This window comes from Cryptomeria japonica, chromosome 11 (assembly GCF_030272615.1).
Source record: "Cryptomeria japonica chromosome 11, Sugi_1.0, whole genome shotgun sequence".
In the NCBI taxonomy this organism is placed as follows: domain Eukaryota; kingdom Viridiplantae; phylum Streptophyta; class Pinopsida; order Cupressales; family Cupressaceae; genus Cryptomeria; species Cryptomeria japonica.
This window is the reverse complement of record NC_081415.1, coordinates 183107794-183179882: the sequence shown is the minus strand read 5'-3', so window position 1 is coordinate 183179882 and position 72089 is coordinate 183107794. Positions and strand designations below refer to the sequence as shown.

General features: G+C 35.5%; 3 protein-coding genes across 8 annotated transcripts in view; 2 read left to right on the top strand and 1 right to left on the bottom strand.

The window, feature by feature from the left end:
• LOC131031385 (uncharacterized) overlaps positions 1–10229 on the bottom strand; it is a 17876-nt gene extending 7647 nt beyond the window's left edge. Inside the window, exons 1-6 of the mRNA XM_057962496.2 lie at positions 7497–10229; positions 6382–6540; positions 6195–6272; positions 5797–6062; positions 5009–5281; positions 1879–2240 (exon numbers count right to left, since the gene is read on the bottom strand). Of these exons, the coding sequence (XP_057818479.2) occupies positions 1879–2240; positions 5009–5281; positions 5797–6062; positions 6195–6272; positions 6382–6540; positions 7497–10011 (3653 nt within the window). The 5' untranslated portion in view covers positions 10012–10229. The remainder of the gene's footprint in view (positions 1–1878; positions 2241–5008; positions 5282–5796; positions 6063–6194; positions 6273–6381; positions 6541–7496) is intronic.
• Positions 10230–23644: 13415 nt separating this feature from the next.
• Positions 23645–27313, top strand: LOC131031379 (putative pentatricopeptide repeat-containing protein At3g23330). Its single transcript, XM_057962483.2, has 2 exons — positions 23645–23758; positions 23859–27313. The coding sequence occupies exon 2, from the start codon at positions 23890–23892 to the stop codon at positions 26734–26736; it is 2847 nt and encodes a 948-aa protein (XP_057818466.2). The 5' UTR covers positions 23645–23758; positions 23859–23889; the 3' UTR covers positions 26737–27313.
• An 8206-nt stretch (positions 27314–35519) lies between these two features.
• Positions 35520–64975, top strand: LOC131031383 (pentatricopeptide repeat-containing protein At2g13600). 6 transcript variants are annotated; one of them, XM_059214223.1, is made up of 3 exons: positions 35523–38264; positions 38535–38689; positions 64069–64975. In XM_059214223.1, exon 1 carries the CDS (start codon positions 36052–36054, stop codon positions 37951–37953), a length of 1902 nt encoding a protein of 633 aa, XP_059070206.1. In that variant the 5' UTR covers positions 35523–36051; the 3' UTR covers positions 37954–38264; positions 38535–38689; positions 64069–64975. The 6 variants fall into 6 exon arrangements, with proteins under 6 accessions (XP_057818478.2, XP_059070206.1, XP_057818476.2 ...); XM_057962493.2 differs by having other exon boundaries at positions 38535–38709; XM_057962490.2 differs by lacking the exon at positions 64069–64975 and adding an exon at positions 40038–40461.
• Positions 64976–72089: the final 7114 nt, after the last annotated feature.

Here is a 72089-nt window from a genome sequence, read left to right as displayed (position 1 = left end):
ATGCCTAACACCTCCTTACATGTCATTGCATGCCAAACACCTCCTAAACATGCAATGCGCTTATGCATGTAAACACCTTGCATTCATAGGTGCCTATAAGAGTTGGGTTCCACCTATCATAATTTGTCATAATCTTGACTCTTATAGCTATCATAGTTTGTTGTTGTCAATCTATCATAAGATTTGTCATAATCTCTTACATGATGTGACACATGCCACCAATTTAGCTACATAGTAGAGTCCACAAAGTAGGACGCGTATTTCCACAAAATTAGCTTAAATTTCATTCTAGTGATGTTCCACAAAGTAGGACGGGTATTTCCACAAAATTAGCTTGCATTTCATTCTAGTGATGTTCCATGTACTATGTCAACTCATTGAGGTGGGTCCCACAAATTGATATCATAGGATTGAAATAAAGTAATTAATAAATCAATGTAAAGACTTCCTAATCCCAACTCATACAATCCCTTTTGAGTTTGAACTTTGTAAATGGTGTAAGTGAAGAAATACCATCACCTTCACCATTTTCGTTCAACTAATTGAACTATAACCCTTCAATAAAAATGTATAATATTAATAACATTAAAACATTGATGCTAAAATACTCTGAAACTTGAATTACAGTACCCCACTTGCCCACATGTGCTAACCAAGAAAATGCATCACATAGTTGTAAAATGGACCGAGCCTGAATAGTCCTAAATTGAATAATAGAATATAAGTAAGATGGCATAAAGTATTACTACCAATTGTAATTTATGTCAATTGTGTGCGGTTTTTTCAGTCTCTATTTCCTTTAGCTATTACTTTCTTTCACAGAACTATTCAAACCACAGCCATAGGCAAAGAAGCTCATTTTTTTTTTGATTAGTGGCAAGTTTAGTCGATGTAAGAATGGAGGAGAGATGAGACTAACATACTTGTAGAGAGGAAGGTCACTCTAATTGATAATTGCAATAACTGCTTTTCTTTTATGGCCATCAATCTATAATAGTAGAATATTTAAAAAATTGTATTGCATATCAACCAACCCATCTGTAACAAACTAAAACCCATGAATGATATAATGATGATAATAATAATAATTCTTGAAGAATTACTAACTAAAATTTGCTTTTCTTTTATGGCCATCAATCTATAATAGTAGAATATTTAAAAAATTGTATTGCATATCAACCAACCCATCTGTAACAAACTAAAACCCATGAATGATATAATGATAATAATAATAATAATTCTTGAAGAATTACTAACTAAAATTTGCAAGACTATGATTATTTTATGCAAGTTTAAGTAATATCATCCAATTGAAAATTATATTTTATTTAATAAAAATATTAAAATTAAACATTATATTTTTGGTGTCTTGTATTAGAATTCTTGAAATTGCATGAATACCATAATCTATTAATTAAATAAGAGCAAATAAAATGAAGACAGAAACATATATGAAAAACATAAACAAGATCAAGACATGAAACACAAGATTTAGAATGGTTCACCATAAAGGCTACATCCACTCTTAAACAAGGCAATATCTTTATTCATAATTATCAAATTTGTTACATAAGCAATCTGCACTCATTCTTATATACAAATGTTTAACTCTTTGAATATGAAGAGATGGAGGGAAGAAGAAAGGAATAGTCATGACTCTTAGACTTCACATCCCCAACAATCTACCACTTGAGGTCTAATCCATACAACCAAAAACAATGATATCCCCTGCATTTTTATTCTTAATCTCACATTGTGAGTCATGCATTGCAACATTTTAACTTTTCACAAATTTGTTCACGAACACTTCGAATTAATCTTCTCCAAGTCAAATCAGAATTAATAAAACTTAATAACCGAATATCATGAAGAGTTTACTTTGTTCCAAATGCTTTCTCCCTCGCAAGTCCAGCCTTGCCTAACTTATCTAATATCAATTCTAAAGATCTTGGAAATATTTGTCCACCTATTGCAATTGCAATCAATTCCAATTCCACTCCACCAACCCATCGCATTGTTGGCAAGCCTAAGTGCATCAACAAATGGTTTGCCTCATCATCAAAACCCCATTGACAAATGACGATAGTTGCCCCTACATCCTTACACCTCTGAACCATTCCTTCAAAGTATTGTTGTACTTGCCCATCTAAACCTCCAAACTTCTCAACCATATCAATGAGTTGCAATCCATTATTTTCTGCAATAGTCATCGATACAACTTCAAGAGCATTTGCAATTGCCTGAATTGCATATTGTTCAACTCCTAGAATCTTATCTAGTTATTGTTGCAGGTATGCCTTTTCAGCACAAAGCCCACGAAATTCAGCTGTCATGTCATGAGCTAAGCTCGACCATGATGCATGTTTACGCAGAACTATGCTTACATCCTCTAAAAATCACTTGCTTTCAAGTGCTATCCTAGGCTTTGTCAATGTAAGCAATGTTGATGCATGTGAACTTTGATTAACCGCCTCTATCAAAGATGTTGGTAATGGGTTGGCTATAACATCATAAATAAATGTATGCTTATGAACTTCACATAGAGCATACAACGGCGCCACAAACCTTTGACGACAACAAGTGGCAAGTGACAAAACTCTTGAATTGCTTCCAAGTAATGTGCCCTGAGAATCAAGCTCATTAATTAGACCTTGCACATCTTTGTGGAAGTCTCAAGACTGTGTTGCATCAAATATAGGCAAAACACCAGCAAAATCCTTTTGTGAATCAATAATGCCTGCGGCAAATACCATTGCACTACTATTAGTTCTAGAATAGCCAAGAACACATGCGACCCTAGTGTTTTCCACATTGCTTTGTGTCTTGTGTTCCAAAATAGAATCCTGCGTTGTACTGGCATCAACATTGTCACTAATATCAAAATTCTTCTGCATATCATATTGATGCAGTCAAGGTAGGGAGATCCAATGAAGGACATCCCATCCTTGCAGCCTAACACAAACACCATGCAAGATATATCGGTAACCGGTATCACAACACCAGATAAAGCATAAAGAACAACCAGTAACAACACAGAACACATAACCAGTAAACAGTATAAACAATTCTTATAACAATTTGAAGAATTACATATGCCACATGCTAGATCGCAATCCAAAATACAAACAATGCTTACAACACAAATATTAGATCCGCAAATCATCTACACATCAATTCGGCCTCTGGAAACAGGTTGTCAGGTAAACCCTAATCCAGACCTTAGCCCTTTCGGCTTCAGTCCACCGGATCAGAATCTTGTCGGTGCCGCATCTTTGCTCGATCTCTAACTTTGTTTTCTATCTTCTATCCTCTATCCCCTCAAATGATTCACAGACTTCCATTTATACCGTCCACAAATAATAACAACTTGATCAAGTCGGCCCAAAGACCAACTGGTTCATGAAATGTGCTAATGGTAACATGTCGGCTCAAATCACTAAGAACATCACAAAAGCATAAAACGATGCACGGACCTCCAGAAATACCGGCCAAGGCCCAAAACAATATCTCCAACGATCCGCAAGTCATGGGAATCAACCGCAACCTGATTCCACTTCGCTCAACACTCTACAAGACTAATCGATAAGAACATATCAACCGGGCCAATACCGGAATCGATATCTCACCGAAATCAAATCCAAATGCCATGAAACTTGAACACGACAAAGATAATGAACTCCACAACGCTAAACTCTCAAGCAAGAAAAAATGCCACGATCTCCAAGCAATTCCACTGCTAATTGCTCAAACTGGTAAGAACTACATCGATGCTCCTACATCAGACTCTCAGGATAAATTGAAAAGTGAGTCGGACCATCACTTGATCCGGTTTGGCGATCTATCAGTAAGTACTTGCAACTACCTCATGGGTTCGGCTATCTGACTACAACTTCCGATTGCCTCTCCTCAGCGATCTATCCGTCCACTCTGCAACCTACCTCAATCAGCAATCTGTTCAAGTCTAGCTCTGCCTCACGTTCGGCGATCTGAACAAGTCCACAAGTTGCCTCAACTTCCTCTCCAACCAACCGATGCACAATCGACACTCTATCCAACAATAGGTTCACAAACCAGCTCTGATACCATTTGACGCAATCAAGGTAGGGAGATCCAATGAAGGACATCCCATCCTTGCAGCCTAACACAAACACCATGCAAGATATACCGATAACCGGTATCACAACACTAGATAAAGCAGAAAGAACAATCGGTAACAACACATAACACATAACTGGTAAACAGTATAAACAATTCTTATAACAATTTGAAGAATTATATATGCCACATGCTGGATCGCAGTCCAGGATACAAACAATCCTTACAACACAAATATTAGATCCGCAGATCATCTACACATCAATTCGGCCTCTGGAAACAGGGTAACGGGTAAACCCCAATCTAGACCTCATCCCTTCCGGCTTCAGTCCACCGGATCAGAATCTTGCCAGTGCTACATCTTCGCTTGATCTCTAACTCTGTCTTCTATCTTCTATCCTCTGTCCCCTCAAATGATTCGCAAACTTCCATTTATACCGTCCACAAATAATAACAACTTGATCAAGTCGGCCCAAAGACCAACTGGTTCATGAAACGTGCTAACGGTAACATGTCGGCTCAAATCACTAAGAACATCACAAAAGCATAAAATGATGCGCGGACCTCCGGAAATACCGGCCAAGGCCCAAAACAACATCTTTAACGATCCACAAGTCACGGAAATCAACTGCAACCCGATTCCACTTCGCTCAACACTCTGCAAGACTAACCAGTAAGAACATATCAACCGGGCCAATATCGAAATCGATATCTCAACATAATCAAATCCAAATGGCATGAAACTTGAACACGACAAAGACAACGAACTCAAGGGAGTAAATCCAAATCCACAATGCTAAAATCTTAAACAAGAAGAAATGCCACGATCTTCAAGCAATTCCACTGCTAACTGTTCAAATCGATAAGAACTACACCGGTGCTCCTACATCACATATGTAACCTATTTTGAAACCATCTTTTGTTGCTTCCTCCTCCCATCATCTTCCTGCAAACAATCCTTTTCATTATTCTCTAAAATCTCAGGACCAACATGTTTACTCCACCCGTTGCCTCTAAAATCTGCACTTACAAGTACATTGCCATTCGTACCACGACTTAGTACCCTCGAAATTTCTCTTGAAACCACATTATCATCAGTCCCTGATGGCACAGAGCTCTCAAACCTCCTCACATTCTCGATTGGGTGTTCATTATCCTCACTTCCAGACCCACTTTCCAAGTACTCCTACTTTGCCATAAGAGAATCGAACTTCTCCCAATTGTTAGTTATTTTTGTTTCCAAACACAAAATGGATGCGTCAAACAATTTTAAATCTCTATTGCAATCATTTCTCTGTACTTTAATTTAATGGTAGATGGTATTCCGGACTCCGAAACCATAAAGAATCATAGCAGCAAGATCCCCTTTCTAGTTCAAAGCATAGCTTCTCTGTGGTCTGCGTTAGCAGTTTTCCCAACGAGTCGAGGTCCACATCAAAGATTGTCTCCACTGTGGGATACTCCAAAAAATCAATGTCAGACTTAACCTCTATTTGAGGCGTCCCTAGGAAAAGATAGCATCTCATCCAATTAGACTCCCGGGGAACAACTTGTCTCTCACAAACTCTCGTAAGATACAAAAGTGGTTGTTTGAATCCCGTAGACCAGAATTAGGGGGTGGTTCCCTCACCGCCTAAGTGGCACTAGGACCATCAAATGTCCCCTACGAACCAACATCCGTGGCAATTTATTCCTTAATACCTGCGAATCAACATTTTTCAGCGCACTATGTGCATTATTATATGTTGACTGCCATAGATTACATTCCACCTGTGAATTTCTAAAACCATCAACATTTAATAGAGCCTTTTCTTGGCGCCGCCTTTCCAAAGCTGCTTCCTGAGCAGCTCTTGCCATGGCCTCTTCCCGTTCCTTACGCCTCCTATCAGCTTCAGCAGCTTCTCTTTGCAAACGCTCTATCTCACTCTTCGGTTCATGGTTGCTCAAACCATTTATACATGCCACAGCTGCATCAAGAATTGAGAAAAACACAAACCTAATATCCACTTCTTTTGGTTGATTTACAGTATTCTTATAAGACTATCAATTCTTTTTGATGTGGCCTTGCTTGCAACAATACTAACAACCACCATCTCTACCTTCGGATTTTGACCGACCTTGTGATTTCTCACGATTTCTTGGACTCTTCCCTCTTTCTTTTGATCTTCCCTTGTCATCTGCAATCAAACCATTAGTTGATGTTGGAGTCTCACTTTCTTCATCCCGCCAATGTACACAGCATATAGAGGTGGATCGCCAGATATCTTTCCCATCATTTTTCAAAACACATTGGCGAGTCTGCATCTCCTTCAACCTTGGCAGCCACAACACCTTTCATTTTTGGCATATGGTCCATGTCACTGTCAAATTCCAACATACTAAGGAATTCATCAATAATTGAATCAGCAACATCATCTAAATGATCCAAAAGCCTCTTCCGAGCAGCTAAAATTCCACACAACGGCGAATATGAAGTAGAATGATCAACTCCCACTTCAGTGTCTCTTTACTACATAGAAGCACCCAGCTCTAGGATCCAACACCCAATCATCTTCCATCTCCGCTCTCTTTGGCTCTAAGTAAGTTCTGTTACCACTTGTTAATTAAATAAAAGCAAATAAAATGAAGACATAATCATATATGAAAAACATAAACAAGATCAAGACACAAAACACAAGATTTATAGTAGTTCACCATAAAGGCTACACCCACTCTCAAGCAGGTCAATATCTTTATAAATAGTTATCAGATTCATTACATAAGCAATCTGCACTCATTCTTATATACCAATGTTTAACTCTTTGTAGATGAAAAGACAGGGAGAAGAAGAAAGGAATAGTCATCACTATTCGACTTCACATCCTCAACATAATCTGCCTGCCCAAGGCAGGAAGTAATAAGAAGTGATGCAGCGGGCATAATATACATCTGATTTCATGGAGTCAGCAGCATGGTTTGGACCTCCAAATGCTCAGAAAATTTACTTATAGAAATCGAAAATAAAACCTGGTCACTTCTTTATTGCTCCAGGTTTGATACTGCACTTTGAAAACCCATGTTTACAATTGTTGCAATTAGCATCGCCAAAAGAACATTCTCCTTGTTTCAAATGGTGGAACTGGTTCGCATATATCAAACCAACCTGTCTTGCAACAATCTTGGAAAGAAACTTGGTTGCAGTGTAATTAGCACTCACTCAAAGGTTTTTGATGAGTCTAATAGTCGTTCCATGATAGATGCTTAACAATCCAGATGTGATTGCTAACTTCTCAAAATGGTGGCAGAGGAATACGTCTCCTTCCTTAACCACATCTTTCAGTAGATGTCTTGAATTTGGAATATACCCGACTGCCTTATCTTCCAAGACATCTTCTCCAACATTGCCAAAATCTACTGTGTTCATGGGTGTGATCTGTCTTCTACACAAAAAGCGTGTACAATCTCACGTTCTCCAATCCAACTACATCCAGGTGTTTTGGTAATTCCTTTATCTTTCATCAATTTCCTTATCATTTGAACCTCAGCCCACTTGCCCCCTTCTGCATAGATGTTTGACAGAAGAACATAAGTCGCAGCATTTTGAAGATCCAGCTCAAAAAGAAGAGTTGCTGTAAATACTCCTAACCCTATATTTTTATATGATCTACAGGCACCAAGCAAACACATCCACACAACCACCACAGGTTTAATTGACATTTTGATGATAAAGTTTAGACATTCCTCGAGATAGCCGGCACGGCCAAGAAGGTCGACCATGCACACATAATGGTCAAGCGTAGGCATAGTGCAATATGAGTCACTTATTCCATTGAAATATTTACAGCCCTCGTCAACTAAACCTGCATGGCTGCAAGCTAATAAAACACAAGTAAAGCTTACATGATCAGGTTGTGTTCCGGAGTGCTTCATTAATTCAAAGATTTTGAGAGCATCTTTGCAAAAGCCATTTTGTGCATATCCTCCAATCATTGCATTCCACGAGACGACATCTCTTTGAGGGATTTTGTCAAACTGTTCACGTGCTTTGTGTATGCTTCCACATTTTGCGTACATGTCTACCAGGGCATTTGCAACTGTAGTATGTGACAATAGCCTGCTTTCAATTATGCTTTGATGGATGTCTATACCCTGTTCTAAAGCTCCAATTTTGGCACAAGCTGGGAGGATGCTGGCAAAAGTTGTGGAATCTGGCTTTACACCTGTTAATTGCATTTTCTTAAAGAATTCTACGGCCTCTTCACAATGCCCGTTTTGCACATATCCTGCAATCATTGCAGTCCATGAGATGACATCTGGTTGAGGTATTTCTTTGAAAAGCCTTAAAGCTTCACCAAGAACGCCATTTTGTGCATATCCTGCAATCATTGCAGTCCATGAGATCACGTCTCTTTGAGGCATTTTTTCAAACAATTCACGTGCCTTCTGTAAGCTTCCACATTTTGCATACATGTCTATCAGGGCATTTGCAACTAGAACATCTGACGATAATCCACATTCTATTACAATTTGATGAATGTCCATTCCCTGTTCTAAAACTCCCATTTTGGCACAGACTGAGAGGATGTTGGCAAAGGTTGTGGAGTTAGGCTCTACACCAGCCAATTGCATTTGCTTAAAAGCCTCCAAGGCTTTTTCAGCAAACCCATTTACCGCATATCCTACAATGATGGTATTCCATGAGATGAGATCTGGTTGTGGCATTTCTTTAAAAAGCCTTAAAGCCTCGCCAAGAAAAGCACCTTGTGCATATCCCGCCATCATTGCCGTCCATGAAACTACATTTTTTTCAGGCATTTTGTTAAACACTTGGCGTGCCTTTTCTATTCTTCCACATTTTGCATACATGTCTATCAGGGCATTTGCAACTACCACGTCTGACAAAAATCCAAATTCGATTATGCTTTCATGGATGCCCATACCCTTTTCTAGAGATCCCATTTCGGCACAGGCTGGTAGGACGCTGGCAAAGGTTGCCCGGTCAGGCTTTATGCCTGCCAAACGCATTTGCTTAAATGACTCCAAGGCCTTTTCAACAAATCCATTTTGTTCATATCCCGCGACCATAGCATTCCATGAAACCACATTTCTTTCCGGTATTTCTTTGAAAATCTTTAGAGCCTTGTCAAGATCACCATTTTGTGCATATCCTGCGATCATTGCATTCCATGAGATCACATTTTTTCCAGGCATTTTGTCAAACAGTTCACGTGCCTTATCGATGCTTCCACATTTTGCATACATGTCTAGCAGGGCACTTGCAACTACAACATCTGACAAAAATCCCCTTTCTATTATGCTTCGATGGATGTCCATACCCTGTTCCAAATCTCTTATTTTGGCACAAGCTGGTAGTATGGTGGCGAAGGCGAAGTGATCGGGTTCGACACCTGTTCGTTGCATTTGGTGAAACAATGTCAATGCCTCGTGAGGATACCCATGTCTTCGGTAAGCTGCGATAATGGTATTCCATGAGGAGACACTTCGTTTTTTCATGTCGTCAAAAACCTTCCGAGCATGCGCCAGACTTCCGCATTTGACATACATGTCAATAAGCTTATTTTGAAAAAGTGTACTTGTAATAAATGGAAATTCCCTCTGCGTGATGAGACAGTGGATTTGTGTACCTTGTGAAAGCGCATTATTGGCAATGCAGGTCTGCAATAGTTGAAAATATGCAGAAGGGTTTACAGGGGGTGTGTGTGTAGTGAGCAGAATGTGTAGCGCCTCCTTCAACTGATCCTTTCTACATAACGCTCTGAAATTGAGATTGGCAGTGGATTTCAATGGCATTGGCATTGGCATTGTATGAGTATGTTTGATACGTGAAAAATGTGCATTGTTATTCAATCTACTTGGATCACGATGAGAATGAAACAGTGTCACCGCCTTCGTCTTCAAAAGTGGTATGATGACCATTTATTTGCTTCTGATGTTGAGAATGGCATTGCAATGGCAGTATCAGTCTCTATCAAGGTTTCACTTTCCATTGCTGATTGCAATTCTCAAGTTGCATTTCCTTGTTTGCAGCACTGCACTGCAAGAATCATGTTCAGAAGACATCACCTCCCTAGTCTTTGAAATGTTGAGCATATGATTTTTAATTTAGATATGAAAATTGTTTAGGAGTTGGTGTATCAGACTTACCCCCTGTCTCCATGCCGCTGCTTAAGTGCATTATCTGCTTAAATTTAAGCAGCTGATGTGTCCGCATGCAAATTTTTATTTAGGGGAATTGGATAAATTGGAATCTCTCCCTATTTTAGTGGAGCAGCTACTGCTTAGAAATTAAAAATAAGCTTTGAAAAAAAGGGGGGCTGAAAATAAGCAGCAACTGCTTATGGAGAAAAATGATATGTGGCTCCACAAATTTCTTTCCCTCCTTTTTATTTGCCTCCAATAATTTCTCCTAAATTTACTCCAAAAGTATTACATACATTTTTTCATCTAAAACTAAAATTTAAGATAATTATTTCAAAGATAAGCAGTAAAATTAAATATCCATGGGGCCACCAGCTATATAAATTGCTCCTAAAAATATTGAGCAGTGACTGCTAGCAAAAATAGGCTTAGCAGCCGCATGGGGACCTGCCCTTATCAAGGAGAAGACTCTTTAGGAAAAAAATTTATAATTTTTTTTAATCTATTTATTTATTTTGTGTTCAGTTAATTTACATGACAAAGCCAAGGTCAGCAAACAAGTATGGTTGGTTTTTCTTTTGTTTTGTTTAATCGAATTTGGGTGTTGTAATAAAGTTTTGTATCACAAATATTTACATATAGTTTTAATTAATGTTAAACAATTTAGTGTAATTGATGCAAGGACTTTGCTTTCTAGTTTTTAGAAAGTTGTCATTTTTTAGTTTAGAAAGTTATCAATTTGTGTCAAAGTTATGTTTTTTAGGTTTTTAGAAGTTTTTTTTATTTTCTAGATAAGTTTCAAAAATTATCAAAAGAAGGAAAATGACAATTTTTGAAAGTTGTCAACAAATGTTAAAAAGGGTAATTTCATATTACAATATATTATAATTTATTTGGGTTGTAGAGACAAATTGAAGAAGGATAGTGGAGGAAAAATTGATCCATTCTGGTGTCCCTTTGTGTTTTCATTAATGGTGTCATTTATGTTTTGAGTTGGCTACATCATCTGGTATCAGAGCGGGAAGATGGTTGGGAGAGGAAGAGGAAGAGGAAGTCTTGCTTAGATGCATAGAGATGTGCAAAATCTACAAAGACAAGTAGCAGAGCTTGCAAACATCATAGAAAATTAGGGAACAAGGGAAAATAATTCTGATGAAGAAGCAAAACAAAGAGGTCTAGATCAACATGTAGATTATGAAGGAGAAGAATGGTTAGAGTGCCCAAACTTTGAAGAAAGGATACTGAGAGCATTGGCAGGGCGGAATGAAAATGATGGAATTAAAGTTTTTGATTATGTAGGTAGTCTCAAACCAGAGGAGTTGGTAGATTGGTTAAATAATATGGAGAAATTCTTTGGGTGGAAGTCTATGGTAGATGAAAATAAGGTTAAATTTGCATGCACTAAGTTGAAGCATTGTGCAATGATTTGGTGGGATCATTTACAAAAGGAACGAACTAGGAAAGGAAAAGATAAGATCAAGAACCCTTTTTCATAAGTTCCAAATTTTAAACCATAATCTATCTATTGTACAAGATTATATAAATGAATTTTACAAGTTGTTCATTTGTGTGGAGCATCAAGAAACTGATAAGTAGATGGCTGCTAGGTATGTAAATGGCCTTAAATTTTCTATTCAAGATGAACTGAGCATGCATCGAGTTAGCAGTATAGAAGAGGCCTACAAGTTGGCTCTAAAGGCAGAGGAAAAACAAAACAAACAATATTTTCAAAGGAACGGAGGAGGAAAAATAGGTACTAAATATTCATTGTAGGGTGACTTAAATTAGCATCAAGGAGAATCATCTTAGGGAGGAGAAAAGTTAGATGATACCCAACACGAAATGCAAACTCAACAACGAGGAAAAGGGTTTCACAGGGGCAAATGTTATAATGGTGGTAGAGGATGGAGAAATCCACATAAGCCTTTTGTTTGCTTTAATTATGGAGAAGGTCACATAGTATTTAAATGTTCAAATTATAGAATGCAAGAAAGAACTCAAGGAGGACCACCCATGTTGAACCTAGCTCAAGTTGAGAATGTAGAAGAAGGAATTAGATCTTAGGTTTCACTAAATGTAGGAGAAAACCTCATAATGAGAAGAACCATGGTAATTCTAGAGAGGGAGAAAGTATGAACTAAAAATTCTGATGACTCATGGCTTATCCAACATCTTTTGAAATAGATGCACTTAAGAGGAAAGGTATGTCAAAATATGGTTTCTAGAGAAATGGTAGATAAATTAAATTTGCAATGTGAAAAAAATCCCCATCGCTATCATATTGCATGGTTCAAAAAAGGAAATGAATTCATTGTTGATAAGAGATGTCTAATTAAATTTTCCATAGGAAAGATCTATAAGGATGAATTATGGTGAGATGGCATCCCCATGGATGTATGTCATATATTGTTGAGGAGGCCATGATAGTATGATAAGAAAGTTATTCATGATGGTGAGAACAACACATACACCTTTTGGAAGAATGGATCTAAAGTAATTTTGTTGCCTCTTAAGTATGAAGGAAAAGGTGAGACTATGTTGTCTAAAAAAGATCTTGTCAAATAAATGAAGGTAACAAGTTTCTGTTATGCCTTGATGATGCACATAAAAGAAGGTGAAGAAACACTAGAAGTAGTTCCTTTGGAGGATGTTTAAGATTTGAAATATCACAATGTAGCTAGAAATAAAGATGAGGATGTTGCAGTATCAACAAAGGAGAAGGAGGTAAAATTTAATTTTTCCAATTTTATTAAAGATGAAATACATGTGATAGAAAAGCCGAAAGGAAAAAATGTGGACAAGAAGGCAATTTACATTCTGCAAGGTCAACATAATAGATACTTGCTACAGTGGGAAGGATTATCGCCAACAGATAGCACCTGGATTACAGAGTGGGAGTTGAAGAAGTTGGATCAAGACAAGTGGCAATAGTTTGAGCACAACAACTTGCAGGAGCTACGTTCTTTTTAACCAGAGGAGAATGATGCAGTGACTTGGCTTTCTAGTTTTTAGAGACTAGAGAGTTTATTTTTTAGTTAGTTTAGAAAGTTGTCATTTTTTTAGTTTAGAAAGTTGTCAGTTTTTAATTTAGAAAGTTGTCAATTTGTGTCAAAGTTGTGAATTTTAGGTATTTAGAAGTTATCTTTATTTGCTAGATAAGTTTGGAAAATTACCAAAAGAAGGAAAATGACAATTTTTGAAAGTTGTAAAATATTGTTAAAAAGGGTAGTTCCATATTGCTATAGATTATAATTTCTTTGGGTTGTAGAAACGGATTAGAGAAGGATGGTGAAGGAAAAATTGATCCATTATGGCGTCCCTTTGTGTTTTCATTAATGGTGTCATTTATGTTTTGAATTGGATACATCAGTAATAATGAAAAGTGTATATATCTATCTTTAATTTTATGGACCATTTTTTATAAGTGTTCTAAATATTTGATTTTATGCATAATTTGGATTGATTTAGTGTTTCCACTATTTCATTTTCTAGTTAATAATGATAGATATTTTAATTTCTATTGCAACTTTCCCAAATTACAAATGAGTAGTTCCTTTCCTAAGTTCATATTACACTTGTAGCTTTAATCTAGTAGTTTTGCATCCAAAGATTCAACCCCTAAATTTTAAATCTAGCCACAGAGCTAAGTTGACCTCTTTCCAACTAATCATTATTGTTAACTACTACACAGAGTGTTATACAAAAGAATTTATCACTTATAATAAAGGAGGCACACTCATTCAATAGAGACAACACTTATATTGGTATTGTCAAAGTCTATATATTGTTTATTTCAAAATCATAAAGTGTCCATTATAATTATCATCAATGATCATTAAGGGTTTATCAATTGTTTAAATTTGCTTAATAAGGCCAACACAACTAAGCTTTCTAATTTGTTTGAGATGAATTGTGAAGAATACGATGGATGACATACTTGAGAGATTTTGATGCATCAAGAAACATATTACTAACTTAATATAATAGTGGCCCATTCATGATAAATGAGAATCTAGTATGTAGAGCTCAAAATTATTATCTTCAACAAATGGCAACCTCTACCAACATTCCCTTTGTTGAATAACTACAATGGTGTTCACACAATTTATGCATAGAATCAATAGTGTGAATGATCTATTATCTACAAGCACAAGAACTTTTAGGAGGGGGGTCCACATTGTTCCTCCTTGTCTACAAGAATTTATCTTTCTTAAAAAAAAAACTATCTTTTTCTATGAAATTCACAAATTAGGCTTGTTTCAACAAGGACTTTTTCTTGATAGAAGTGGTAATTTTTTAATAGGATTTGTGATAGTCAAATCTCTATTTTCTAAAAATTTGGCAATTAAAACAGAAGTAGAATTTTTTTTTGTGTTTAGAGCCTTTCACTATTGGATTAGTGCAAATTACAAAGAGAAGGAAAAATAGGGGGTCTAAGGAAGTGAACAAAGCCTATCTCTTGTGAAGCCTTGGGGGAAAATGTTGAGTTATGGGAATTTGTTTAGCAAGGGGGCAACACTCCTTTTTGTTGCCATGAAAGGATAATAACAATAAGCCAACTTCTAAGTTCATCAACTATTTGGAGAAAGGAGAGGTAACTATTGGGGTGTATGTTTTCAAGTCACTAATGATTTGATTGTTAAAGTGATTTCTCTGAAATGTGAGGGTTTGAGATTTCAGAAGAGAAGTAATGGTTGATATCAAAGGTTCATCATTGCTTTTTTTGAGGAAGGGGATAATGCTAAGAAATTTAAGAATGACTATAGTTGAGAAAACCTTCCTATCTCTTGGGCCTCGGTAAGTCTATATGTAATGAAATAATTTATGCTATATGGGAGATTTGAAACTATTCATGGGTATCACTTTCCCTTTCTAACTCATATTCGACATAGAAAAAAGATAAACTTGACATTCTATATAGAAAAAAGATAAACTTGACATTCTATTTGTTTTCATATCTTAAAAAATTTATTGATGATGGGGCCTATCCTCCTCTGCATCAAGGTTTAAGTATGGCCCTATATAAGTTTTTTGACATTTTTGGTATTGGAAAAAAAGAAGAAGAAGATAAGGATGATAAAAAAAGAGAACATTAAAGAAAATAAGGAAGAAGGTGACAAAGAAGGAGAGTAAGAGGATGATCAGGGAGATGTAAGGGAAAAGGAGGAATTATTGATTGTGTTCTTGTGTAGAGAATTTGTGGTTGTTAAGGGAGATAAACATGCGTATTGAGTTTGATAAGGATTAACTTTGCTAAATAATCCACAACATATGCCAATACATCCAACCATCCAAACATCCTAAGTATAATCAACATCAATAAACTCATTCTAACATCATATCAACCCATCAACCGGAATCAAGCTCCTTGTATCAAACCTATAAATGAAGAACATACATATCGAGGAACTCCCATTGCACATGAATAATATTGAATATAAAATGAATCTCAAAGCATATCAAGTCTACCAATCAATGCTCATATAAATGATAAGTAAATCAAAACATGAAGTACCAAGAACAATCATGATGGTTCACATATGCAACTCAAATGTTGCATACTCTCCCACAATATGTCACTATCCTCCCAAATCATATAATAATGAATCTCATGGAAGAAATCATAGAATTAAGAGAGAGAAAATGTTAACCATAACATGTCCTTCTACGAACACCTCAAAGAAGCAACAACATGTCAAGTATGATCTCCTTTAAAACACTCCAAATGAAAATACATAAAAACACCCAAAATCTCGTTCAATCTCTTAGACTAGACATAAATATGTATCATGTGTAATGGCTATATGGATGTAAGCCTCTTATAACCAAGAAGATAAAACTCAAAATAACTATTCCCAATGAAAAAACCCAGCGCAATAAACTATCTCCTAATATTCGAGTCACAATGATATTGTAATATCAACTCAAATGCACAAGGAGATAACCAATGCCAAACATTTCTCAAAATAAATCCTCCATAACTAACCATCTATCTATAGCTCAAGATCTAAATCTATGAAATACAAGCATAAATACAATGTACTTAAAAGGAATAATGGGCAATACCTCTCAAGTAGTAAACTGCCAAGTAGACCAAGAGTGGAAAATGAGAACGCTCCTCCAAGAAATCCAAGTCATCATGACACACTCTAGGAACAATCTCCTCTCAAGTCCATAATAGGTGAAATCTCCTTGGCCTTCCTGCTAAAAACACCAATTGTCTCAGCACATGTCTCTAATCACACGTAAAGTCTAGCCTCACTTATGTCCCCTAATATCCATGAGCACCTACAACTAATCATTCCATTATAAACTTCAAATGAAACATATCACCATCATGAAGTAATCAAGCAAACAATCATGTACTCAATACAAAGAGAACCGTCAACATCAATGTCACACATCCAACCTAAGAATCAAGAACATAAACATGTCAAAATGATCTCACATCTCCACAAATGAATAACATATGCTCTAATAAACATAACTTGCACATGTATCACGCTATAACTCTAAACATATATCAAGAGTAAACAATGACATAATAGAAAACATGATAACATGCCAAAGCATATACAACACTTCAACCAAAGTATCCATGAGTCCTCTTAGATGTAAACATCTCTAATCATCATGAAGATCACCGTCTCCTATCAGTGAACCTTCCAATGTGAAGGACCTTTCTACAACAACATGTTCAAGAGCTCCTCCAAACATTTGCAACACTAAAGAAGATCATCCACCATTTAATGGTGAATCCACATCATTTCCAACAACACTCATTGAATCTTGATACCGAGACACACATTGCATCATGATAACCATCTCCTAAATGAATATCATCTAGGTCTACACACATACACCTAAAATATCAATAACATAAAGTGTAACCATGATCTCCAAGCCAAGAAGATACAACCACTAAAAAACCATCAAGAATCAATCTGACATTGCTAATACATCATTGTCAAAATCTTCCATTGAAAAGTGTAACCAATTACTAACCAAGCTATCATGACATCATAACAAACCACATGCTACAAGTTTTAAAACCAACTACCTAGGTATTATAATAATATTCATCCTCTCATCTCAAAGAAAATATACCAATGCACTAATGACCAAAAACAAGGTCAACTAACAAAATTCACATCAACAATGAACCAATCATGTGGATATAGATAGTCCATAACTATTATCTATGCAACATGTAAGTAAAGACATTCTAAAACATTAAACAACTTGTATATCACATATACTGAAGCATGCAAACTCATCATCACACTACTAACTTGCAAACTTAGATATCGAAGAGAATAATCCTATAGACCGAATGAATCAATCCCTAAATCAACATCCGATCAAATTTTCCAAACATGTCAATAACCACAAGCACCATAGTCAAGGAACCAAATAAGAATCAAGGAGATAAGAAAGAACCTCCTAGTTACATCAAAGAAAATCACTATCAAACCACCACAAAACATGATCATGTTGTGCCAATGCAAAAGGTATACCTGAATAGCTATGACACAATAATCATCGCTAATGTTGTACCTGCACTTAACTGTCACCCACCCAAGACTTCAAGTCTCAAATCATGTCCAAACATGTCCTCAAACCAAAGGCAACCTATGTACCTATCATCATAAAAGTCCAACTCTAATAAAAAATATCCAAATCTTATAATCAATTGTAGTATCATAAATATCTAATAAAAAGCTGTAGCGTTGTAAATTGTATGCACTCGCTAGGGTGGTACAATTTCACACCTAGTTTAGCACCCGCCTTAGTGCATTTTGCATTCTGCATTGCATTTCTCCTTAAGCACTTAATTAATCAAATTAATTAGGTCTAAGGCCCTATTTCATCATTCTCTACATCATAAAGTTGGGCCCTTTCACTAAAGCGTGCCCTTCGCATTTTATTCTTCCAATACACCACTTAATCAAAAACCCTAATTAAGTCCTATTTCGAACTTGGGGGCTTGGCTTCGGGGTCTAAACATCTCGAAATCACTTGTAACTTCAGGATTCTCTCTAAAATCATCATATCCGATGGCCCTGAAAATTTGGTGAAAAGTTGTCGGGACCGTGGCGCCCGGTGCACATGGTCCTGGACATTTTTCCTGAAATTTTGGGAGCACGATCCAATCATAAAATAAAGCTTAACCCCAAGAAATTAGCGGGATATTCAATCTCTAGGTCGGCCAAAATACGAATTTACAATCTAGGGTTTCATACTTAAGAGCTCTCTTTCTTCATTTGAAGAGATCCGATTTTTTGGTTTTCAGGAACTTCATATGCAGCGAAAGAGCAGATCTTTGAGGACTTCAACAACATTCAACATCATTCTATCAAGCATCAATCAAATTCATTCATCCACTTAGGGCTTGGAAGACATTGAAGAACAATAGGAGATTACCGACTGAAGATTGGCTTGTACTCCTCCCTTGAGGGTTGGGTATGATTTCGTATTGTTTTCATGTCTTTGCATAAGCTTTGATACATCATTCATTCATGCTTTAGATCACATTGCATCTTGATTTAGAGCATTTACGTTATCATTTACAAGCAATTAGGGTTTACTTTCTAGGTTGCTCTAGTTTGCTTTCTTGCATTTTTGGACCTTGCACACACACTAGGTCTGCACACACAATACATTTTACAAAACAACTTGGCTATTCGTGGAGGTGGAAATCACCGAAGCGGGGGTTTGACTAAGGCAAAACCCTATATAGCCTCCCCTCCCCCTTTTCAGATATTATTGCAGGTTTCGGGATTCGGACGACGCCGCGGGATACAGATCCGGAGAGAGAAGGTCGAGACAGCACTCTGTGTGAAATTGCAGAGCAGAAGACTAGGACAGGGGCGCTGGGCGCCCTGGTCCTGCCAGGACAGGGGCGTTGGGCGCCCTGGTCCCTGGGACAGAGGCGCTGGGCGCCCTGGTCCTCCGGACAGACAGCTTGCGGACAGTTTCCCGACAGTGTTTCAGAGTGCAGAACAGTGGTTTCCGGTGCAGTTTTCAGGACAGTGGCGCCCGCGCTCCCGTCCCGAACATTTTCAGTCCGATTTTGACTTCGGGTGCACATCTGCATTCTTATTTCATCCTTGTATTTATAGCTGTTCATTGTTTAATCTCAATTCTGCAATCTTGTTATTTGTTCATGCTTGCATTTTGGGATTAGGGTTTGAACTTACATCACTTGATCTTACAATTTCAACAAGGGAATAGGAATCCTAATAGATATCCCGTGGCTCTCTCTTTCACCAAAAGAAGTAGCCAATTGTGCGATATCTCTAGGCTCTTTCGTATTCCGTAATGTGTGTCAAAAGGTAGGATTAGGGCATGATTAAGCTAGTCTCGCTTTTTCCCCTACACAAAAGCATGCACTCCCTCCAGGTTTCACCTCTTGACTTGTTTAAGTGCTCATACAATCACACCCCAAATCATAAGAACCTACATATGTTCAAACAAATACACAACTCTCCATACTCATCAAACTAATAAATTAACAACGCCACTATATAGTATACTAAACATTCTCTCCAACGCCTTTTCAAAATTGAAAATCTAATTTTATATGCAAAAGTTATGACCAAGATCGTGAAAAGGAGAAAATCTAACCTCTAGGCCTCCAAAACATGTCAAAATGGAAAAACAAGGGAGCCAAACCTATACCACTACATAGTGCTCAAAACTATCTTTCCAACGAGTATAAGAAGTCGAAAATCAAACTCCTAGGTGATAATTATGCTAGTTGGAAGAAAAAGCACAATTTTACTATATGGGGACACATTTGGACTTCAAAAAAATTTCCATTTTGATTAAATCTCCATTTATAAAGTTTATTAAGGGGTGGACCTAACCCCTTAATAAAATCCAATTTAAATTCAAAACTTTTAAGAAAAAAATTTCTCCTTCAGCAAAAATATTCAAAGTTTTTTACTAGGTTTATATTATAACACAAAGGTAGTTTTAATATATGAAATTGGAAGCATATTTTTAAGAAAAATTATGTGGCATTTAAAATGATTTGTGAGAGGGGTCTACCCTTGTCTGGGGCCCAAGGCACCCACTGTTTTGGGGTAGGCATTTTATAGGTATTGGCCAAGAGTGGTACCACTACCGACAATACTCCTATTGATATGGGTGATAGTGGTAGCCTTGTTGATGTACCCTGCGGTAGTATACTATCTAGTCCACAAAGCTATCAAGGCTGGGGGTATAACACTCCTACAATTATTATTATTATTATTACAACTTTTCAAAACACTTAAAAACGCCCTTGACATTTTTCAATTTTTTTTTTTTAATTTTTTTTCTTGTAGGATAAAAATGTTGATAGAGATATTTCTAATATTTTTTTGACCTTTGTAGATTTACAAGTAATGCGGTCATATGGTTGTATGACCTAATTTTTTTTATTTTTTCCACTTGGCCAAAATAGGGCAAATTATAAATCAAAATTCATGTCTCAATCAACCTAGATCCAATGGTGAGATCCTTTTTTGCCCAAGAGACCATTTTTTGAAAATTTCCCTTAAAACACTCATTTGTAACACATTTGAGCCAACATTTTTCAAACCCTAAATTTACAAACAACTTGTCATAACAACAAACCCAAAAAACTTAGATTTGCAATAAAACAACTTGCAAGTGTGTTTCATACCTTGTAATGTCTCAAATATTTCTTGCATAGTCATGACTTCAACTTTGCACCTTATCCACTCAAGCTAGGTTATAACTCTAGATTAACAATGAAAGTTCAGATAGCACTTGTTAGGAAATAATTCTTCATACCTAGTTACACTTAATTCATTTCATACACAACCCATGAGAGAAAAACATGTATATTACAAATTCATAGAATCACCATTATGCAAAGACCAAATAGACACACCATGAGATAACACAAGATATGTTTTGGAAAACCTTAATGAGGAAAAAAACCAACCTCCAAAAGAATCCATACTCAAACATATTATTCAACCATAAAGCAATACAAATAACTTAAAGAGTTACAATGAATACTCTCGAAACATCAAGCCCTCCAATGCATTCTCCATGTGTCCAAGCATGAATCAACGCATCCCATGCCATGCTTCCCATGTGCACTCCTTATAAAGAGATTAATGACTGTCCACTCAACCAGCCACCTTAAACCACTAAACATGTTCTTTATTTTATAGAATCAAGCTCACACAAATACAACCAATTAGTAAATTAAAACCATGTACCACAAAACCACACAAATACAATACCATTAACTCATCATTTGATATTGAGTACTAAGTTCTTAGTTTGTTAAACATCTTTCCCCAATATTAAATTGATACAATTGCATGTGACATACAACATATAAAGTGTCCCTAAGAATGTCACTCCTAGTGATACATGTCCATCTAGGTTCCCCTAAGTACACCACACACATAATAATCAATAATACATATAAACATTATGCAAGGTGTACACCACCTTATCCCAACAAAATGATGGTATTAAATAATTGTTGATGGTGGTATTAACACTACCAACATCTAGTAGAACAATAAAAGACTCTACTTATCTTAAAAATCTAAAAGATTACCTCCAAGATTCTTTTTGAGCCAGGTCTTGATTGTGTTGGGAAGGCTAAGTGGTTTATATGATTTGTTTACAAGGGGCCTATTCTAGTATTTACAAATTGGACAAGGATCTATAGTCAAATAATTTGGATCCATTGAATAGAAGATACGATCATTGAATGCTTAGATGATTTTTTTTTATATCTAACCTACTATGGCTAACCTAATCTATCCTAGATCTACCTTAAGATTGAAACCAATCTAAATCTACCCTAAGACTATCAAGTGACAACAAATATCAAAATCAAGTTAGGGTTTGAAGAAAATAAATTAAAAGTGAAATGAATAATAAACTATATGGAAAATGATTTGTTCAATGTTCTCTCTTAGATATGAAAGGTTTGATGAGATTGAAGAAACTAATGATACAATGATTAATATTCACACACCCACCCACAACATTAGTGCAAGCAACTAAGGCAAATCACAATGTAAATATTTTTCAAGTTTGATGCAACTGAATTACCATATTTCATGGGTAGAGTCAGCACACAACTTTATAGTAAGCATGGTAAACATATATCACCAAGTTGTTCAATTTTAAAGAAATAAAGCAAAACACATCATCATTGAGGTTGAAATAGTTAAAACACACTAGGCCCATGATCCTTTATTATCTAAAAATATGTGCAAGTTGAAACCTTTAGTAAGATTTTCACCTTGAAAAATGCTATAGTTCACTAGTAGCCAAAATGTCAACAACCCTTTCCAATGTCCACAAGAGGGTCATAAATAACCAATTTGACACCCAAAATTTAAAATGCAAAACAAGTCTACTTAACTACAATAAGTCCACATTTTTCAATATCCTATAATAGGTCCTATTATGTCAAAAACATGTAAATATGAAGTGACCATGCTTCAAGAGGTCACACCAATCCATGATAAGGTTGCACTAATTAGATTGAGTTGCATTATGTGACCTAGTCCAAGGTTAGGTCACTTAACACAAACTTGTCACATAAAGTACAATTCTTAGAACGACTCAGTCATAGCCTCTTACTTTCTATCTAAGAAACAAATCACATATCTCGATCTTTATTATTGTAATGTATGGATGGATTGACTAAATCGCAAAAAAAATATAATCCCTTCTCATTTATTTCACTTCTCAATCTTAATTACTTGATACTCCCCAATTTATTTTAATTTTAACTCTTATATTTTTTAAAATTTAATATTAATTAACATTAACCTTAGATCACATTAATTTGGAAGAAGCATTTTGTTTTTTAATCTAAAATTATGTAATTTATCATACCAAAAGTATACATTATCATAGAAATTTATCGAGATCATTAATTGTGTCTAGCCGACAGGTTTTTCCATGAGCTTTCAATTCCCCAAGAAATGCCAGAAATGTCGTCTCACAGTATGAAAAAACCTATTATTCTCGGCACAATGCTTTCAATGAGTACGCATTCATATTTCCTTACAGATAAACCCATTACACCTCTTAAAGTTACAGGTATAGGTGCAGCTGAATTGATATACCCCATTAAAGATCATGATGCCCAACTTCAGTAGAACAATCCCCTTTCAAACATGATAGCGATCCATCCCAACATTATAAAGTGAATGATCACATCCTGATATTGCCACTGCCAGTTTGATTTGCATCTACAGATTTCAATAAATTGATATAATAAAACTTTTCAAGACGAATGCATTGGCTGTTTCACTACCACTGTAACAATGTAAATTTCTTGAGTCTCATACAATGTCAATGCCAGTTCCATTTCCAGCCAATCTCAATCTCAATCTGACAGCAATATGTAGAGAGGGTCGGTTGAAGGAGGCGCTGCACATTCTGCTTACAACCTACAATCCTCCTGTAGACTTTTCTGTATATCTTCCACTATTGCAGACCTGCATTGCCAAGAATGCGCTTTCACAAGGTAAACAAATCCACTCTTTCATCAATCACAGGGGATATGCATTTACTACAGGCTTATTTTTTGAAAATAACCTTATTAACATGTATGTCAAATGCGGTAGTTTGGGGAATGCCCGTAAAGTTTTTGAAAACATGGAAGACCAAGACGTTTCCTCATGGAATATCATAATTGCCGCTTACCGAAAAAATGGGTATCCTCACGAAGTATTGTCACTGTTTCACCAAATGCAACGAACAGTTATCCAACCCGATGAGTTCACCTTTGCCAGCATACTGCCAGCTTGTGCCCAAATAAGAGCTCTGGGACAGGGTATGGACATCCATCAAAAGGTAATGGAAAAAGGTTTTTTGTCAGATGTTGTAGTTGCAAGTAGCCTGGTAAATATGTATGCAAAATGTGGAAGCATACAAAAGGCGCGTGAATTGTTTGATAAAATGCCTCAAAGAGATATGCTTTCGTGGAATGCAATGATTGCAGGATATGCACAAAATGGTGTTCTTGGTGAGGCTTTGAGGATTTTCGAAGAGATGCCTGAGCCAGATACCGTCTCGTGGAATGCCATTGTTGCAGGATATGCACAACATGGTTTTGTTGACAAGGCCTTGGAGGCATTTAAGAAAATGCAGTCGGCAGGTGTAAAGCCAAATTCTGCAACCTTTGCTAGCATCCTTCCTGCTTGTGCTAAAATGGGAGCTTTAAAGCAGGGTATGGATATTCATCAAAGCATCATCGAAAACGGATTTTTGTCAGATTTTGTAGTTGCAAGTGCCCTGGTAGACATGTATGCAAAATGTGGAAGCGTACACAAGGCACGCGAACTGTTTGACAAATTCCCTCAAAGAGATACGGTCTCATGGAATATCATGATTGCAGGATATGCACAAAACGGATTTGCTGAAAAGGCTTTGGAAATTTTTAAACAAATGCAATTGGCAGGTGCAAAGCCAAACTGCACAACTTTTGCCAGTGTCCTCCCAGCCTGTACCCAAATGGGATCTCTAGAGCAGGGTATTGGTATCCATCAATGCATAATTGAAAGCGGTTTTTTGTCAGATGTAGTTGTAAGCGCCCTGGTAGATATGTATGCAAAATGTGGAAGCATAGATAAGGCAAATGAGCTGTTTGAACAAATGCCTCAAAAAGACGTGGTTTCATGGACTGCAATAATTGCAGGGTATGCACAAAATGGGCTTGTTGAAAAGGCTTTAGAAACTTTTAAGAAAATGCATTTGGCTGGTGTAAAGTCTGATTCCACCAACTTTGTTAGCATCCTTCCTGCCTGTGCCAAAATGGGAGCTTTAAACCAGGGTATAGACATCCATCAAAGAGTAGTCGAAAGCGGATTGTTGTCAGATGTTCAAGTTGCAAGTGCCCTGGTAGACATGTATTTCAAATGTGGAAGCATAGACAAGGCATGTGAATTGTTTGAGAAAATGCCTCAAAGAGATGTGTGTTCATGGAATGTGATGATTGCAGGATATGCACTAAATAGTTTTGTTGAAAAGGCTTTAGAAACTTTTAAGAAAATGCAAATGACAGGTGTAAAGCCAAACTCCACAACTTTTGCCAGCATCCTTCCATCCTGCGCCAAAATGGGAGCTTTAGAGGAAGGTATGGACATCCATCAAAGCATAATTGATAATGGATTTTTGTCAGATGTTGCAGTTGCAAGTGCCCTGGTAGACATGTATGCAAAGTGTGGAAGCATACAGAAGGCATGTGAAGTGTTTGAAAAAATACCTCAAAGAGATGGAGTTTTATGGACAGCAATGATTGCGGGATATGCACAAAATGGGTTTGTTGAAATGGCCTTGGAAACCTTTAAGCAAATGCAATTAGCAGGTGTAAAGCCAGGCTCCACAACCTTTGTCAGCATCCTCCCTGCCTGTGCGAAAATGGGAGCTTTGGAACATGGCATGAACATCCATCAAAGCATAATAAAAAATGGATTTTTGTTCGATGTTATAGTTGCAAGTGCTCTGATAGACATGTATTCAAAATGTGGAAGCACACACAAGGCACGTGAACTGTTTGACAAAATACCCCAACGAGATGTCATCTCATGGAATGCCATGATTGCAGGATATGCACAAAATGGCTTTTGTGAGGATGCTCTCAAACTCTTTGAACTAGTAAAACAGTCTGGGACATACCCTGACCATGTGAGCTTCACTTGTGTTTTATTTGCATGCAGCCATGCAGGTTTAGTATACGAGGGCTGTAAATACTTCAATGGCATGAGTGACTCTTATGGCATTATGCCTACAATTGATATTTATGCGTGCATGGTTGACCTTCTTGGTCGTGCTGGATATCTTGAGGAAACTCTGAACTTTATCATTAAAATGCCGATCAAACCTCCAGTAGCTCTCTGGACATGTTTTCTTGGTGCTTGCAAATCACATAAGAACATAGGGTTAGGAGTATTTACAGCCACTCTCCTTTTTGAGATGGATCCTAAGAATGCTGCGACTTATGTTCTTTTGTCAAACATGTATGCAGAAGTTGGCGGGTGGGCTGAGGTTCAAATGCTAAGGAGATTGATGAAAGATAGAGGAATTAAAAAGATACCTGGATGCAGCTGGATTGATGGCCATAACATGGTTCATGCTTTTTGTGCAGGAGACAGATCACACCCACAGACACAGGAAATCTATGCAAAGTTGAAGGAATTGTCTTCGGAGATGAAGGCAGCAGGGTATTTTGCAGATTCAAGACCTGCACTAAATGATGTGGAAATGGAGGAGAAAGAATTATTCCTCTGCCACCACAGTGAGAAGTTAGCAATTGCATTTGGTTTATTAAACACGCTACCTGGAACAACCATTAGAGTTGTCAAGAACCTTCGAGTATGTGTTGAGTGCCACACAGCAACCAAGTTTATCTCCAAGATTGTTGGAAGACAAATTGTTGTGAGAGATGCAAACCGGTTCCATCATTTCAAGCAAGGACAATGCTCATGTGGAGATTATTGGTGATGCTGGAACGTAGGTCTTGCACTATTACAAGGTGCACCATGTCAGATCTGCAATGATAAAGAAGGGATCAAGTTTTATTTTTCGGCTTCTAAAAATTGGTTTCCTCTAAGGTAGGAGATATAGACCATGCTGTTGATTTCAATATGTAACGTGAATCACTGCTTATAGATCCTGATGGTTTATTTTTTAAGCCTATTTTTGCTATACCATGGAGGTGCTGCAACATTGATTTGTTCTTCAGGAAGCCTGTTCATCTCTGGAGGGAAAAGCTGGAGGAGGTGGGGAATGGGAAAAAGGAAAAGGAGAGGAACAATTTCAGGAAATAAAGAGATGCTTTGCCAACAGGAATGTGTGATAGGGGGTTACAATCAATGATGGATTATCTCTTGATAGTTCTTTCTTTACACCAACTTTTTGTCATTTTTATGGTCCTTTTGTCTGTACAGTAGTTTTTGTGCCTATGTTTCTGCAATCCGGGATTAAATTGAATATACCAGTTTATGCATGGAAATAGTTTATATGGATTTGTCATTCATGGTTTGAAATTTATGATGTTATTTCATATCCTTCTGTTTCCTCAGAAACCTAATATGTTTGTGAACTCACAATTTAAATTCGTTTTGTTTTACTTATGCTTCACTTTGTTTGTTTTAATTTATAAATGGATTATTAGAATTTATTTTTGTATGGGAAAATTTACCATTCCTATCTATTGTAGTTGCCACACATGTATGGTTCTTGAGAAGATAGAGAGTGGAATAGAACATATATAGAAGCAAACTTTTTATTTCTTTTATATTTTAATCACATGTAAATGGCATTACAAAATCATCTTTAATAAGTTTTATAAATTTATACTAGTGAGAGGGTTGGAAGGCAATCTAAAGAGAGCTAAATTGACCACACACCTTTCTTTTTAGTCTGATTGGGCTCCGATAACATTGGAAAGTACATAATTTGTGGTTGATTTAATAGTGAAAGGGAAGTATTTGTCCTCTAAATTGGTTTGTTCTTTCAAGTGCCCAAAATCATCATAGGATAAAATTGGCAAAAATATTTGTCCTCTAAATTGGTTTGTTCTTATAAGTGCCCAAAATCATCGTAGGATAAAATTGGTGTTTGATGATGATTGTTAGACTTCCAAATATAAAATACACATTTTACATCTTTCTCATCTATGTTTTGTGCTTGACATGCATTATTATGCATTTGCCAAGATCCTCAAATTATGGTGGCCTTGTTTTAGCTCATTAAAAGCCTTTTTTTTTTTTTTTTGTTTCAACACTTTCTTTAGTAGTAATCAAAGCAACTATGTGGGATGTTGATGACTTTCGGGGCAACAAAATTGTCGTGGCTAGGTTTTTTCTTGTCGACAAAACTAAGAACTTTGTAGAATAATATGCTGTCAATAATACTTTAACAAATGTGGTGTCAACTAGTTCACCATCAAATTAGGAGCACACAAGATGTTTCTTCTCATTGAATTTGTTGAGAATTTAGGCAAAATTGCATGTACTAATTTTAACAATTATTTGTACTAGTTGGTCTTTTCTGGGATTAGAAAAATATTTTCTTATTTACATGCTATTTTTAGAGCTATGAATAAATCTAGGATTCTTGTTACTAACTAATGCTTTTAGGGTTATGTATAGTAGCTTGGAAAAAAAGGGATGTTTTTGATAGTTTGTAATGATTCCTTCTTCTCATATAAAGAGAAGGATATCGATGATGCATGTGACTATTTTTTTCCTAGAGTAAATCTTTATAGATGTTTAGATGTTTGTTTATCTTGTCCAACACTGAGGTATGAGTTGAAGAGAATAAAGGAGATTGTATGGATATCATCTTTAAAAAAATCTACTATGAATTTTTCCTTTATGTGTTTTATTGCTAAAAGTAAACCATATTGTTATAATTTTGCTTACTATGAATTATCCTTTTAGTAAATCTTTATAGATGTTTAGATGTTTGTTCATCTTGTCCAACAACGAGGTATTAGTTGAAGAGAAAAAAGGAGATTGTATGGATATCATCTTTAAAAAAATCTACTATGAATTTTTCCTTTATGTGATTTATTGCTAAAAGTAAATCCATATTGTTATAACTTTGCTTACTATGAATTATCCTTTTAGTTTGTTCGATGAGTTTGATATAGTCCTTGAGTACTCTTAAAGTGCAAGAACATGGTATACTTATTTGAAAATTTACTTTTTAGGCTTAAAAAAGTGTTTGCATCAACTTGGTATTAGATCATCTTCAAATTTGGAAATGGAGATTTTATGAGAAGAGTTTTGATAGTTTAATGGGTAGTTGTGGTTATGGTTGTGAATGCAAAGATGGAGTTGAGTAATAATGTAAAAAAAGAACAACCAAGTTGGAAGGAAAAATAAGACAAATTTAGAGGTACAAGCAAACAAAAGATGAGAAAAATGAATTACAAAAAATAAAGTTCGAGTTAGAGAAGTTATGGCAAATGATGGAACAATATGAGACATGCAATAATAGGAAAGCCAAGAAAAAGAAACTTGTAGTGGAGGGCTTGAAGGGTTGTGATAATGAAAAGAATGGTGAGATTAAATACTCACTTTGTGAGCTTGAGCTTTTCTCAAAAAGGGGAGTGCAATATATGAAATTTGACTTTGACATAAGGAAAGTAAGTTCCTTTGAGAGTAAATTTCACTAATTAGACTCAAATAAAATTAACTAGCTAAAACACTTAATGAAAATATTTCAAAATAAAATTTATTAACCACAAAAATGGAGAATACAAATGTTAATGAGTTTGCAATTAAAATTTGAAGGTCACTAGTGAGGATGCCAACTTGTCATTTAGGTGTTGGTGTGTTATGTCACATGTTGTCATTTGTATAAACAATGAACAAAAAAATACCTAGAAAGCGTGAAAACCCAACTTTACAATTTCATTAACCTACAAGAATAGAAATGAAAAAGATGCCTACAAGTATTGTACAATAAAAATACAAGGAAAAAAATTACATAACAAGATTTAAATGAATAATAAAAATAGATGTATAATCAAAGAAGCACTTGCAAACCTTTATGCACTTGAGTGTTTTCAAAATACTTGCTAAGATAGAGAAAATTAAGAATATTTGCAGTTGTTTGGGGATTTGCATCAATCAAATCCATACTTTGATATTTCTACTTCCATAGTAATGAAGATAGATAAATAAAAATAAAATAGTGTGTGAATGTTCTTATTCCAAGTGCATTTGAGAATGGTCAAAGTTGTTATGTGCAATAGTAAAACTCAAATTAAAAAAGAGGGATGTGATAATCCCAAGGTGGTTGAAGGTACAAGAAATGCTTATAATAATTAAAGAAACTAGAAATATATTACTTGTATCTAGGCTTGAGGAAGATAAGAGATAAACATATAGCTAAAAGAATGATGTAAGGGTGTTGTAGGCACATTGAAAGAGATCTGTGGCAGTTCTGAGAGTTGAGAGAGAGATCAAGAGTTCACCAAATGAAATATTTAGTTCCAAAAATGAGAAGAGGAGGGAAGAGGAAGGGGCTGACAATCTATTTGGAATAATCCCAAGTAATTTCCACTAACTTGGGAAGGTGACAAGTGGAAAAATGCTTGAAAATGACCACCAAAAGAAAACTATCATGAGACACTAGTGTGGCATATCAACATCCAGATAAAGTGCTAGCATCCAAATAATTTATGCTTTAAGAATAAAAGACAATAAAATCATAAGGTTAAGACAAAGGTGACAATAAATGTTGACAACAAGAAAGGAGGTTTGAGCACTTTGAGAAAGAGAAAGGTCGATGCAAGGGCTAAAACAAGCCTATAAAAATATTGAGAGAATGGATACCGAAGTGGACACAAAACATAGGTGAAATTGCATGGGTATGTAATATATGACACTAGATTTTACCCCCACTTTAGTCGGCTTATGAACCTACTTGAATATGCATGCTAAAGTAAAAGGGAAAGATATTGAAAAGGAAAATAAAACAACACCCAAAGAATATTATAGAGGTTGATGAAAGCTCTTCAAGAAGAGGAACTAAACCTACAACAACCAATTCGAGCTAACTTGTCCAATATGAGATAATCAATTATACAACCAATTTAGGCTTTTCTATCCATTATAGGACACAAATTACATAACCAATTCAGGTTTTTTCGTCCATTACAAGACATCAATTATAATACTAATTCAAGATCTTCTATCCATTGTGCTAATCCATCCATATGATACTAACAACATATTATGATCAATATGAATCATGCTTGTATCCTATACATGATTGTATTCAAGTGGCCAAACATGGCTATAAGGATAGATATCAAAATAAATATGATATGTCTAGATACTTTGACTCATTAGAACCATTTTTAGGTTTTCGAGTTAGTTATAGAAGATTCATAGTATTCCTATTGTACTATACTAAGGATTTTTGCAAGTTTATATAAATTAAAATTAAGGACATGGTACCCTCCCTCAAGTTTTGAGGTACTATTCAAGTACAAGATTAATCTACTCTAATGATTCTTTTGGGTATTTGTGATGATCATAATTTATATTTTTATACCAATTAGGTCCAAAGATTAAACTTTCTACATACCCTGTATCCATGAGATCAAGATATAAGAGGACTAGGTGTATGAAATATGTAGTTTTGTTTGAGAGTATGTTTATGGAATTGTAAGAGTGAGTACACAACCTTTTCTAAGATCCTATTTCCCAAGATAGTTCTTTATCAACTGTCACCTACTTAGGTAAAATAGGAACAAAAAATAAAATAGATCTACATGCAAAGTCCTAAAGGGTGTTTAATCTAAAGTTAAATTGAGACAATTTTCTTGTGCACTTAGAATGCTTGTTTAGTTTTATTATTCCAAAATTTTTTTACTAATTTTGCATATTAGATGTCTAGTGCTCAATATGTAAGAAACTCACTTTTTAAAAAGTATCTTAAATTGAATCAACATAATGATTATTTTTCTATCACATCGAATAAAATTATCTTACTTTGATAACATATATAATCCATCACATAACTACTCAAACAATAAAGATAATATTTCACACTTCAGACTTGAAATTTCTATCTAAACCAAACTTAATTACTTACCAACTAGTTAGAATAAGTAAGAAATCCAAGTGGAACTAGATTTACCTTTTTATATCAATAAAGCATTTAAAAAATAAGTTTGGAGTTAGATTAACTAAAAGATTATATACTATTTTTCGAATACCAAGATCTCTATAGATGAGGTGAGAGCATAAGGTGGATAATAATTCAATTAGCAAGAATATTAACAAATCCAATTTCAATATAGTGTAAATGGTGCCCTAGGTGATATTTTCTTAATATTATTGCGAAACTAATAACTAGGATAATTAAAATTTAATAACTTGGTAATTAGGAAAAACAATGATAACTTGTTAACAAATAAATTTTACTAATTAATGCTATAGAACAATTGATTAAATTTTCCATATATGATACTAATCCAATCTATGATTTAATATAAATTAAATCAATGACAATAACATGTAACATAAAATAATAATAATAAAAAAAAATCTATGCAAATGATAATCAAAGCTATTAAAATAATAACAAAGATTTTCAAATATAATGACCACTTAATAATTTACCAAAATAAACCACACAAAGAGCCACCATTGAAACCACAACGCCAAATTACTCAATTTGAACACTTTTCTTCATCCCAAATCCTTATATATCCATCAAACATAGGATTTTACCTTAGGTACCTTTCTTCTTAGATATAACATAAATTATCTATAATGCCCTTACATCAAAATCTTTTAAAATTTATTGTCAATTAACCTTGGATGCTATTTAATTTCACACCTCTTTTTAAGCTTCTCTAATAATTAATGACTAGTGGCAATATTTAACTATTCTAAAAAAATAGTTGTGTCTATATATGCTTGTATATTTTATTTAGAACTACAAAAGTACATAGTAAAAATATTTGCATTTATATAACTTCTAGTCTAGAGACTTAAGAATAGATGATTGTTCATGTATATGTATTTTTCTCAAACTTTTTAAAGACATCTTGATCTCATTTATACAATTTATTTGATAATTTCTATTTGTACAAATTTTTTTAGTAGAATATTAGCTCTCTAATAATATCTAGATGTTGCAATCCACTCTATTTTTGGAGTGAAATGTAAACTCACAAAAGGGGATATCATTCTCCACTAAAAATAATACCATTCTTCTCTAACTTATCTAGGCAAGTTATGTCACAAGTTTGGAGTGTATGCATGATATTTTTCTTTATCTTAATAATCTAGACTTATATTTTTTGCTACTTTAATGAAAAAGATTTAGATACTCAATTGAGGTTGGGGGTATGAACATTTATATAAAATATTGAAATGCTTGACCAACACAACAAGAAGTAATTTCCTCCTATGACTAACATCAATAGAGGGAGTCCTATCTTTGAACAACATCAAGTTAAGAAGAAAGGAGGGACCTATATATCCAACCAATGAGATGTTGACTTGTTCAGCCCAATGAGAGAGAACTCCCTTTCTTGATCAACTCCAATACTTAGGAAGAAGTCTCCCCCATTGACTAATGTCAAACTAATGGAGGGGAGAGGCCAACTTGACCAATGCCAAGCTAATGGGAGGGGAGAGATTAACTTGCCAATTAGGAAATCAGTAATAAACAAGCATAAAGTTCATAAGCTAACCACTATAGCCAAACAATATGCAAATAACCTAATCAAACTGCCATAAAAACAAAACACAAATAACATAAAATGATTTCACCATCAAGACATGTTCCTTTGATGTGGCTCCATTGTCCTTTCTTTGTCCTCTAATGATTTGTAGCTCTTAATTAGATGAGTACAATTATGATAAAAAACAAGATCATTAAGAAGCATGATTGTGAGGATATTAAAAAATGCGATTATCGAAAGTGAGCAAAATGAGCTCAATTTATAGCATTCAAGGACCAAATGGACAAATGAGATTGAGGGAGAGGATGAGTTAAGTGGAATGAAAATGGCAATGTGTCATTTGCAAGTGGAGAGAAATAGGAAATATGTCACTCCCAAGTGGAGAGCAAAATAGAAGGTAAGTGGAGTTAAGTGACACAAGTTAGGGAAAGTGGAAGAGATAAGGTGAGTTAGAAGTGAAGTTAGAAATGGAGTGGGAGATTAAAAACTATTAATTTGTTAATTCATTCAAAATTAGCAAATTAGACAATTAAATATTCATTTAATTGTGAAATGGGGAATTAGGATAAATAAATAATAATTTTTTTATCAAAAGGGGACGTGTTAGCATGAAAGAGGCTTAATTAGTTAAACAATTAATTAACCCTAAGAGAGAATTAGGTCAAACTGACATCAAGGGTAAGAGATTATGTCAAATTGATTCCATAGAATCAAAATGAGACCAAATTGACACCAAAGGACATGAAATTGGGACAAAATAATCTCATAGTGCATATTTTGGGACAAATTGATACCATTAGAACAAGTTTTGGGACAAAGTGATATTGTAAGATCAAAATGGTTTTTTTTTGCTATCATAGGACCGAAATGGGGACAAAATGATGTCATAGGACAAGAAATTAGAATAAATTGATGCAATAGGGCTGAAACATGATCAAATTGATATCATTGGACTGAAATTGGGACCAACCGATATAATTGGTCAAGAAATTGGGACAAAATGATATCAACAAACATGAAATTGACTAATCGACAAAATTGCGTAATTAAGACATCAAAAAGGTTGGTTTAGGTCAAAATGAAAAGAAATTGACATAAAATGATTAAATTGAAGAAGAAAATAATGACACAACATTGACAAATAGTAAAGACCAAACACACAATGAGAAGACATGTTAAAAATAAGAGACGTAGGCATTGACCATTTTTTAGTGTCTACACAAGAAAGGGGAGATAACTACCCAACCTATAAATTGAGAGAAGGGAGAGGATTGCTTAACCAAGAATATGTGAGAGGAGAGGATTACTTAACATATATTATAAATAACCAATAAATGATGAAAAAGAGCCAACGTATTACATTTTGAGAGTGGAGAAGGGTAAGAAATAAAGATAACCCCATGCTAAAAGGTGAGGGTCTTGATGTTTAGGATGAAGAAGCCTAGGTGGAGGTACAAAAACCCCCTCAAGATGCTAACTAGAGTTGGTCAGTAGGGTAAGTCCTTAGGAGGTTTCATTGATTAGGGTTAAGTATTTCCCAACAGGCAAACTTTGTTTGATTCACTTGGAGGTTGGTGTTCCACTTCACATTGTAGAAGTCAATTTTATATTTGATGGTAAATAATGGAATAAGTTATCAATTTGCATCTGTAATGAAAAAGATGAAATTAGATGACTAGATGAATCTAGGAGATATGACCTTGGTTAAAGGTAGGTTATGGTCACATAGAGAGTTTGCTAAAATTTCTAAATAAGTGATGTTCAAAAAATTAAGAACTCAAGAATCTCATGAACATTCATATTTCCTTTATTAAAAAAAATGTTAAAAAAATTATAATTGAGAAATTATAACAATTTATAATAAATAGAAATTAAATTTTGAAAAATGAGACGTATGATATCACATATATGCATAGCTTGAGTTGGTCTAATGGTAAAAAAATTGTGCTCTTGAAAGAGAGGTTACAAGTTTAAATCTCACAAGAGATATGATATGTATGCTTTATTTGTAGCACAATTAGATGCTTCCCCTAATGAATATAATATCCATGTGAAAACTCCCACTTCAACCTTAGCTCTGCTCTTTTTTTTTTAATTCCATAAAACCACCTGCAAAAGGAAAAGAAAATAGGGGCTAGACCTCTTCGATAGAGTTTCTTCGGTAGAGAATGTGAAAACTCCCACTTCAACCTTACATCTGCATTTTTTAATTCCATGAAACCACCTGCAAAACGAAAATAGGAGCCCAGACCTCTTCAATATAGCTTCGGTAGAGAGCCACAAGCATAGTGGCACTAACGGAGTATGTGCCCATATGGTTATTACATGGCACCTCTCGATTTTTGGAAGCTTTTCCTTGCAGTGGAGAGCTTGTTGCTGCTTTCAAGGAAATGTAATTTCACCATTTCAATCAGGATTGGAAATTGAAATTCTTCCGTGTATGTATATTACCATTCAATATCTTGTCTTTCAAAGAGAAATAAATTGCAAACAGAACCACTTTCGTTGCGGAAGTTGTGGCAGTGTTTCATTGTCACTATGGAATAAGTAGATTGAATAATAATGTACTTTTCACACGCTTCACTTATAATCATACAATGCGAGTGCCATCCACTGCCAATCTGAATGTCACAACGTTAGGTAAACAGTTCCACTCTGTCATCACTCACAGGGGATTTGCATTCGTTACACACACATATATGCAAAATAACCTTATCAACATGTATGTCAAGTGCGGTGGTTTGATGGATGCTCGTAAAGTGTTTGATGACATGACCAAACCAGATAACTTCTCATGGAATGCCATGATTGCAGCTTACCGAAAACATGGATATCCTCATGAAGCACTGAAATTGTTTCACCAAATGCAACTAATAGGTTTCCGACCCGATCAGTTCGCCTTTGCCAGCGTACTGCCTGCCTGTGCCAAAATTAAAGATTTGGAACAGGGTATGGATATCCATGAAAGCGTAACGGAAAGGGGTTTTTTGTCAGATCTTGTAGTTGCAAATGCCCTGGTGGATATGTATGGGAAATGTGGTAGCATACGTAAGGCACGTGAACTGTTTAACAAAATGCCTCAAAAAAATGTGGTCTCGTGGAATGCGATGATTGCAGGATATGCACAAAATGGCGCTCTTGATGAAGCTTTACATCTATTCAAAGCAATGCCTCAAAGAAATGTAGTTTCATGGAATGCTGTGGTTGCAGCATGTGCACAAAATGGGCAGGTTGGAAAGGCCTTGGGGACATTTAAGCAAATGCAATTGGCAGGTCTAAAGTCGAACTCCACAACATTTATTAGCATCCTCCCAGCCTGTGCCAGAATGGGAGCTTTAGAACTGGGTATGAACATACATCAAATTATAATTGAATGCGGGTTTTTGTCAGATGTATTAGTTGTAAATGCCCTGATAGACATGTACGCAAAATGTGGAAGTATGAAAAAGGCATATGAACTATTTGTCAAAATGCCTCAAAGAGACGTGGTCTCATGGACTGCAATGATTGGAGGATATGCACAAAATGGTGTCCTTGGCGAGGCCTTGAGGCTTTTCAAAGAAATGCCACAACCAGACGTGATCGCATGGAATACTATGATTGCAGGATATGCACAAAATGGGTTTGTTGAAAAGGCCTTGGAGGCATTCAAGCAAATGCAATTAACAGGTGTAAAGCCAGACTCCACAACCTTTATCAGTGTCCTCCCAGCTTGTGCAAAAATGGGAGCTTTAGATTTGGGTATTGACATCCACCAAAGCATTATTGAGTGTGGATTTTTGTCAGATGTTGTTGTAGTGAATGCACTCATAGACATGTACGCAAAATGTGGAAGCATACGCAAAGCACGTGAACTGTTTGACAAAATGCTACAAAGAGATGTGGTTTCATGGACTGCAATGATTGCAGGATGTGCACAAAATGGATTTTGTAAGGATGCTCTCAAACTTTTTGAACAAATGAAGCACTCTGAAACATGCCCTGACCATGTAAGCTTTGCTTGTGTTTTATTAGCATGCAGCCATTCAGGTTTAGTGGAGGAGGGTTGTAAATATTTCAATAGTATGAATGCCTTATATTGCATTATGCCTACAACTGATCATTCTGTGTGCATGGTTGATCTTCTTGGCCGTGCTGGCTATCTCGAGGAAGCTCTAAACTTTGTCATCAAAATGCCAATAAAACCCGTGTTAGTTGTATGGATGTGTTTGCTTGCTGCCTGTAGATCACATAAGAATATAATATTAGCAGTATTCACATCAACTCTTCTTTTTGAACTGGATCCTAAGAATGCAGCAACTTATGTTCTGCTGTCAAACATTTATGCAGAAGTGGGTATGTGGGATGAGGTTCAAATGGCAAGGAGATTGATGAAAGATAGAGGAATCAAGAAGATGCCTGGATGTAGTTGGATTGAAGGTCATGAATCGCTATATGCTTTTCGTGTAGGAGATATGCCACAACCAGAAACACAGGAGATCTATGCAAAGATGGGGTAATTGTCTTTGGAGAAGAAGGCAGCAGGCTACTTTGCAGATTCAAAACATATATTGTATGATGTGGAGGAGGAGGGACAAAGAGCTATACATCTGTCATCATAATGAGAAACTAGCGATGGCATTTGGATCGTTAAAAATGCCTTCTGGAACAACTATTAAAATTGTTCAGAACCTGGGTATGTTTTGATTACCACACTGCAACCTAGTTTATCTCCAATCATATTGAAAGACAAATTTTTGTGATAGATGCAAACCTGTTCCGTCATTTCAAACAAGGAGAATGTTCTTGCGGAGATATTGCTAATGCTAAGGTAAGCAATCTTTAAACATGGGCTTGCACTGTAACATGGTGTTTTGTGTGAGGCATGCAGTGATAAAGAAGGGAACTGATTTTCTCAAGTTTTTAAGAAGTGCTTTTTCAAAGTTGACGTTATAAGATCAGATGTATAGTTTTCTTTTAGGTTTTCAAAAAGTGTTTTTCTTTCCTAAGTTTTCATAAAAGATGTGTAGTATTCCATTTACATCACTCTCTATACAAGTTGTTGATTTGGTACTGATATATAATACCATGGAGGTGCCAGACATTCCTAGGTTTTCAGGAAACCTGTAAATGAAAGTTGGAGGAGGTGGAGAATGGAAAAAACCAAAAGGCGAGGAATGCTTGGAGGAAATGGGAAGACCTTGGGTAACCAGAAATATGAGAGATGTACTTTCAATCCAGTGCTTGGAGATGATGGTGAGAGCATCTTTCAATAGGTCTTTACTTCATCCTTTGTCATTTGTATAGGTTTTTATACACATTAATTTTATTATCTTGTGCCTTTGCGAGATCTGCAATTTGAGATTAAATTACACATACCAGATTACCATGCAAATTTATGCTTGCTAGTGTGGATTTTGTTTTTTTCGCTTGGATACTTACAATATTGTTTCACATACCTTTACTTTTTGGGAGAGAAATATGTACTTGAACACATAATTTAAAAATAAAATTAAATAAAAATATGTTTGTTTAAGAAATGATTTCTTAGAATTTTTATATGGAAAAGTTACATTTTTTATTGTACTTTGTTGGCTAATAATACATAAAGGGGTTATAGATTGACGATTGATTTGTAAATGAATCTAGATTGTCATCAAGACTAATAATTCAAGTTCATTCGTTGGCCATGGTTTTGGTATCACAAATGTAGCTATATTGTAGGGGTAAAATCAGTATTTTGGTGACATCAAATGTTGATATCTTTACATATTCAGAGTACCCTTAAAAAAACACTTTGAAAAAATGGCACCTTGATTTGAATCCATTTGCGAAAGTTATGTCCTCTAGAAGATGGAAGACAAATTGAACACTGAAGAGGTAGTTTTATTTTTATAATAGTGGCACTTTTGTAATTGGTAAGAGTGGTGGTTTTGTTGTTGGGATAAGGTGCCATCATCCTTGTAAATCCTATGTCATTGTATTAATGTCCTAATTATATGTTGTAGATGTATTCATAAGAAAGAGGTTTAGGGGTAATTGCAATTTAATTAGTCCTTGTTTTTTATTCCCTTATGCGGATGCCTAGGAAGGGGTTCATAAAAGACAAAATAATAAAGAAAAAGGTGACTATTGAACATTCCACTTGTTTGGTGCCTATGAAAGAGAGTTAAAAGGTGGGAATTTGAACAATGTTTCACATTCCAAAGAGGGAAAACCAATGGCCAAGGTGTGCAAAATTGAAGAAACAGGTTTGGGCACCCATTTTGGGCCCATAAGGCTTTTCTACATCTCTTTATATTTGGGTTCTTGGATGGTGTATGGTATGAGGTGTTTTTAAGAGTATACAAAAGTTGTAAGAGTTGGGAGTAGAAGCAAGATTGTTGTATATGTCTCGTGTATTTGAAGATTAATGCAATTTTGGTTTCTTTCCCATGGAGTATTTTTTTTTCTCTCAAGGGTTATTCTCCACATAATTCCAATGTTATGTGTTGATTTCATGAGGTTTATCGATTTTATTATATTGTTGTTTTTTGTCTTATTGTGGGTGGAAAGGGATGGTTTTTTGTACTATAGTTGAATTTTTGGTGATTTTGTTTTGCAGATTTGTGGGTGGAATTAATGACTACATCAACTTCTAGGTTGGATTTGGAGAAATTCAGTGGTACCAATTATGATTTATGGGGAACTAGAAGGATCTTCTAGAGGAAAGGGATCAATGGATGGATATTAGAAATGAGAAGAAGCCCACTACAATCAATCAAGATAACTGAGATAAAATGAACAAGAAGGCTCAAGGTATAATCCAGTTACACCTAGCTGGTTATGTTCTTTGGAATGTATGAAAAGAGAAAATTGCATATGCCTTGTGGAAAAGGCTAGGTGAGACATATCTGGCTAAAATTTTGGTAAATAAGCTTCACTTAAAAAGAAAATTATTTTCTCTTAATATGAAAGATTGTGATTTAGTAGTTGAGCAATTGAATTCTTTCAATTTGATTTTGAGTCAACATGTCTCTATAGAAGTAGAAAATGAATAGAGGATAAATGTATCTTTTTTCTTTGTTCTTTTCCTAAGTCATAGGAGAATATGATTCTTGCATTTAGTGTTGACTTGACAAATCATCTCAAGATGGACAACCTTGTTGCTATGTTGCTTTCAAAAGAAATAAGGAAAAAATCCAATTTAGATGCAATTAAGGATGCTCTTCATCTCAAGGGAAGGCCTAAAGAAAGAGGGCCAAGGGGAGATAATTAAGGGCCTAAAGATAAATCTGAGGGCCATCCTAAAACACTTGGACTTAACATAGTTGAATGTTGGAATTGTGGAAAGAGAAGGCTTGTAAAGACAATGTGCAAAAATAAGAAACAAAATTCAGTCTCTTCCATAAAAAAATTGATTTAGGTGATGAGGCTTTAATCATTGTAATAATGTTTCTATATGAAACTGGTTGATTGACTCAAGATGCTCATATTAAATGACTCCACAAAAGGAGTGGTTCCCTTCGTATCAAGCATATGTTGTTGGAGAGGTTTACTTTGGTGATAATAGTTCATATCCCATTATTGGCTTAGTAAAGGTAAAGTTGTTCTTAAATGGTGAGAGAATAAAATCTCTCCTTGATGTCTAACATATTCTTGACTTAGTAAGAAATTTAGTTTCCATTTCAAATTTAAATGATTTGGGAATGAAAGTGACATTTGATAAATTTGGTTATAGGTTAGTGAGGAGGAATCTGGCAATAGTGAACTAGTCAACAATATGGACTCTATTTAGATTGAATGCCTCTACATTTTGTAACTCCTCTTATGTAATTGAGAAATTCGAACACTTGTTTGTTGTGGCAATGTAGGATGGGATGCATTTTGAAAAAGGATTAAAAACCTTGACGAATAAAAATTTAGTGTATGGTTTATCTTATTCTAACGAGTATTTGACTTTTGTGAGAACTATGTGTTTGGTAAACAAAATAGGTCATCATTTCCTAATAGAAAATATAAAGCAATGAGAAAACTAGAAATCGTTCATTTAGATTTGTTTGGTCTAGTGGATGTTGAGGCCATTAGCTAGTCTTGGTATTATCTAACCATTATTGATGATGCCTCAAGATACACCTAGGCATATTTTATGTGGCATAATATGAAGTGTTTTGTAAGTTTAAAGAATTTAAAGCCTCAGTGGAAAAGTAATCAGATTGTAAAATAAAGGTGTTGAGATCAGATAATGGAGGTAAATATTATTTTGAGGATTTTGATGATTTTTCTGAGCATGCAAGTATAATGAGGTAGAAAACTACTCCACACACACCTAACCAAAATGTCATGGTAGAGAAGATGAATTGTACCCTAATGGAAAGAGCCAAAGGTATGGTAAGATGTCCACTATTGGACATATATGCTTTTAGGTAGAAGTTATTTGTATTGCTTGTTACTTGGACAATAGATTTCCTTGCATGACTCTTGATAATACTCCTTATGAGATGTGGGCAAGTAAATAGCCACCCATTTCACATTTAAGGGTCTTTGCTTATAAGACTTATGTTTGTTTCCCCAAAAAAAACAATCTAAGTTGGATCCAAAAGAACAAAAATGCATTTTCATAGGATATGGTAAGAAAATAAAAAGTTACAAGTTTTATGACACTAACTAAAACAATTTTTTTTCTTTTAATGATGCTATTTTCAAGTAACTTAGAGCTATTAGTATACACAAACAACCAAAGAAAAATACTACAAATAAAATAATACACTTTGAATTGAAGTTGGAAGATGCACATGTCAAAGAACATGAACAAGAGAAAGATGATGGAGAGGAAGATGAGGAGTTGAGTGGGGGTTCTCAACAAATTAAAGAGGTAAAACAAAAGGAACCTGAAGAAGAAAATGTTGAAGAACAAGAAGTGAAATCCCATACTCTAGCCTTGAGAAGACTCAAGGCAATGAAATCCTATTGAAAGGTATAGCCGAATAGATTTGCATTATGTATTTGCTTTGCTTAGTATTGATAATGAACCAAGGTCCTATAAGGTAGCTATTCTTCTAGAGGAAAGTGAGTCTTGGTAGAAAGTTATGAAAGAGGAGATGATGGCTCTAGATGCATGTGACACTTGGGATCCTATTTGTTTGCCCAAAGGAAGAAAAACCATTAGTTAATAGATTTACAAAAAGAAGTTTGAAGTAGATGGTTCATTGGAGAGGTACAAGGCATGACTGGTGGCCAAGGGCTACTCCTAGAGAGAGGAAGTTGATTTTGGAGACATTTTCTCTCTTATTGCTAAATTATCTTCAATTAGATTTATTTTATCCATTATTGCAGCATATTTTTTTGATGTAGAGCAGATGGATGTCAAAATTGCATTCTTATATGAGGATATCAAAGGGGAAATATTTATGCAACATCTAAAGGGTTTTGAGGCAAACAAAAAGAAACATCTGGTATGCTAATTGAAAAGGTTTCTTTATGATTTGATAAGCACCCTAAATGCGGTATACAAAGCCCGATTCATTTGTGATGAGATTGGGTTTTGTTAGAAGTGATGAAGATCATTGTATATATGTTAAATATATTGATGATTGAATACTAATTATTGCCATGTATGTCGATGATATGTTGTTTTTATCTAACACAAAAGGAATAGTTAGTGAGATTAAAGATTAATTTTTAGGCGCTTTTCAAATGAAGGATTTGGGAGGATCCGAGTACATACTTTGAATGGAAATCAAGAGGGATAGAGTTAATATAAAGCTTTGGTTGACACATAGTAAGTATGTTAAGACTAATTTATGCATATTTAGTATGCATTATTATAAGCTAGTGATTATTCCTTTACCTGTAGGCACTAAGCTTGTGCTAGACATGTATTCCAAAATTGAGGATGATTTTGAGGACATGGCTAATGTGCCTTATGCTAGTGCAATTGGCATTTTGATGTATGCAATGGTATGCACTAGGCCAAATATTGCACAAGCAGTAGGAGTTGTAAGTAGCTTTACATCCAAACTAGGAAGAGAGCATTAGAATTATGTCAAAAGAGTGTTAAGATATTTGCAAGGTACTTTCGATTATTGTTTGGTTTATTATGGTTCAAACAGTGATGAGAAGATGTTGGACATACAGGGCTTTGTTGATGCACATTGGGTTGATGGTTTTGACAATCAGAAGTCCACTAGTGGCTACACATTTACTTTGTTTAGTGGTCCAGTAAATTGGATGAGAAAGAAGCATCACATAGTTGGTTTTTCCACTATTGAAGCATAGTATATGGCTAGTACACATGCCTCCAAGGAGGCAGTTTGGTTATAGAGTTTGTGCAAAAGTATTGGGTTTGATTTCAAGACTATTCAAATTGGATGTGGCAATCAAGTTACACTTTGTTTGACAAAGAATCCAATATCTCATGCTCACACAAAGAATGTGGATTTCAATACTATTTTGTTTAAGAAATGATTGAAAATGGAAAAACATTGCTAAAGAAGGTGGACACCAAAGATAATGTTATAGATTCATTGATCAAGCTTGATAGCATAGAAACACCTTATTGGTGTAGGGGGATGTTGATGAGTGTTTTGACACACTTACCAACAGTCAGGTAGGATATGAAAATGTAAACCACCTCTCCTGAAAAGTTATCAACCTAAGAGATCAATAACCCCAATGTCTCTATAGTCGAGTCACAACGGTGTTGGGTAACTCGGTGGTTGATGCGATTGTACCTGTCAAGGGGCCCATTGGTTGAAACAAATCAAACAAAATCCTTTTTTTTGGTATTTTCCAATTTCAATCAAAAAATTGTCAAAAGATCAATTAGGGTAACAAGAGATGATAAGCAAATCAACACATAACAACTAAATGAACTACAAAGTCAATGAATTAGAGTAAGGTATTATCAATAACACTTAACTAGCATTCAACGTAACGTTCCAGCAAATATGCGAAGTCATACAACGCACACATAAACGGAAATATCACAAGATCATATAATCACTCTACTATTTCATCCTCATAGACCATTAACATGTGTAATATGATTCATAAAACAATAAAGTTGGAAGGACAAGTTGCTAATTCAAATGGAAGAAGATACCAGACTACGAAGAACAATAACCAAGAGAACACGTGTTGTAGATCAAGCAATCCACAAGCCATTTTTTTAAAATCTTTGTACAATAAATAACAGTATTTCAAGAGTTCATAGGAAAGAAATTGCATAAAAACTAAATTCTCTAACTAAATGGCCTTGAATCATCAATTCACGGACCCTCAAAATGGCCCAAATTCTACAATTTATAGAGTTTCACCCCACACCCTAGGAAAGAATCATGCTTGAAAACTAGGATTACAAAATGGTGGGTGTTACAGTCAACATCCAAGTCGTTGCCTACAAACTCCAGTTAACTGTTACTAAAGTACTGCTAGCTATTCATTTCTATGACGATGCTCCAGAGGCAGGAACTTCGGATCATGCACAAATAATGCCCAAAAAGCAAGTGTAAGATGCAACATCAGTTGAAGGCACAATTTTGGTGGTGATGATGGTGACCCAACACACTTTTTCTTTTTAGAACTACATGTTCATCATTCACTTCTTCTTATAGTTTCGGTAATTGTTAACGAAGCAGTCCATAGAAGCGGTGGGTGGATCAACAATATAATTTATCCTGAATTTGGATAGTCTAAGTATCCACCCAATATAATTTATCCTGAATTTAGATACTCTAAGTATCTCCTTTACATTATCCAATTTACTGACCATATCATCCATTATTATCTCATCTCCTTGACATTGAAATATCACATACATATATCTGTTCATTGTTTCTGCAGTGAATTCCGCAGTAGCTGCAAAATGGTCAACAAAATAAGAATCCCATCTATTGAGTATGGTCTCTTGGTGCAACACCCCATTTTGCTTGAGACTGTACCCATACTTTCCTAACAACTTAACCAAGAACTGCTCATATTGCTTGAGTGCGTTGAGGAGTGGAGGATGTTCCTTAAGAACCTTAATACGGCTCTGCTCCATTATCTCCATCGTTAAATCTAAAATATCAATGCATGATTGCAAACTACTGATAGTCTCCCCCCCCCCCCCCCCAATAGGTTTTCCTTTGCAATCACATCCTCTCTGAATCTTCTGATCTTCTTAAGGATCTTATGTTGTTTTGAAAACCGAAGAAGTTGTTGCTCCCATTGTGCAGAACAGTAAATAAGAGAATTCTCATTGAAATGGGCTTCTTCAACTACCCCCATTGTATCTTGTAGGAACATTTTGACCTTACTCAACTAATCTTGAGCCCAAGTCTTGACTATTGTTGCCACTTTTCTCATCTCATATAACGCTTTTACATCACCTTGTGGAAGAGATGAAGTAGACGACAAGGTGTCGTCAACCCTAGAATCAAGTGGCTTAGCTATTTCCATGATCAACTGTTTATATTGCCTTAATTTGGCTTTGACTTTTGTTTTTGTCTTATATATTTTTCCATTCTTGTCTGTACAGTAGAAGTTGTAGCAACTAAAGTAGCAATTTCCCCCCATTTGGTCTATCTACCTAGATTAACCTCCGATGTTTGATATTTCGGGGATGCTTGAGGTTGTCCTTCAAAATCCAGCACTGGAGCTGCTATGCTAGCAACCGCCTCACCCAAGTCCATTCTTGAGAGATGATGGATTGTCTTGGTCTTCTTGACTCTCCTTGGTTCCTTGGTGATTGCTTGTTGCAGAGTGATGTTTGGGAGGACGACCTTCTTCTTGTTGTTGTTCCCATTGATATGGAGGAGTTGGCGGATTTTTTTGGAATTGATCTACCTACTGAGCAAGGTTAGCTTGAAGCATTTGATTGGGAGTGGGTTGTTGTTTCTTCGCTAGTTCCTCCAATTTTTCAGAAACTTCTTCCCCAAATATCCTTTCTAATTCATCTGTTTGTTTTTCCTCAACTCCCTCCAATTGTCTTAACAAGTTTTCTTGATCTTGAGGGGTGAGAACCATCCTATCATCTTGCTCCTCGGGTTCATTTGGTTCATCCTCCTCCATCATTTGTACTTGTACCTCTTTAGGTTGCACTTGAACAATAGGTTCTTCCTAAACCTCAGGTGCTTTCTCAGGTTGTGTCACAGTGGGCTTCTTTTGTTTCTTTCCAACCTTCCTCCTCTTTGCTACCACTGCATTAGGTTCATCATCTTGATCTGAACCTGTTTCAACATTATGTATGATAACCTGTTGGCACCAGAGCAGGTGTTGATGTTTGTGTTGGAGGAGGAGGTTGTGCTTTAGTTGTTTCAGTTTGAGAAGTGCCTTCTCCTAGTACAATCCCAATGGCGAGAACAATGGGATGGATTGAAGCTTGAGGTATCACTTGCAATCTTGTTGTTATCTTGTGCTCAACAATAGTCTTCAACAACTGGGACTCCTTCATTTTTGCATCTAGTTGCCTTTGAAGCTCTTCAATAGTAATTGTTTGAGTAGCGATCTCAAGATCAGTAGGAGTATTCTTCCTCGAGTCCGACCTTGTCCTCCTGGTGTATTCTTTATGTACTTTTGTCTTGGGATTATCAGTACCCTTTCCCTTCTTCTTTTCTCTAACAACACTTGGTTGGATCCTCAAATTAAGCCATTGCATTGTTCGCTCAATCACCTTCTTAGAGAGAACATCTATATCAACAACTTCTTGCTCAGACCATCTAACAGGTGTGAGAGGTCTTTTGTCTATTCCCTTCTCCTTAAACATAGGACCAAGCAACTCTCCATCATCCCTTAAGTCCTTAGGGATATTTGTTTCTATCTGGAAATCCCTTATTTGTGGTACAATTAATCTATGATACCTCTTCTCCCTTGCTTCAAAGCTGTCCTACAAGTTAGCCCAAACATCTTCCAAGGTTGGCTTGTGACCCTTTAAGAGATTGGCATAATTTGTTTCAGTTTCCCATGTGGGTCATATCTATCTCTTGAATAATCAAACTCCTTCAAACTAAGATCTTGGAGTTCTCCTTCTGGTGCCTTTGCTACGTGGATATTTGAACATGTGTAATATTCAAGAGAAATGGGGAAAGTGACACCTGTCTTGTGTTTTAGTGTTAAAAGTGATTGTAGCACAACAATCCACCTTGTGTACTCAAGTATTACTATTATGTTACTGCAAAACCTAGGCAAAAGAAAAGGATTACCTGTGAATCCGTTGACCCTGAAATAAGTGGAACGCTGGTTTTGTAGGAACCAACATCCCCATTCATTAACCATTTTCATGGCTTCTAGTGATATTTTGAATCCTATATCTCCAGTCAACTTTATTATTGCAACATAAATGAATGCGGCATTCAACCTTTTAAAGTGAAACTTTGCCTAATAGATAGGCAACTGCATGTAATACTCCCACACCCTCTTTTGTCCAAGATCTTCTCCCAATCTCCCCTCGGTTTTCAAACCTGGAAACTTTCCAGCACGTGCCACTATCCATATAATACTAGAAGTCATGAAGAACTTCTTTGTCTGTATCACTGTAGTAAGTTGGTTATGTATATTATCTGACACGATCTGTGGCCAATCAAAGTACTCTTTCCCAATTAGAATCGTGTGCATATAATGGAACATCCAGACATGGAAGCGTCGACAATCAGTTTTACCAAATGCTTTGCTTAGCATGATTATTAAGTCCCTTTGTGGTTCCATGAAATTTACCCTTAAAATATCTGTTGATTTCAACCTTGTTTTCTGAGTTTCTTCCAGTAATGCCTCATTAATATGTCTCTTATGATTGGCAGTATTCCTTTGGAATTTAGAGGAAGCCTCCTCTTCAGTTGTTACCAATACTTCCTCCCTAACTGGTATGTCGAATGTCATCCCTATCATTTTCGGGGAGAGGTCTACTATGACATTACCGGTAGCGTCCACACATTTCCTTGTATCTGGTTGATAGTGTTGAGCAATCATTAATATCAATTCAGGTGATTGCATTGCTTGGGGAATGGCTTCTACTAGTCTTGACCTCCTTATCCTCTTGTAAGGGGCCTCAAGATTGGCTAGCACAAGTTTCTTTCTTATATCTTCAATTTCGATATGACCAATCTCAGTATCGGTTACCCTTTGAATCTCATTTTCTAACTTGGAGGTCAAGGTCTGTCCTTGATATTGATATTTCATGGTGGCTGGATTCTTTTCTAGCTTAATTTCTTAGTCTTCTTTCAGGCAGATGTTGATGCCTCCATAAATTTGCCTTACTTTGCAAGAAAAGATCCATAATCAGTTTGCATAACATACTGGTAAAACAAAGCAAACTTCGGAACCCTAGGGTTCTGGGGTTTCGAGATGTATAAGCACTGATTATAAGCAATTTTGGGATTCTGGGATCCCAAAGTGTAAAAGGGAACTCAAACAACTAACTTCGGAACTCCAGGGTTCCAGGGTTCTGAGGTAAGAAAACTCATAACATGAAAGGTTTCTGGATCCTGGGCTTCCGGGGTCCTGAGGTAAGAAAACTCATAACATGAAAGGTTTCGGGATCCCGGGGTTCCGGGGTCCCGAGGGGAAAGCTTTTGTTCAAAAACCAAGTTTCAGGATCCCGAGGTTTTGGGGTCTCGAGGAGGGTAATATTTTCAAAAAAAGAGGCTTTAGGATCCCGGGGTTCCGAGATCCCAAAAGAGGTAAAACTCTTGGAGTGAAGGGTTTTTGGATCTTGGGCTTCCAAGATCTTGAAAAGGACAAAACTTGGGCAAAACAAGAAATTTAGAACTCTGGGGATCCGAGGTTCCGAAATGGACGAATCAAAACTCCGGGATCCCCGGGTTCTGAGATCTTGAAGAGCTTATTCTAAGGCCAAAAACTCTATGCAGTTGGAGAAAATCAACTTTTTTGAAAACAAGAAATCTAATCTAAATCTAAACTAGGAAAGCGAGGAAAAACAGAAAACGAGGAAAATAGCAAAAAGGGACCAACCTGGACGAGGTAGGTCGACAAGAAGACGTGCATCGGAGAAAGTTGAAACACAGAGGGAAGAGCTTTGGATTTTGGGATGACTGAGTGCGCAAATGACTTGAAACAAGTCATCTAGCCCTATTTATACCCCTCCCCTAAACAACCATACGATTCAACTAAATGCATCAACCTTGGGATTCTAGGGTTTCGGGATCTCGAGACAAAACACAGAGAAGCTCGAGATCTTGGGATTTTTGGGTTCCGAGGCTTTGAAAGAAAAGACAGAAAATCACCTCAGGACTCTAGGGTTCCGAGATAATTTTCAAAACGACAAGAATGAACCCAGGATTTTGGGATTTTGGAGTCCCGAGGTTCAACAAGAAGACAAACAATAGACTTTGGGATTCTGGGGTTCTGAAGCTTGAACACAAAAACAACAAAACACGAAGAACCTGAGATTCTGGGGTTTCGAGATCCCAAGGCTTCAACGAGAGAAACAAAACAAGATTTTAGGATCCCGGGGTTCCGGGGTCCCGAGGTCTTGCACCGGAAAGAAAAAGGAACAAAGAGAACTTCAGAATCCCAGGGTTCCGAAGCAAAAACAAAAGACAAGGAAAAAGAATACTCCAGGATCCCAAGGTTCCGAAGTGAAAAGAACAAAAACACAAGAAAAAAGGAAGAAGAAAGAAAACAAAGGACAAGAAAGGAAAAGGGAAAAGCCGCATTTTCAAGCCAAAGAAAATGATGGGGGTAGATATGTAAGGCATAACAGGGGGCATGGCCCTTGTTCCTAGTACTTGATTTCTTTATACTTATATGGATGTATTTATAATGTATGATATCAAGTGGGAGAATGTTGGGATAAGGTGTCATCATTTTTGTAAATCTTATGTCATTGTATCAATGTACCAATTATATGTTGTAGATTCATTTGTAAGAAAGGGGTTTAGGGGTAATTGTAATTTAATTATTCCTTGTTTATCATTCCCTCAAGTGGACACCTAGGAAGGGGGTGATAAAAGACAAAATAATAAAGAAAAAATGTGATTGTTGAACTTCCCAAGTTTGGTGCCTAGGAAGTAGAGTTAAAGGAGGGAAATAGAATGATGTTTGACATTCCAAAGAGGGAAAACCAATGGCTAATGTGTGGGGAATTGAAGAGGAAAATTTGGGTGCTTAGTTTTGGCCCATAAGTCTTCTCTACATCTATATATTAGGGTTTTTGGAGGGTGTATGGTATGAGGTGTTTTTAGAAGTACATAAAAGCTGCTAGAATTGGCAGTAGAAAGAAGATTAGTGTATGTCTCATGTATTTGAAGATTAATATAATAGTGGCCCCTTTCTTGTGGATTTTTTCTGCACAATTCCAATGTATGTGTTGATTCTATGAGGTTTGCTGATTTTATTATATGGTCAATTTTTGTCATAACCTCCATTAATAGTATTCTACAATTAATATCTTTTAGATGATATTTTTTCATGATCATTAGGGTTTCATATCACATTTGTTATCAAATTTTCATTTTTAAATGTTTTGGTGTTTACCTTTATTCCTAACATTTGTAACCACTAGGTAGTTTCATAAGCACTAATATGTAGGAAACAATGTTTCATCTAGATTGAACATGAAAGCAAAGAAAGTCACAAGGAAGCATTGTTTGTCTCTATTCTCATTGTTTGGGCTTCTAATCAATTTTGGGAGTTTGGACCATCTAGTTTAATGCACACAATAATAGTTGTTGAATGAGTGTTGACATTAACACCGCTTCATTTTATTTTTGTGAATATTTATTGGTGTATGGATGCGATTGGTTGTGATTAACATCATAGTGAGCCTCATGAAGACAAGAAATTTGTAAAAACACATGCTTATAGTGGACCAAAGAAAGCTAGACTTCCCTTTACTAGAGTTTTTATTTTACCAATTTGACTTTCTCCAAGGTAAATCGTGCATCCTCTCTCAATTAATGTAATTGAATTTTTTATATACCTTTTGCAAGTTCATAAACAATCTACTACAAAGAATGCAAGTAATTTCTTAAGGAGCATAAATGACTCCCAACAAACATGGTGTGAAATATTAATGGCATGGTTAGAGGTTTGCACTAGTATGCAATGCATGTAACATGATTTTGTTCATGTGAATGGTTACATAATGTGTGAATAAAATGGATGCCAACCATTAAAGAAGTTGTAGATTCACCTAACATTCAAGTATCAATGTTGTTTAATTATCCATGAAGTTCAAACACTTTTAGATTAAGGATTTGTTTGTGGTAAACTAAGCAATGCACTAACCATTCTAGTTTACGGATTACATTGGTATCACGTGAAAATTTCTTCATATCTAAGGATTTTATTTTAAAAGTGTTGGTTTTGTGGTTATGAGAACACAACCATGAGAAAAGCCTTGAAGAGATCATAGGGGATAATCATCTCTTCTAAATGAAAAATAAATGATTGATGAATTTGTTGGACTCTTTGCAAGAAGGGAATTAAGAATTGCAAGTTTGGTTGACAAGCTATGCATACTTTCTCATGGGCACCATAGAAGATTTGCATCAAGACTAGAAATTGAAAGAAGAGATATTGTAAAAGCTCTAAGATAAATTGTGGAGTGAAGAGGAAAGGAAAGTCTTCCACAAAATGTGCACAAAATCAAATTGAGGTATGTTCCAAGGTCACTTCACCATATTTTTTCCTGTAGTCACACAAATCTGTCCATTTTAATAAAATGAATATTTCGTATTTATTTGATTAAAAATCCACTAGCCATCAATTAACTAAATTAATATTTAATTAATTCATCCCCAAACATTCTTCTATTAATTAAATAAATTATTCAATTTATTTTAATTAATTCATTAAAATCCAATTCCAATCAATTAAATAAATAAAATCAATTTATTTAATTAAAATCCCCCTATTCCTCTTTTAAATAAATTAACATTTATTTAAATCATTATCCCCACCCCACTTGCATTTTCCTACAAATGCAACTTGCACACATTTATTGAAATAAATGAATTTTTATTTTAAATAAAATCCTATTTTCCCTCACCCACCAAATCCACTTGCAAAAATCTAATCCCTTTCTAGATTCTTCTAATCCCTTCTATTTTAGCCTAATCCATCTCCTAAATATTGTCACATTCCTAAGCAAAATGAAGTCACTTCTCAAAGTCTGAAAGTCTTTGATAACCATTAAAGGCTTTCAACCTTCAACCACTAAATGGCTCAAAGTCTTTGATAGCCATTAAAGGCTTCCAACTTTCAACCACTTAATCCCCCAAAGTCTCCAATAACCATTAATGGTTAATTCAACCCTCCCACATGGTTAAAACATTTGTTTTGACTCAACCTCTACCCAACCCAAGGGTCTCATCAAGCCTTTAATGCTTTGACCATGATTATCTCTTAATCATTTGCACAAAGGTTTATCCTTGGATTAACTCCTAATCCAGTGGGTAATCCTAATTTAGGCTTGACCCTTAGTCTTTAGATAACCATGAGGTCTTCTCAGGCCTTTAATGCCTCCAACCTCTTCTTTCAACCCAACCCTATGTTGACATTTGTCACCATTGCATTGGTGCCATTTGTGCACATGGATCCCCAACTTTCAAGCTTGACCCTTGATTAAATCTTTCAATCCTGGCCATCCATTGCTCCATTTTTCCTATAAATAGAGCCCATTCCTTCATAATCCAGATCCTGAAAACTTGCATGCATCTAAGCTATAGACATTTTAGAGAGCATTTTAGCATAAGCAATCTAACATCTTGTCTTTTTGGTTAAAATACATCATTTTAGCATTAGTATTAGCTTTTTATTTCACATTTGGAGCTATACTACAATCTCAATCCTCCATAAGCATCCATAGTGCAAAAAACTGCTGAGAGCTACACTATTTTGGAACTTGGAGAGGAGAGGAACAAGGGAGAAGAAGCTAAGGCCATGCTAAGAGGCAGTTGGAGATGCCTCATAATCTTTGTTTCGTTTATTAGATACATTAACATGCTTTTTAGTGTCTCTTTTGGTATGCCTTCATAGATTAGTTTTTGATTGATCAACACTAATGTTTTGTGTGTTTTTGTGTTCTTTGATCTTAGACTAACCTTGTGCCATTTAGGAGGGCATCACTTCCCATCAATTTTTTTTTTGTAGTTCTGATGAGGACACTAAATGATTTGGTTTTAAGATGTTAACCAAGATAGGTTATGGTGGAAAAGATGCTTAGAAAGAATGTCCAAATCTTGGTCAATCCACAAAGGTTGAGAAAAGACCTTAATATGCAACTTTGGGATATTTTGATGGTGTACAAAAGGTTGGTGAATACTCCAAAACAATAGGGATAAGAAAATATTATTGGAAAAGTATGTTGCATAATGTCATTGTAATATTGTTGTTAGGAAGGTGTGTTGTATTCCATAATGCATTATTTTTGTTGTAAATTGTGGCCTTCATGGAATGGGACACCACACTTGGTTGCTAAGTTGATTTTTCCTCATATACTATTGTATGCGACATTGGAATTAAAAACATAATTTGGGGTCACAAAAGATGAAAGGTCATATGAGACAATGTGGGATGTGGAGAACCACCATGAGGAATTTTGATTGAATATTCATGTGTGTGGTGTGAGGGGTCATGTATAACATTCAAATTCATACTTGTATCTCCAAAAATCCTAAAGATAAACACCAAAACCTAAGGCTAGAGAATATTTAACAAAGGGTAATGGGTTGGACATATGGCTATATTATGACAAGAATAGGATGATGCATAAAGGATAAATATAATTTCCCCTAAGATGGAAAAAATTATTTGGGATGACAAATGAAAAAGCATTAGAAGGTGAAAGGTCACATGGGACAAGGCAAATTGCATGGGACAACTTGGAGTGTAGACAGGCCCTTGGTGGATTTCAAGAGTCACACATGGTGAATTTTATTTAATTATGGAACACAAAGAGTCACATGTGAGGGGTCATAAATAGATTTAGGATATAAACTTGTATCTCCACAAATTCTAAATGAATACACCAAAATCTAATTCTTGAAAAATTTAGTACACGGTAATGGGTTGGATTTATGGTTAGACAATGGCAAGAATACACCAATGCATAAGGGAGGAAATTCTTTCTTTACTCTTTTAGGACAAATGGGTATTCCCTAAGGACTTCAAAAAGATAAATTAAAGAGAAATAGACAATTAGACACAAGGTGCTTAAGCAACCATGTCCTATGCATTACAAACTCCAAAATATATCACTAAGCTCATATTAGTGTTAAGACCTCCAAAAGTAGACTAAAATCATTCTTGCATATGCACCAAGTGATTCAATAATTATATACCTTTATATACAAGTTTAAAGCTAATTTGCAAGAAGAAAGGAAGACTATTGTGGTTCTCTAATGATCAATACAAATTTAACTTACCTAATATATGCCATAAGTTACATAATTGAATCATTAGATAATGTAAAACCTAATCTACTCCTAATCTACCAAGAGGAACCAACAAATAATCTATATTAACTTGAATATCGTCAAATTTTGACCATCTAGATTGGTGCCTACTCCATTCAACAACGAACTCAAATCTTGTAAACAACACAAGAACATACTTGCAAATCAACAATGGAACCAAATTTACAAACATTCACAAGAATAAATATTAGAGGGATCACACATCTAGACATTATTTAATAATCCATTTGGATCAACAACACCCCTTCAATAGATAGGTTCAAAGGGTCATGTAAAGTGTTATAGTCTATCATAGGGAGATTCGTCCATAGATACAACATCTATAAGACTAATCCTTTCCATAGCTTACAAGAAAATATTTTTAGCCTTTACAAAATTCAAACTACATCCATTGCTAGCCAATAGCATATAGTTGGCAATTTTTGTCCTAAGATATTTGAAGATCACTCCTATTACAACCATGAAGAAAATATATATAGTTCTCCTCCATACCTTAAATTTGACAAGATGCAACTGCTTGGCACAATTTTAGAGCATAGGAAGACTTTGACCCTTTGTAGCAACATTTATTTCACCAACACCAAGATGACACAATCAAACTTTTTACAACATTGACATGTAGCCTCAAGACTAGTTATTGCTGGGATAAGGTGTTGTACACCTTGCATTATGTTTTAGAAGTATTTATTGTAACTCTATAAGTGTATGTATTGCTTCTTTGTTTGAATAATAGATGGAGTATAGATGCTTTTGGAGGCTAGGTTTTTCTCTCTTGAGGGTTTTTCCAAGGTATATCTTATGTTATCTTGTGGCTTGTCTATTTGATTTATGCATAATTGTTATTGTATATGCTTGTATGCATGATTTCTCTCATGAGTTATGTAGGAAATAGATTAAATGAATTGGATTTTGATGCATTATTTCCTAACAAGTGGTATTAGAGCTTTAATGGTTGGATTTTGTAGTATAACCCTAGCTTGAGTGGATTAGATGCAAGGTTGAAGCAATGGCTTTGTAGGAAATATTTGAGACATTACAAAGTATAAAGAACATTTACAAGTTTATTATGGATGTGAGGGCTTTAAATTTGTTGTTATAATGGGTTGATGGCAGATTTGGGGCTTGCCAACAAATGGGTCAAAAGGTTTTTTTGAAATGAGTTTTCATATGAGAAATTTTACAAATGACCTCTTGAGACAATATGAACCCCACCATTGGATCCAATATGCCAAGAAAAGAAAAATGATATAAAATTCAACCTATTTTGGAGAAAATGAAAAAATATTTATCCCCTAGACCCTCGACCATACAGTCGCAGAGCCATTATAAATAAAAGATTAAATTAATCCCATGAAATTAAAAATAAATCTTTAGAAAGAAAAAATCTTTAAAAATAAAACTCCGTCACCTTTTAAAATTCTTGCAAATAAAAGTTAGTTTTAAAAATGAGAGTTTTGGGGGTAAGGTCTCCAAACCATGTACCAAACCCTAAACTGATAGTACTTTAGTAGAAGTATGGTTAGCCCACTTGGTCAATGCCCTCCATTACCACCATAACAAAACAAATATTAACTTTCCATTCTTTAATCATAATTTTTTTCTAATATAAAATTAAATCAAAAGACTTTAAACCACCCCCACTCTATTTTGAATTTAAAATGAGATTAGATGAAGTTTAAAAAGGTAATAGAGTCCCCCTTTTGGAAATTTTTGAATTTTTTAAAAATTAAATTCATTTGGAGATGTGAGTGGGGTCCACAAAAGCTTGCCTATATAGGCAAATTGGCTATTATTATTATTTCTAATGGGCATAACTTTCATCTAGGTAGTCAATTTTCAACTTCTTATAGTTGACAAAAAGCTCTCTTTGAGAGCTACATAGTAGTATAGACCCGGTTCCCTTATTTTATCGTTTCATAGGTTTTTGGGGCCTTGAAGCCAAATTTTCTATGACACATGGTTTTGAGCATAACTTTTGAATACAAAATCAATTCTTCAATTTCAAAGAGGCGTTGGAGAACATGTACAACGTACTACCCAATGATGCTGATGAATTTTGAGTTTGTGGTGTAGAGAGAGTTGAGTAACTGTTTGATCACTTGTAGGTGTTTGAGATTCTAGGTATGACTATGTGAGGATTTGGACAAGTCAAGAGGTGAAACCTTGAGGGAGAACATGTTTTCATGTAATATTTATGATGACAAAACTAATTTTCAAATTTGATGCTTCTTGGTATATGTTTGCAATTGTTTTCAGAGTTGTAGTTTGATGGTGATAGGTACTGAGTTTGTCTTCTAGTTTGAGGACATGATTGGACATGATTCAATACTTGGAATCTTGTCTGGGTGATAGTTGAGTGTAGGTAGAACCATGGTATTGATTATTGTGCCATGGATATATAGGTACATTTGTGTATTGACACAACATGATCAGGTTTGTAGTGGTTTGGTAGTGTTTTGGTTTGATGTTAGGAGTTTGTTCTTATCTCTTGGGTGCTTGATTAGTTTCTTGACTATGGTTACTCATTTGTGGACATGTTTGACAAATTAGATGTGAATATGATTTGGTGTTTGAGTGATGTGGTCTACATGATTATCTTCTTTGATCTCTTAGTCTACAAGTTACTAATGTGATGACGAGTTTACATGTTTTAGTGTTTTGATCTACAAGTCTATGGTCATTTATACATTAGTATGCTTGTTTTGAGATGAGAGGATGGATGATTAAAGTACTTGGATAGTCAGTTGTTTGGACTTGTAGCATGTCACAATGTGATGTGGGCAAACAGGGTTCACTAGATTGTATAGGCAAACTAGGAAGCTTAGGACTATTTTCGCTTTAATCACATTGAGAGGGAGAATGATCAACTTGGCCCAAGATGTTCTTAGGCACAAGGTGAATTTAGTGGTCCCTTGTGGGGGTACTTGAAAGACGACTCTGCAATTTAGAAATAAGGATGTGATATAGGGTGACAAGGTGACCTTTATGTGTGCATAGGGAGACAGTGAATTGGCAAATCAATTCCAGAAGAAGATCCAACAAAGTGGATTGTAATCAACCTACAAACTAAAAATCAGGAAAAGTTGGAGGGAGAAAGATTCCTAGCTCAACTTGATTCCAAGACTGAGGCACCCTACTAGACCCGCTCTCGACATTTTTAGCTCTCACGAATTGAAAACCATAGATCTCCACCTACTTGCTATGTACTTGTTTCCATGAGTTTGTCACTTGTTCCTGCATATAGAAAAGAGGGAAAATGTTGGGGTAGAAATGGGTTTTTTAAAGTCATACCCCAATTTTGGAATCAACCTTAAAATTAAATTGAAATGTACTTGAAAGGAAAGCATTTTGGTATGTAGTATAGGCTAGATCTAGGAATGAGAATGCCTTATACCTTGATAGTGCAAATGCTTCTTTGAAGATGATCACAAATGTTGATGCAATATTATGACTGCATAAAAAGACCTAAAAGGACATCAAAAAAGACATGCCTGCATGACGGTTGTTGAAGGTTGACACAATGAAGAATACGGTGGCATGAAATGCCTTGAATGCTTGAATTGAATTTCTTCCTTGCTTTATTCTACTATTCAGTCACATTCTATATTCATTCTTGAGAGTCAGGCCTAAAATGAGGGAGGATGCCTTGCTTCTTTACCTCTCCCAAAAATTTCAGGGTTCAAAACTCAAAGTAGGCCGATACGGGAAAATATTTCCCGCTTAACGGAGATAGTCTTTAAGTAGTTTGAATTTGGGGCCAAACATTGGGGAGCAGGGTGCTTTGATTGGCCCGCTCTCGAGAGCAGGTTTCCCTAGGCACCTTGCTCCCTCCAATGTGGCCCCAAATTGGGATCTAAGGTCCAAAATGGGAAGGAGAAGCTAGAATAAGATGTGCAATTGAACTATAATAAATAGAGTCGAATGTAGGAAGCCATACATGCTAAAATAGGGCCTAGATGAGCAAGAAATTACATAGGGATACAATTTACAATGCTACATTTATCCCCCACTTTAGTGGGAGTATGAGCCTACACACATACTCATGGTAAAGTAGAAGAAATATAAAGAGAGAGGGGCATTGGTCAAGCCTTCAAAGAGATAAGACATCACTAAGTTTAAGGGAACAAGGCCCCAAACCAACCCCAAGCCAACGATCCTAACTCACACAACCACGTGCAAGGACACACAAAAAACAAACAAAGACAATCCAGAAACAAAAGACCACAAACTAAGGGTCAGTACTAAAAAAAAAAGCTCCAAGTCAACTAGTTGAAGAGAACTTGAATCAAAATGTCTCAACCACTAATATCACTCTCAGAATGCTATTGCAAAAGAACAATTTGTCACTTGGAAAGAGCAAGAGCACACATCAAAGATGAGATAAGACTCCATGGTCCAATCAACTAGAAAAGTATGTTATGGGATCATAAAGGAGAGACAAGGAGAGCATAAATTCCATGGACTAGCAAGATGTGTTATGCTAGGCGATCCATGAAAGTGGAAGGGAGAGTAGAAAATAGCCTAGTAAGTTGTGTTATGATAGTTCCACTCATCCCAAGTGAGTTTGATGCAAAGAGAAAGTTGAATAGTCTAGCAAGTGTGTTCTTCTAGTCAACCCATGCCAAGGATAACCAAGGAAATAATTGACTCCAAAGAAATCTGCCAAAAATGGTGCAAAAAGGATAACCAAGGAAATCATTATTTTCAAGGAAATCTACAATAAGCATTTCAAAAGGATAACCTAGGAAAGCATTGTCTCCAAGGAAATATGCTAAAAATGGTGCAAAAGGATAACCAAAGAAATCATTTTCTCCAACAAAATCTATAATAATTTGTGCAAAAGGATAACCAAGGAAAGCATTGTCTCCAAGGAAATTCACAATAAATGGTGCAAACGAATAACCAAGGAAAGCATTATCTCCAAGGAAAGCTGCAATAAACAGTGCATAAGGATAACCAAAGAAAGCATTGTCTCCAAGGATATCCACTATATAATACATAAGGAGGTCGCATATATGCCCCCCTCCTTAAGATGTCAGCGTAGAGCTATAGTGACATCTTAAGGAAAAGAAGAACACGAATACACACCTTCAATTGGCAAGGAGATATCCCTAAATAATAATGTTCATGCAATGCTAGCCAAAGAGGCATAACTCTTGTGAGACAAGAAAGAGATAATTGTGAGATATCTTGCAACAAGTGTAAAGGGGTCCTTTTGAGGGATACAAGAAGAAGGATGAAGAGATTTTCTCAAAGACATCTACCTCCATAAGCAAATATTGAACAAAAATAACATCATTGAACCAAAAAAAAGGATGGAGAACAAGAATTCACACCTTCCTCCCATTGCTAGGTAAAGAGATTCTTGATGAAGGATAACACAGTTTTTGGCTCCAAGTGAGGGTATTGTTTAAAATAGACATACATCATCAAGTGATGGAGAGGTTGTACCAAAAGATATACACCTCTTGCATAAGTGAGAATCCTTGAGAAAAAAAACAATTCCACACAAGAATTGACATCGTATCATAAGAAAATACCACCCAACCAAGGAAGAAAAAAGTGGGTCATTAGAAAGAATAAGAAATATAATCCTTTCCCCCCCAAGCATGAAGGCCAAGGAAAAGGAGCTATTATATTGCCCACAAAGTAAGATTGAAAATGAAAGAATAACAACATGCAAAACAAAGAGTCCCTTAAAAGGTAAACTACTAAGATTACAAGGTGTGGATCAACATAATAGGAAAAGGAGGTGCTAAGGCACAACCTTTTCAATGAGAAAAAGAATGAGATCAGTTGTGAGAGTAATATGAGCTTTATCATATCGATCTTGAACAAATTCCTTAAAAGTTTTACAATTTCCAAGAGAATGAGAATAAATATGACGAAAGATACAATACACATCACCATCTTTGTTCTTATAATTATTGACATATCTTATGAAAGGAAAAGTAAAATTCTTGTCATATTTCAACCTCCAAAAGATTCTTGTAGCTAATTGTTCATGATTATCAATATGGATGGGTCTTGTCTCTTGAGATGTAGGGTAAGATATACTTGTGGAAGAAGAAGGTTTTTTTTATTGTGGTAAAAGATTTGATAAGGGAGGAGGAGGATTGGTTGATGAAGAAGAGTCTTTATATGGACAATAGTTTCTATGTTTTTCAAAATACTCAAGCATTTGAACCTTACAGACATCATCCATAGTTGTTGATGAATTGGGATATCCTAAACCTTTTGTAGTAGATTGTAAGGGAAGATCTATATGGACCTCGATCCCTTGTTCATGCTTTCTAAGTCCTTGTCCTCTATAGCCTTGTTTTGAAATCATACCATAGCCAACCTCATAGGATGTTTTTCACTGTGAAGGAGAGGAACTTTGATCATGAATTTACTTAAAATTTGTTGTGTAAGGATAAGTTAAAGGGCCAAAGGGATGAGTAGATGAAGAAGGAATATCCTTTGTAGGGAGATTCTCCTTTCTACCATCATTATTCATGTCGTCTTTTGTAGGTTTGGAAGGAGGGTCATCTAAATCTTCATCATTGCTTAATGTTATGGGAGGAGATAGATCATGAATAAAGTGCATGACATCATTTTGTTTTAGAATATTTTGATAGCAATGATAAGATGTAGGAGAATAAGAAGGATACAGAGTGATTGAATTAGTTAAATTAACATGCTTAGCTTGTCCCTCGTGCACCAAGGTATCCTTGTGAGGAGAGAGTCTTGGAGTATGGACTCTAGCCTCATTAACAAAAGATAAACTAGGGGAGGTACAAGTGTTGTTTATTTCAATGTCATCTCTAGGATTATCACTTTCTACAAAAGCTCTTATGTGATCTACACATGCTATGCATTTTATTAAGGATATCATCATAAAACAACATCTAACATGGATAAAAGATTTGAGAAATGATTCACAAGTAGGAAATATCTTTGAAATTCTAATGATGTCATAAGCAAGAGTACTATGAATGAAAATAAGCAACATGAAGTCAAAGAAACCATTTTACAACACATGATTATGATAAATGTAACTAAGAAGCAATGTAATCACATGTGAAATACCAAACCAATCAGATTTATTGAATTCCGTTATGAATAATGCAATATGCCTGAATCAGATCTGAAAATCAGAAGATGGAAGTATAGGACACGCTAGGTTCACCAAGATGTAATGTATGGTGAACTAGCTATATGATGAATAAAACTATGAGTGAATAAGCTATATTTTTTAGAAATGATTGCAAATATGAATCAATACAATGCACATGAATTAGATCTAAAACTGACGATTAGAAGTAATGCAAGTATAAGATATGTTTGGTTCACCAAAATGTGATGTGGGGAAATAAGGTTCAATAGCTTGTATGGGCAAACTAGGAAGCTTAGGTCTACTTTTGCTTTAATCACTTTAAGAGGGAGAATGATCCACTTGGACCAAGATGTTCTCAGGCACAAGGTGAATTCAGTGGTCCCTCATGGGGTACTTGAAAGATAACTCTATAATTTAGAAAGAAGGATACAAAATAGGGTGACAAGATGACCTTTTTGTGTGCACAAGGAGACAGTGAATTGGTAGACCAATTCTAGAAGAAGATTCAGTAGAGTAGACTATAACCAACCTGTAGAAAAAATCTCAAGAAAAAATAGAGGGAGCAAGGCACCCAACTCGACCTACTCCTAGGACCGAGGCATCTTGTTCGGCCCACTCTAGGGAGTTTCAGCTCCAAAAACTTGTAGATTGTAGATCTCCACTTGCTTGATTTATACCTATTTTTCATGGATCTATCACCTATTCCTGCACACAAAAAAGAGTGAAAATGTTGGGTAGAAATGGGTTTGCCTAAGTCAAACACCGGTGTTGGAGTCAACCTTGAAATTGAATTGAAATGTACTTGAAAGGAAAGCATGTTGATATGTCATCAAGGTTAGATCCGAGAATGAGAATGTCTTATACCTTGATGATGCAAATGGTTCTTTTAGGATGATCACAAATGTTGATGCAATAGCACGACTCCACAAAAAGACCTAAAATGACATTATAAAGACATGCTTGCATGAAGATTGTTGAAGGTTGCCATAATGAAGAATATGATGGGATGAAATTCCTTGAATGCTTGAATTTAATTTCTTCCTTGCTTTATTCTCACGTTCATTCGTGTTCTATATTCATTCTTGAGAGCTAGAACTAAAATGAGTGAGGACTTGCTTATATACCTCTTCAAAGAATTTTGGGGTGCAAAACTTGAAACACGCTAACACAGGAAAAAAAATTTCGCTTAACCAAGTTGACCGTTAAGTGGTTTGTATTCAGGCACAAACATTAGGGAGCAAGGCACATTGATTGGCCCGCTCCTGGGAGCGGGTCACCCTAAGAACCTTGTTCCCTCCAATGTGGCCCCAAATTGGGATCTAAGGTCCAAAATGGGAAGGAGCAGCCGAAATGAGATGTGGAATTGAGCTAGGATGAATGGGGTTGGATTCGAGAGTCCATATATGCTGAAATAGAGCCTATCTAAGCAAGAGATTGCATAGGGGTGCAACTTACGACTCTACACTTGGTTACACTTTTTCAGTGGGAGATTTTGACAATGATGTATTGATATGTAAGATAGATTCCAGATGGTTTTTTGGTAGTTGTATCATCTTGGCTTGGAGATCTTGATTCTACTTGTTATTGACATTTCAATTTTGTGTGTGTGGACTTGAATGATCTTCATTTAGGAGATGGTTATTGTGATGCCATGTGTGACTCAATATAATAGTTCATTGGAAGTTATTGGCAATGATGTGGGGTAACCATTTGATGGTGGATGACCTTATTTAGTGTATGTAGATGCTTCGAGGTTCTCTTAGAGCCTATTATTGTAGAAGGATTCTTTCACATTTTTTAGCTCACTTTTTACAAATGGTTATCTACATGTGATTTGAGATGTTTGTTCTTGGTTTAAAGTGTACATGATATAATGTCTTTTTATACTTTGTATACCAATTTTTAATTCTGACATGATATATGTTCTCTTGTGACTAGGATGTTTGCAAAGATTGTATGTGATTTCCTAGTAGGAGATAGTTAGATCATAATGTCATGTTTAGGTTCTTGATTTTGTAGTTCAAACTTTGATAGTGATCTTGTTTGGTTCTCTTGGTATTGAGTACATTGATCATTTATTTGGAGCTTCATGGTTACACATGTGTTGCATTTGATGTTTAACATGGATTGATTGGTTACAGGTTCTCATGGATACTTGGAGACTTAGGTGATGTTGGTGTTGTCTTGTGATTTGAGATATACGTTGAGATAGTTGGTAGTTTTAGTAGGAAGACCAAGGAGCTTTCACCTGGTATGGACTTGAGAGGAGATTGTTCTTGGAGTGAGTTATGATGACTTGGTTATCCTAGAGGAGCATTCTCATTCTACACTCTTGGTCTACTCGATGGTTTATCACTTGAGAGGTATTGTCCATTGTTCCTTTTAGGTGCATTATGCTTTATTTTCTTAGATATGGATCTTGAGCTATGGATATATGGTTAGTTTTGGAGGATTCATTTTGAGGGATGGATACCATGGTTATCTGTTTGTGGATATGAGGTGATATTCTGATGTCATTATGAGGATTTTAGGAGATGTTTTATTGGGTTGGTTTCCTTTTTTGGGATTGGATATATATTGAGTTTGATTTCCTTGGTTTGAGAGGCTTACATCCATGATTGACATTATACATGATACATATGTTTTTTTGATCTAAGAGATTGAATTGAATTTGGTTTTGTTATGGGTTTTCATTTGGGCTGTTTTGGTGGAGATCATACTTGACATAACATTGCTTCTTTGAGGTGCTAGTAGAAGGACATGTTATGGTTTATATATTTTCTCTCTTCATTCTATGGTTTATTCCATGAGATTCATGATTACATGGTTTTGGAGGATGGTGATATACTGGGAAAGAGTATGCAGCTATATGTGTTGCATGTGTGGATCATTGTATTTGTTCTTGGCACTAATTTTTTTTATTACTTATCACACCTTGATGTGAATGTTGATTGGTAGACTTGATATGCCTTGAGCTTGTTTTTAGATTTGAAATTACCCATGCAGTGGGAGTTGTTGTATATGTATGTTCTTCATTGACAAGTGTGATATAGGGAGATTGATTGTGGTTTATGAGTTGACATATGTGATCAATATGAGTTTATTGATGTTATTGATACCTTAGAAGTATGGACAGTTGGTTGTATTGGCATGTATTGTGGATGTCATTTTCAATCATATGGGTTTTGTGCCTCATGACAACAACTTGGAGCCTTTGTTATCACATTGAATTCTATGCTTGTGTTCTTGGATTGGTGCATCTTCATCTTGGCTTGTTCCTTTTCTTCCATAGGTAGCATGTTGGAGGATGAGAATTTCTTGCTTGAGATTACAGTCACTTTCGTTTTATTGTAGGTATCTTGATGGAGCAAAAAATCATGCTAGAGATTCATGTTCATGAATGGCTATGATGTATTCATTGATTTAATTTTAAATACAATGTATACAACAAGTGGGATGATGTTGGAATAAGGTGTTGTAGACCTTGAATAATGTTTATTTTATTAGTATGTGTGTGGTGCACCTAGGAGGACATATAAGTACATGCATCACTAGGAGTTAACATTATTGGGGTCACTTTATTTGTTGTATGTAACATTGGGAAATATATTTAATATGGGGTCTCACATTGGACAAATATATTTAATTTAATATTGAGGAAATATTAATACAGTGCAAACTTAGTACTCGATATTAAATGAGGGTTCAATGGTCTTGTGCTCACATGGTTTTATCATAACACTTAGTTATATTTGTGTGATCTTGAGTCTATATAAGGAAGAACATGCTTAGTCGTTAAGATTGACTAGATCAGTGGGCATATGTAAAGTATGACATGGGATGTGTGGATTCGTCCTTGGGTACATGGAGGATGCGTTAGAGAGGCTTGATGTTTTAGAAGAATTCCTTGTAACTTTGTAAGTGCATGCATTTCTTATTTGTTGAATAATAGATGGAGTATGGATGCTTTTGGAGGCAAGGTTTTTCCTTCTTGATGGTTTTCTAAGTTATATATTGCGTTGTCTTGTGGCTTGTCTCTTTGATATATGCATAATGGTTATTATGTAAGGTTGTGTACATGCTTTTCTCTAATGGGTTATGTAGGAAATTGATTAAATGTATTGGGTATTCAATCTATAAGGTTGCAAGTAACTCTAGGAGCATGTTGTAGGTTAATCCCTACATGGAACTTATATGTCATAATACCATAGGAAAATTGAATGTGTCATCATACCCTTGTCAAATACAACCCTCAAGATAGAACCACTCATATTTGAATTGATAGTGATCTAGACCCAATAGCACAAAACATGTCACATGCCCATGTCAGAGTCAAGTTTCAATGGTGAATAGATAGTTGCAATGCTACCCATGATGAGCTCTATAGTTTTCAAGTAGCTAAAAGGAACACCAATAAGTCAAGCTTCGCCTAACTATTAAATATGTTACTCACATCTAGGGTAACCCATGGTGCATTAGACTTAACAATAAGAGTAGTAAAAATGAGCTTATAGTTGAGAAATAAAAATCACCTTTCAAAATTGTATTATGATCATATCAACTAATATTAATGAAATAGAAGCTAAAGGTAAATGCAATAGAATCATAAGGAAAATAATAAGGTACTTACCTGCAATATTGATCAACATACAACACATATTATTGAGTTTCAAATTGAAATGCTTCCACTTCAATCATGTAGTCAAGCTAAAATACATGTTGATTTTTATACGTGTTTATATGTTGTATCCTAACATCTCCTACATATGTATGCATGTCCTAAGAGAATTATTCAAGAATAGGTGTAGAACATATATATCCTGAAGGAATGATATAGGACTTTCATCAAAGGATAAAACCTTGAATTCACTTGTGCACTATTTCCAATTCACTAACAAGTGGTATTATGCACATATTCATATCATCAATGTTGATACATTTTCCCATGTTTTAATCACGTGGATAATTCAAAACATAAGTTAAACCATCAACACACAATGCAATGCTATGAGACACTTCAAGTGAAGGATTGGGTTATTCCATAAATGTCTCTCTATTTTGTATTCTATGTTGTAATCTATTGCAACAAAACCACTATAATTAGACTTGCAACATTCTTATTGTTCATCATCCTTACACCAAAGAAACAAATGGGAAAAATATATGCCTTATACAAAAGAAATAGGCTACCATATAAATCCACATGATCACATTCTTACTATCCTTAAAGGCAAGTTCTTCATAATTACTATCATTTTTATCAGCATATTCATTATTAAGTGTAGAACAATCTATCTCATCCTTATGTAGACAAAAAAATGCTACAAGGTCTTAATTAGTTGCATCATTATAATCAACGAAGACAAAACAAGGAAGTTCATCAAACAATAACCGCATTCCGCATTCCAATAGAGGGGAGGTGAGTATGGGTTGCATCACCAAGACTGTATCTGTATGGACTATAGGTCACCCGATTGAGGGGTTACCCGCCCGCTCGGCTAGGGAGCATCGACTTCAGCCGATCGGTAGGGCATTTATGCTCCCCTATATATAGATAGGTGATAGGGAGAGTGAATATCTGGGGCGAACTAGAGCCACTTGGTTCAGATTCAGATCTCTAGGCTTGGTTCAGATTTGGATCTGTAGCCCGGTGGAGCGGCCTAACCCCATCCCCATCTCCATCTATATATGAGGGGGGCACTCGGACTGATATGAGCCCTATCTATCTGGCGCTACACTCCCTCCTCAACCTAACCTCTACAGGAGCTATGGATAGTGGCCTATATAGAGATAGGGTCCCTACCCGGATGTAGAACTACCCTATCTATCTATATGTAGTCACAAAACTTTAGTATGTAGTCAAATGCCCTTCAGTCTAGTCGGTCGAGTGCCAACTATAGATGAGATGCTAGAGGCCCATACAGATAGGTGGCAACTGTAGATGAGATGCCCATCTATAGAGATCTGGGCGCCATATAGGTATATAGGGTGCCAACTAGAGATGCCATCTATTTCTGTAAACAGAAGAGTGGTTCATTCCTCTACGCTTCATTGGGGTAGGAGGAACAAAAAGAACTTTGTTGAAATTCCTCCTCCCACCCACCCCCAAAACCGACCCCACATAATTTTGCTAATAGACCCTCAATAATATGAAAGAAGGGGCGTGATCAAAAATGTCGCTGATAATTTGAAGTCCTCTTAAGTTCCCTGTGCCATTGTCTATGCAGCACCCAAATTTATCATTTGATCATGTTTTTAAAATAATTAAAAATTCAAATATAACTGAGTGTTTTTTTTCAAATAATTATTAAATACGGTCAATGATAAATTCTGGGTGCTGGATAGACGTTGCCCTATTTTTTTTAGGCCCTCATACCGGATCTCGGAATTGAGACTTTTTATGGCTGACATTCCTCCGAGTGGGCCACAACATAAGCATCATCACCATTAGTGATCAGGTGAGTAAGTTAAAAATTAGAGCACACATCTCCCTCTTCGTTCACATGACTTACATGGAATGAAGAGTCACTTATATTAGTTCCATAATCATAACGAGCATTTGATCCATTTGGATTATAAACATTACTAACAAGTTGAGTTTCCCCTAACTAATTATTTAAGATTATGGACTCACCTTTTATGACCAAGTGAAGATAACATGTGAGGAGGTTTAAATTTCTAAATTTGTGACAATAAATTGGGATTCAAATAAGAAATTACGCTCAAGCATCTATATTTAGTTTCAAACATCTATAAGTTCTTGCATGGAAGCATCTATATTTTCATAAGAGTTTTCAAGATGGCACAAGAGGCTTGAGACTCATTTTTTGGATGTAGTTGGATAGGAATTAGGTTGTGATGCATTGAGTTCTAGCAATTGTATATGGATTTCAAGGTTGGTTAGTTTTTTTTATATATGCATAAAGGTCTTGACATGGCTTTGGTAATGTATGCAACTACTTGCAAAGATAGATGAGGTATTCCTATGATTATTTTTGCCTCTATCCTAATAATGATATATAAATCTAGAAGCATAAGAGGAGACATTTGAAGAAGCAACCCTAGAGTAATTTGTATGCAAGGGTCCATGTTTTACAACTTTATATCATTTTGGGTTGAATATCAAAATATCATACACATATGTAATCTTGTATGAAATTAGCCTTGTTTCAAGAGAAGAAGTAAGAAAGCATTATGTACCTTAATATCGACTATTCCACACACTTGGCAAATCTCTTGACTACTTTAGCAAGCCTGATTAAATACAACTCACAACTTGATTCAAGACTATAGAGTCACAAATACTTCAAAGAGAAACATCTTGAATAAAAACTTGATCTCTTAAGGACAAAAATAATAGGGCTTAGTCATTAACAAAGTTAGAAACAACTCAATATTTTAATCTAAGGCTAGGGATAATCAACAAAGGTTAATGGTGTGGACTTATCACTAGACCATGCATGAATAGGCCAATGCATAAGGACAGAAAATATCTTCTTCTCAAGGCTTGATTAACCAAAATGAAGTATTCCTTAAAGTCTTCAAGATGTGATAGGCAATAAGAATGTCAATGTTGGCTACAACTAGACCTCTATTACCTCCAATAAGTAGATGGAAAATATTGTTCCATTTACACCAAATTATATATCATTTATATACCATTTAAATTGATATCCCCTTCAACTATACCATCCAATGTCTATTATTTGAAAGTACTTTGAACAAAGGTTCCTTTGTTCAAGGAAATGTCTTCAAACATAGGTATTTCCTACTTTTCACTCCCATTTGAATTGAAAAATTTAATGTCCCAATTTTGGGACTTATTATTATGGGTTTACCTTGATATTATGTATGCGCATTGACTTGGCTACATTTGTTGCATGTTCGTGATACAAAATTTAAAAAGATGTTTCTAAAACATGTTAATTTAACCCTCTTTTCAATATAGTACCCAACTATTGTTTCTTTGTAACCATTCAAGCATAAGACCCAAAATGGGGTACCTCTTGCATTTTTTGTTGATGCAAGCTTGAAAAATTAAAAGGCCCATGAAGATCAATGTTTGTAAAATTGGCACTTTATTTTAACCCACTTACATTTATGTTCTTTGCTCATTGTTCATTGAAAATACTTTTTATAAGCAAACATTAACTAAGAGATCCACCTATAATTAAGTATGGAGCAAAGTAGATATGCAAGGTCAAGAAAGGGCACCAAAGAGTGCTGGAGGGCTGGTTTGAGTGCATTTATAATAATACTAAAGGTATAAGAACATATTATTAATCAACAAGTACAAAAATTTATGACATTTAAAGGTTGATTCCTATCTTTTCACCTTAAAAATTCTTGTGACACCAAAAGCCTTCAATTTAGGGTCACTAATTCATTGGATTTAGATCAACATCAACATTAGTTGGTCAAATTTAGTGATTATTTGAAGTCATTGGCCACAATTTTTTACCTCATCAATTAGTCATTATGTAGAGGAAAAAATAATATTTTGGCAACGTGACAAGTTTACAATTTTACATATTCAATGTCCTCTCTATGTTGCCTCCAAAGAGCTGAAGAGAGAAAGATAGGTTGATTTTTGTTTGCATGCTTGTTTCCCTTGCTTTGTATTTGCCATATAGCTTTGCAATTGTGTATCAATATTTTTATTCTCACCTACACTTATTGTAGAAGCTTTTAGGGTTTCTTGCCCTTAGGGTAGCTACCCTTTTAGGGATATGAGAAAGAAAATGCACTACTATAGAAGAACCTTGGAAAAAAAAAATTCAGGATATACCATGAGGCATGGATTTTAGTAATTCACTAGATGTTGCTCTTTCTATTATTGATTTTGATTTTACATGTAAATGGTTTGAAAAATTTATTCTTATTAGCTATTTTATTATTGATGCATATCATTTGAAATCATACTTCATAACCATGTGATTTTTCATGGGTCTCACATGTGATTAATCTAGATGCTATCCACAACTTTACCAAATGGTTTCTCCTCTTTTTCTTTGTGGAAGCTAACAATGCATACACAATTCTTTGTCATGGTCCTCATTATGTGTGTAGTTATTTTGCTAATTTTGCTGTGTCCAAACAAAAGGCTTTTGAATTTCATGAATGAGCTTATTTTGGGGGCTTATGTTACCATGATGGCCACTCCTCAACTATATTATTTCTTCCCTTGGGAGGGTGGTGTTGAGAAGGAAATTTCATTTGGATCTATTAGAGATTACTGTTAAATGTTTAAATTAGTATTATAAGTATGTGTAACAAATATTAAGTTGTTGACAAACAACTTAATATTATTGTTAGTATTATTAGAATATTATTGTATTTGGTTATACAAGATTGTATTACAAATAGTTAGAACAACTTGTCCAAATAAAAGAATGGTTATACGAGGTTATACTAATTCTTAATTTAAGAGATAATACTCCTAAAAAATTGTATTGAAAAAAATTGAGTGTAATATTATTTTGTGTAGAAAATTTTCATGTTTGGCTTTTACACCTCTGCCCAAATTTTGAATATGGTATGAGAAGGCAGTAGCTATCTGGCCTCTAGAATGTACCAATGCATAAATTATTCTCATATACCATAACTAATACATTGGTGCATCGTAGCTGGATGATCGTTTCCGTAAGAAAATCACGTGTATCTTCACTGAATCTCATGAGAGGCGAATATGATTAGGGTTGAGCTTCTGATCAAAAACTATCTCAAGCTTCAACAATATTATTATCATGCGCCTCAAGTCCATTGCCTATGTAGATCAATGTCCCATCCTAGGCTTATAGTTTACAAGCCATTTTTCTTGTTTCATGTCGTTAAACACAAGTTTTTATTGTTTTTCATGTCATAGAAGTTATTTGAAGGGATTTCATAAAAAATCACTTATTTGACAAAGCTGATTTGAGAGGAGTGTGCTGTTATGGAAGTCGATGCAGATATATGATCATGTTAAGAGTGTCATTCTCATTAAAACCTTCTTCAAAGCACAAAATCAATATGCCAAAATTAACATTGTGTGTAAGATTCATTTCGAATTGCCATTGTAGTTGCAGCAACCAAGAAGACAATTGTCATAGTGAAGGTTTGTTAGACAAGAATGACAAGAAACTCCCACGCCATATGGAAAAAATTAACACTTTCTCCTGAG

Bases quoted from the DNA above. Each gene is read 5' to 3' on its own strand.
- LOC131031379 (XM_057962483.2), top strand. From the start codon at position 23,890: ATGGAAGACCAAGACGTTTCCTCATGGAATATCATAATTGCCGCTTAC.
- LOC131031383 (XM_059214223.1), top strand. From the start codon at position 36,052: ATGCGAGTGCCATCCACTGCCAATCTGAATGTCACAACGTTAGGTAAA.